Raw genomic sequence first — 70,455 nt, forward strand, 5'->3', positions numbered from 1 at the left:
TAGTACCAAAATAAAATACCTAGGGTTAGAGAACTTAAACTAAAGTTAGTTACTCTACAATTAAATACTAAAAGAAGGACATGAAGAACTTACCTTAATGAGTGATGGAAGTGGGAGAATTCGAGGTTAAGAACTTTGAAGAAGAAAAGAAGAATGGGGGATTTGGGGGTGAGTTAGAGAGGAGAAGTTTGAGAGAGAATGAGAGATATGGGGGGGGGGGGTAGTAGTAGTCTGTCCCGTTTTTATTCAAAATCAGATTTTATTTTATTTTTAAATTATAAATGCCGAAATTTTTACACTACCGTGTCGTTGTGGCGCCCCATGCGGCGTGGTAGTGGGGTTTTCCAGAGAGTTATCTCTGACAGATTTTTCCCGTTTGAACAAGTGTGGCACACCATGCGGCGCGGTAGGCCAATTTTCTCAAAGTCCCAATTTATTTTCATTTTTTTAGCCTACAGGTCACACCCCGACTCTATTTTGTATTTATTTTATGTTCGAGTCATGATCATACCTGTTAAAACAAGTACCAAAACTCCTAAACTCTAATAATCCTAAATCACCATTATCTAACTAGTATACAAAAGCAATAAAGAGGGTTAGAAGTAATTCTGAGTTATAGTCGTCAGCTTGACTCATTCACTTAGGCTCATTTGATCACGGTGCTGGAGGATTGCTTGTCAAATCCTCCAACAAGGTATTGTTTCAACCTATGCCCATTCACCTTAAAACTTTCATTCCCTTAATCATCCTGTATTTCGATGGCGCGATATAGTGAGACGTGTTTCACCACATACAGACTTGTCCATCTTGATTTGAATTTTCCAGGGAACAACCTAAGTCTACTATTATATAGCAAGACTTTGTCCCCTTCATGAAACTATTTTGGCTTAATCAGATGATCATGCCACCTCTTTGTCTTTTCCTAAAGAGTCGCGCATTTTCATACGCGTCCAGTCTAAACTCCTCTAATTCGTTCATCTGCGCCAACCTGTGTTTACCTGCAAGACTAAGATCAAGATTAAGTATCTTAATTGACCAATAAGCTTTATGTTCTATCTCAACAGGTAGATGACACAATTTTCCATATACTAATTTGAATGGTGAAGTCCAAATGGTTGTTTTGAACGCAGTTCTATACGCCCATAGAGCTTCATCCAACTTTGCAGACCAATCCTTACGAGAAGCACTAACCGTCTTTTCAAGAATTCGTTTAAATTCACGGTTAGCCACTTCAACTTGCCCACTAGTTTGGGCATGGTAGGGGGTTCTTATTTTGTGTGTGACCTCATACTTAGATAACAATGTTGTGAACTGTTTGTTCACAAAGTGCGACCCATTGTCACTGATAATCACTCGAGGTATCCCAAAGTGGGTAAAGATTTTCTTCCGTAGGAACTCACACACCACCCAAGCATCATTGGTCCTAGTAGGGATTGCTTTGACCTATTTAAAGACGCAGTCATTGACTACTAGGATATACTCATATGAATAAGATGATAGGAACAGACCCATGAAGTCAATGCCCCAAACGTCAAAAATTTCACATACTAAAATGGAGTTTAGTGGCATCTCATCCCTCTTGCTAATGTTACATGCCCTTTGACACTTATCACATGCAGGTACATACGCCCGTGTGTCTTTGTACAAAGTAGGCCAATAGAAATCGGCTTCCATAACCTTTGCTGCAGTGCGGTTTCCACCATAGTATCCTCTAGCTGCTCCATCATGGCAATGAGATAGAATGCTTTCCATCTCTCCCTCAGGCACACATCTTCGAATCACACCATCTGCACACAGTTTAAACAAGAAAGGGTTATTCCAGAAATAACTTTTTACCTCACTTTGAAGCTTCCTTCTTTAATCACGAGAAAGGTCACGATGCAACCATCCACTAGCCAAAAAGTTGGCTACATCAGCGTACCAAGGCGGCCTTTCGAGACTGCAGCAATGGAGAAAATCTTCTCATCAGGGAACTCTTCTCTTATTTCAACTGTTTCAACCGGAGGTCTCTCAAGTCGAGACAGATGATATGCGACTTGATTTTCTGTGCCCTTCCTATCTTTGATCTCTAAGTCAAACTCTTGGAGCAACAGTACCCACCGCATGAGACGCAGTTTGGACTCTCTCTTACTCAACAAATATTTTATTGTTGAGTGATCAGTGTGCACTATTACCTTGCTTCCCACCAAATAGGATCTGAACTTGTCGAAAGCAAAAACTACTACAAAGAACTCCTTAATTGTGGTAGCATAGTTCACTTGAACATCATTTAAGGTCCGACTTGCATAGTTATTGGGTCAGAACAGTTTATCTCTCCTCTGCCCCAACACTGCTCCTACTGCCATATCACTGGCATCGCTTATTATCTCAAAAGACTCACTCTATTTAGGAGTCACCATTATGGGGGCACTTACTAGCTTCTCCTTAATCAGTTCGAATGCTCTAAGACACTACACATCAAATAAAAATTTTACATCCTTGGCAAGTAATACAGTCAAAGGCTTGGTAATGCTGGAAAAATTCTTAATGAACCTTCTATAGAAACCGGCATGCCCCAAAAAACTTCTGATGCTCTTCACTGAGGTCGGTGGAAGGAGCTTGGATATTACATCTACTTTAGCTCTGTCAACTTTAATACCTTCAGTTGTGACTTTATGGCCCAGGATGATCCCCTCCTTAACTATGAAGTGACACTTTTCCCGGTTGAGTACTAGGTGAGTGTCCTCACATCATTTCAGAATAGGTTCGAAGTTCCTCAAGCAATCTTCAAAATCATCTCCAAATAGCGTAAAGTCATCCATGAACACCTCTAGACACTTCCTATTTAAATATGAAAATATTGACATCATGCATCTATGGAAAGTAGTTGGTGCATTGCATAGTCTGAAAGGCATTCTCCGGTATGCAAAGATTCCGGATGGGAATGTAAAGGTGGTTTTCTCAACATCCTCAGGAGCAATGGGTATCTGATTGTGCCCTGAATATCCATCTAAGAAGCAGTGACATCCACACCCCGCCACCTTCTCCAACATCTCATCAATAAAAGGAAAAGGAAAGTGATCCTTCCTTGTCGCATCATTTAATCTCCGGTAGTCAATGCACATCCTCCACCCAGTAACTGTTCTGGTAGGAATTAGCTCGTTGTCCTCATTTTTTACCACGGTCATACCCCATTTTTTCGGCACAACCTGTACAGGGCTGATCCATTGACTGTCAGAGATGGAAAATATTATGCCTACATCCAACAATTTGAGTATCTCTTTTTGAACCACCTTATCAAGATTTTTATTCAATTTGCACTGGGGTTGCACTACTGGTTTACTCCCTTCTTCTAACAAGATCTTGTGCATGTAGATTGTAGGGTTGATCCCCTGAATATCGACTATACTCTAATCTATTGCCTTTTTTTGCTTCCGTAGTAACTCCACAAGAATGTGTTCCTGTTCACCTGTCAAATCAGCAGCAACAATCACAGGAAAATTGTTAGTCTCCAAAAAAACATATTTCAATTGTGTCGGGAGTACTTTCAATTCCAGCTTCGACTTGCTCTTTTCTTTCTTGAATTCATCTTCATCTACCACCTGGTTCTCATTTTCAGCGCCTCAACTTCCTTCTTGATCTTAGGATCTTCGTCCTGTGTTGTGCTCGATTGACTAATGCATCGCTCCAGTGAGTCACTTACCAGCTTAGCCAGTTTGTGTTGTTCAACTAATTCTCCCACCACATCTAGCTTGAGACAAACATAGGCAGATGCCTCATCACATGGGTATTTCATCATTCTCTTCATTTGAAACACTCACTTTTTTGTTTCTCACTCGTAAAATGAGTTTCCTCTCATATATATCAAGAATAGCCCAGCCAGTGCAAAGGAATGGTCTCCCCAAGATTAGAGGCACTTCCTTATTCTCTTCCACATTTACCACGATGAAGTCTACTAGAAAAAAAAATTTGTCTACCCTTACCAGGATGTCCTCAATTATGCCCTCCGGTATGATCGTGGTTTGAACATCCAGTTGCAAGGATACTGGCACATATTTGATCACTCCTAGATCTCCTTCCAATTTCTTGAACACCGATAATGGCATCAAGTTAATGGATGCACCTGAATTGCACAAGCCTTTGTCAAAATTTTCGCTACCCAACGAGTAAGGTATAGTGAAACTGCGAGGATCCCCACACTTCTTGGGAAATTTGTTCTGTAGAATGGCACTGCAGTGGGTATTGAGTTTGACCACTTTTGTTTCCTCTAGCTTCCTTTTGCTTGAGAGGATTTTCTTTAGGAATTTTGCATAGGCTGGCATCTGTGTGAGCACCTCTGTGAACGGGATATTCACATACAACTGTTTTAGCATCTCCAAGAATTTCCCAAAGCATTTGTCTAATTTCTCTGCTTCATCTTTTGAGGAAATGGTAATAATGGCATGTGCTTGCTTTCCTCAACTGTATTGTTCACCCTATGCTTATCAACATCCTTGCTGCTTACATTCTCCTTGGGTAAAGACTCACCGATTTTCTGTTCTTCATCTATCTTGTTTGAATTGATCTCCTTCTCATCCCTTGGTTTTGCCTTTAGCTCTGCTAATGTTTTCCCATTCCTGAGAGATACAAATTTGGTTGTCTCTTTTGGATTCTTTTCAGTGTGTGCCAATAAAGTCCTCAGTGCCCTTTCTAACAATAATGTTGCAAGCTGCCCCATTTGTCTTTTCAGATTCCGGATGGCTGTGCCTTGCTCCCTGATAGCAGTCCTTTGAGTCTCAAGTTTCTCGTTGGATTTATTTACAAATGTATTCATTAGATCTTCTAAACTTGAGTTGTTGGGCTGTGGAGGTTGGTATGGTTGCCTTTGTTGAGTTTGGAAACCAGGAGGTCCTTGCACTGGTGCTCTGGGATTTTGCTGTTGCCATGAGTTCAAACTACCACTTGAAGAACTCCATGAGAACCTTGGATGTCTCTGTCCCATAGAATTGAAATTACTACCTCCTTGGTAGTTGCCTCTGTTGAAGTTTCCCACAACGTTGACTTCCTTAGTTATAGCTTGACACTCATGTGTCGGGTGTCCCAATCCACATATGTCACATCCCACATGTGGTTGATTTTGCACCCGAGTTAGTGTCAGTTGCTTGATGTCCTTAGCCATAGCTGCAATTTGGGCCTGCATTGCTACTGAGGATTCTACTTGGTGCACCCCTGTTGATCTTTTTCGGTCCCATTGATCAGTGGACCATTGTTCTGCGTCTTAAGATAGTTCATTCAGAAGAGTGACAATATCTTCAGGAGTCTTCTTCATCAGAGGGTCTGCAACCGCACTATTCATCAATCCAAGAAATAAGGGATGGTTTGATGACTATCCAAGAAAATTAATACTTGATTTGATAACTATTACTATGATTAACTACTAAAAATTAAGCAAGTGACAATTGATCACAAAAGACAACAGTTGAGCAACGAAGAAATATCAATGAGAGAAATAAGGGTAGTTGACTAGATACGTGCAAGATAATTGACTCAGGATCCAATTCTTGAGTTAATTCATTCTATAATACTGTTATTTCTCACGAATTCAATAGATAATCAGGTTACACTTGAAGTTAATATTTCTCTTTCGATTAAACGTTAATTTCAGTAATTAATCCAATTGAAGCACGGTAAACAATTGCAACAACAAAATGATGCTTATGATCTAAAGGGTGACTTATCATGAATATTTCCCTATTTTCTAGTTCGATTAACAATTCAAAAGACTATTTTGATTACCTATTTGAATCGCGAATTTAAACTAGAGTATAAGATATAAAGAAATTCAATATAAGGCTCCTCTTTCGATTAAGCAAAATAAGAAATAACTCCACACTACAAATTAAAACTCCATCAAGTAATTCTAACAATTATCAAGAATCGAATCCCTGATCAAATTATCAAAACATGGTATCTTTCAACACCTTAATGGAAATTACTCCATAACAATGGAGTAATACATCTCAAATAAGTTTAGGAACAAAGAAAACATCAAAGCTACTTATTTCGATACAAACTCCTGTATTGCACCAATTGCAGGTTGTATTGTTGATGAATTCTTGAGTCTTCTTACCTTTGTTGGTTCTCCAATCTTTCCTAGGTCAAAAGTCCCTTCAAAATTGTGTTTTTGGTGTATTTATACAGTGTAGAAACAAGCTTAGACAAAACTATACTTTCCTAGCCGAACTTGGAGATCAGTCTGACAAATTTGCATAGCCGCGCCATGCGGCGCGCTAGTGAGGAAATCCAGAGAGCTCAGATTCTTCTTGTCAGACCACTTTTGCACTGTCGCGCCGCGCGGTAGTGGATTTTTCTCAGAGTGAATTCATGAGTTCGCTTTTTGATATCCAGACTTGGTCCTCGACCCCGAACGTGATCCCCCGCCTAATTTCTTGGGCTTCTACTCAGACTTCAAAGCTCCAACTTGTTCGATTTCGCTCCAAATTACCTAAATAACTTAGAATCATTTCCTACAAGGCATTAAATATGTAATAGGTATAATTCACTATCATTTAAGCTCAAACACACGTAAAATGCAATAATTAGAGTGCAATACTATGATTAAAATACGAGTTTCTAACCTACGATCAGGGTTCCCAAATAAGGTTAGGGATATGTATTGGTGATCCCAACAATAAGGGGAGAAAATGGGCAGCTGAAAAAGTAATACTTGGAATGAATTATTATGAGTACACCTAGATCCTCGTACAAGAAAATGTGTACTTGAAATTCAAGTGATAATTTATTTATTTTGCTAGGTGTATTTGCTGACCCAAAGCTAAATGTTATATTTCAACTGCTAATACTCCAAATAGAATAAAGTCCATGAGGGACAGAGTTTATAGCACGCAGGCAACATAATAGAAGAATCGGTTCCAAAGATAAAACTCCTTGAAGAAGGAGAGGAGCAAATGATCAAGATAGTCATAATAAGGAGGCTAGTGCTTTATAAGAGCACCATGATATAACACTTTATAAGACCTCATGAGAGAGGCTCAGGTACCTGAAAATAATGAGATCTCGATAAGTTATGTTTTTATTGAGTGATGACGGAACCGATGTAAAATGATTGTCGACGATATTGTTGACATAATGTAGTGCTCGATTTTATTAATATTGACGAGGATCTTTGATCACGCTCAACTATGCCTTATAAAAAGGACTAAGCGGTCATTGCAAATATAATCCGGTTTACAAGTCCGGAGTCGAATCCCACAGGGAAATAACGTGTTAATTACAACTAATAGTTTTGCACGAATTCAAGTAATCAACCTTAAGAAATATTATAAAACAATTTGAGAGTTTACTAACTAAGATCAAAGTAATTAAAAATGCAGTAATTTATAACTAACAAGGCAAATATTGTAGACAAGATTTGTAAAAGTCTAAGGTTATGATTTCCCCATTGTTGGAATCTTTCCCGCTACGTTTTCTATAAATTCGCCTAAATATTTTCTACCGATCGTGAGTACTTTAAGTGTCGTATCTCTCTCTCGAGTAACTACTACAATTTACTAGATGTATTCTCTCGAACTACGCTAGCTGGCACTAATTTACCGCTCACAACGATCGCACCAAAACTTCGTTATCTCTAATCCCGCCTTTAAATCCTCCGTATCGATCTCTCAACTATGTAGGAGTGGTGTTGTTCAACAACTACCTAAATGTGCACTCTCTCTCAAGCAATATACACACTAAATAGGCATAGTTCATTGAAAGCTCTTTAATTAACAACAATGAAAATATAGTTGAACAAGTAGAGAAAAATCAAAGGCAAATCTATATTAAACGCAGTAGAAAATCGTCCTCCAATAGGTTCCATCAAATCTTAGATTAAAGAGTTTAGCTACTCATAAATAGAAAAACAATCAACATAATATTTAAAGACATGAAACTACAAAGTAAAGAGATAAAGAAAGGGAAAACTCGTTTGATTCTTGCTCCACAATGCTTTGCAGCCTATTTCTTCTCCAAAATCATGTTTTTAACCCTAGAATAACTCGTTTGGGGAGTATTTATATCAATCTCCCGGTCCAAATTCGGGTTTGGGTCATTTAACCCACGACTTTTAATTACCGTGCTATAGACCTTGCGAAGCCTGGTCTATAGCGCGGTCGATCTGGCTATAGACCTTGCGAAGCCTGGTCTATAGCGCGGTCGATCTGGATATAGACCTCGCGAAGCCTAGTCTATAGTGCGGTCGACCTGGCTATAGACCTTGCGAAGCCTGGTCTATAGCGGTCGACCTGGCTATAGACCTTGCAAAGCTTGGTGTGTAGCACGGTTTGGATACTTGATACTTTTGTGCTCTTTTCTTGTATCTTTGTCCTCTTTTTGTGCAATTTTTATTTGATGAATCCTTCTGATGTTCCTACACATTAAACAACACAATTTAGCTCAAATATCGCACAATAACTCATTATACCAACAAAATATAGTGCGGGTAATGTGCTAAAAGTATAGCATTTTGGCATCACATCACCACCCCACACTTAAACGTTGCTTGTACTCGAGTCAACCACCAATTCCTAGAGCACTTTTATTTTCTTTTAGCACATCCGAAGCACACCATACCTATGACTATAGTTGATAGCAACAATTAAACTTTAGCATATGTCTTCGACACATATTTCCCTTTACTTTATGCCATACTTCAAATCTTTATTCAACAAAAGGACAACATGTTTCTAACAATCCCAACCTCACAAACCGACTCAATATCACAATGCATTCATGGCTTGAACACTTAACATCATAGAGAAATCTAATAACGTCACCTATACCTTGCAAAATCATGTGCCCTTACAACAAGAATAAAAGAGCAAGTTGAATCCACACATTCGAATCAAATGCTCAAATATATTTTAAGGATTCTCATATATCAAAGAAATTTCTCACTCTCACTAAGAAGTCACATGCATGCACAAAATACCATAGGCTTGCCCATTATGTAAATATTTACTAATGTAGGCTTGCTCGATCTAAAATCAATTAGGACTTTTTATGGTTGTAATGTTAGCTTAAGGATGGGTAGGATAAATTTAGGAATAGTGACTAACCGTCTTAAATACTTTAACATATCACATAATTAACTTTAAGCGCATTTTTCTTCAACCCAACTGCATTTTCACAAACAATATCATCCCCAAAGTATTCCTTCTTTCTTTAAGCACTACTTTAATTCACACCCACTAGCAAGAACAATTTGTTTTTTTAGTTTCCGCTAGTGTGTATTATTTTACAAAATATGTGCACCCTTCTTTCTTTCATTGGTTCCACTCGAAAGCCACCCCACACTTAGTCCTTACTTCTTCTAGCGCCCACTTCATAATTAAAGTGCTTTACGAGGTACAATAATCAAAATAATATTAATTAAGAATAAATGGGCATAGGCTTGTAGTGTGGTTGCCAAATAAAAGTCTATAGGCTCAAAAGGGTTGCCTAGGGATAAATTTTATTTGTGGTAGGCATTAAGTTCAAAAAGATCAAAGAAAGCATAAAATTATTTTTTCAAACCAAGCAAAACCTAAAATTTCGCTTCAACTCACATGCCGAGCAAGTTCTAGACTCTAATGCAATGGCATGGACTATACAATTTCTCACCACACATGGCACATGATTCACCAAGGACGGTTCCATTCCTATTCTCAAACAATTGCAAGTATTCACAGAGCCACAAATATTAAGCATCAAACACAAAGTGACACAAGCCAAGAAAATGAGATATAGGCGTTAATAAATATGTTATTACTCAACAAGGCATAATAAACATTTTCAAACCATAGGGACGGTACTACACATGCTAGAGCCTAAATATGCTACTATCAAACTAGTCAAAGGCACCTAGCATTTCACATTTTTTCCTTTCTTATATTCCCTAAATTCTATTCTAATCTAAAGACAAAACAAAAACTACTACTCGGTTCAACTACATCCCGTGGAAAAGAACCGATGCACAAAGAAAAATCACGAGGGATTATTACTATCTACAATAATAAAAAGACCTATATATATATATGTTTTATTTATTTATTTATTTATTTATTGTTAGACTTAAGTCCCTCAAGAATACTGCCTAAGAGATCATCGTCGGGAAAAGTCCAATCATTTCATTTTTATTTTTATTTTTATTTATTTATTTATTTTATTTTTTATTATTGAATAAGGGGAAATACGAAAATAAAATAAACATTAAACACATGAACTAATTAAGTTGTCTAATATTTACAAATGACAGGGAATAACTTCCACCCCACACTTAGATCATGCATTGTCCTCAATGTGTATATAAATTCATAAACACAAAAACATGTAAGGTGGTTGGAAAAAAACTCCCTGATCAGACATCGTCCTCGCCCTCATCGTCGAAGGCTCTATATGCACATGTCCAGTCCTCATCCTTTTCTCCCTCAGCATCATCATCATTATCATCCTCGTCGGACTGCTCTGGCTCTTGCCTTTACCATCGTCTTTTTTAGGAGGCATACTCGTACCTACATAAGTGAACGTTCCTCAGTGATGAAGCATATGAACCAATTCAAAATATGGTCTTGCGACCCCACACTTAAGAGTTCACTCATGATGTTCAACCATTTTGAGGCTACTCAGATTTCACCTCTTTATTTTAGCATGCGAATAAAGCAATGGAAAATTGGTGTTTACTATAATTGCGATGCATGTAGCTACTATTTAGCCCACCTAAACTTGCAATTTGGAGTGTTGCAATTCAATATAGCATTATTCATTACAATCCCAGAGAGTAGAACTCCATTTGGGCCAAAAATGCCTTTGAGGCATTTCGACAAACACTTAGCATGCACTAGTATTTTCAAATTGGTTGTAGACATGAGGGATTGTCTCACCCTTCCCAAATCGGCTTGGGGATTTTCATATTATCACCCTTGTACAGAACAGAAATACCAATCCTATGGGGTTTATGTGATTAGGACGAGCACACACATTGTTGCTTTGAAGATATACCCAAAAATGGTGGAATTGCATTTCTTTAACTCAATTCAAATTTTTGATAGATAAAAGAGTTAGGAAAATACCTTAGATGCTTAAGAGGATTAAAGTGTTCTTCAATTGATGTCTTAAGTGAGTGAAAGAGATAATGAGCGAAGGTCTTCAATGAAATTAATGTGTGAGGGGAAGGGGAAAAACGGGCAGTGTAGTGTTAAGTATGGTATGTGTGTATTTAAGTATGTTATAACTAACAGAAAGAAGTTTTAAACAAAACAAAACAAATTAAAAGCAACACTAACCTGGCGATGCGATCTCCCAGCGAGCATAACACCATGCGAGGCTATCTGTTTAGCGTGGAACGGACTGGACGACGCGAAGCTAATAACAAACTAAATAGCTGGCGATGCAACCTTTGCCGCAAGATTGACCTCGCTTAATCCCTCGTTGGGCGAGCTCTATAGCATGCTTAAGATCTGGCGACGCACGTTGTTTAGTGAGAAAGGGAGTGGTTCGTTGTGCTTAGGCTGGGCAAGCTTCTAAGCGAGCAATGGACAATAGGTTTACAACAATGGACAGTAGGTGATGTGAGGTCCATGGCGATCTCTGAAGTGTGCATGGGGGCTGGCCAATTGAGTTTTTACAGCGAAAATGGGAGATGGCCAGGCGAAACCAATAGCGAGCTATAAACATGGTTGGCGAGGATTTCAATGAGAAAAGGACTATGCGAGGCGATCTTTAACACATGTTGAGAATATGGCGGCGCGAGCTGTTTAGCGAGCTGTATCATTTGCGATACGAGGGCAGCCGCGAGGTGGACCTCGCTACAACCCATGCGACGTGAGGTCCATTGCGAGGTGATGGTCTTGTTGGGAAAGGTCTGATGCATGGTATTAAAAAAAGAAAAAGAAAACTTACATCGCGATAACCCGTGCGACGCGAGGCAAATGCGAGCTCTATCTCGCTGTAACCAGTATGACGCGAGGCTAATGCGAGGTACTGCTTAGTGAGCTGTATCATTTGCGACGCGACGCCTGTTTTTTTTCTCGCTGTATCCCTTACGACGCGAGGTTAAATTCTAGGTATTTACCTGGCGACGCGAGCTGGAAAGCACGTTGGACAGTAGGCGATGCAAGCTGTGCCGTGAGGTGAAATGTTTGCGGCACGAGGTTGGCTTCCAGGTGCGTTGTACATTAAACTGGGTAATGCGAGGTATGCAGCATTGTTTAGAGTGTACGCATGTAATTTTTATTTCATTTTGTGAACGACTCCAAGCGCCATGACTTTCCATCATGCTCAATTACCTGTTAAGACACCAAGATTTAGCTAAAAACTTGTTAGTGCATAAAACAATCGTAAATTTATAGTTAAGCTAAAATAAACTACGAATTGAGTTGCCTCCCAATGAGCGCCTGATTTAACATCGCGGTACGACGCAGGCAATCGAACTTAAGGTTCACTCAATATTTGAGTCTCCTTCAAATGAATCACCGATACAACTTTTTTGTCCTCCATGCCGAGGTAATGTTTTAACCTTTGCCCATTGACTCTAAACCTGTTCGTTCCATCCTCAGATTCAATTTCTACCCATTTCGAGACATAGTCCACTGCTACGAGTATATACTTGTTATTGTATGAGATGACAAATGGTTCCATAAAGTCGATTCCCCATACATTAAATACTTCTACTTCTTGAATTGGGTTCATGAGCATCTCATGTCGACGAGAGATATTCCTCGTCCTTTGACACTCATCACAGTTCTTTACCCAAAATTGTGCATCTTTAAATAACGTCGGCCAATAGAAGCCCGATTCCAACACTTTAGCAGTTGTCCTTACTCCTCCAAAATGACCTCCATACGGCAAAGCACGACATGCCTTCAAAATAGAAGCTTGGTCTATCTCGGGAATACATCTCCGGATCATGTTATCAATACAAATCTGAAACAAATATGGTTCATCCTAGAAATACATGCGAGAATCACAAAAGAACTTTTTCTTCTGTACAGAAGACAATTCATAGGGAACAATACCGCTTGCCAGGTAGTTTGCAATGTCTGCATACCATGGCACTTTGTCAAGGCTCGTGGCTAACAATTGTTTATCCGAGAAAGTCTCAATGATCTCTTCCACCTCCACCTTCGTTTTAGCTCTTTCAAGCCTGGACAAGTGATCGGCAACTTGGTTCTCCATTCCTTTTTGGTCACGGATTTCCAAGTCGAACTTTTACAACAGTAGGACCCATCTAATCAGGCGCGACTTTGCTTCCTTTTTATTAATTAGGTACCTGAGAGCAGCATGGTCAGTATAAACAATTACCTTTGAGCCTATCAAGTAGGACCGAAAATTGTCAAATGCGAACACCACTGCTAACATCTCTTTTTCTGTCACTGTGTAATTCAGTTGAGTGCCATTCAGTATTCTACTTGCATAGTAGATTGGATGCATGATTTTATCTTTTCTCTGTCCAAGTACTGCTCCCACGGCATGGTCACTTGCATCACATATAAGCTCAAATGGTTGCTCCAGTCAGGTGCAGACACTAGCCTCTCCTTCAATCATTCTAAAGCTACCCTAAAGTCATCAAAAAACACAAAAGGGTGATTGTTTTCAAGCAATATACACAAAGGGTTAGCAATCTTGAAAAAATCTTTTATAAACCGCCTGTAAAAACCGGCGTGACCAAAGAAACTTCTTATTGCCTTGACGGAAGTGGGCGGTGGCAGCTTCTCTATTACATCAATCTTGGCACGGTCCACCTCAATGCCCTTACTTGACACTAGGTGTCCCAAGACTATACCTTCTTGTACCATAAAATGGCATTTTTCCCAGTTCAGCACCAGATTAGTTTCCATACATCTCCGCAACACTCTTTTCAGATTTCTAAAGCAATCATCAAAATAATTTTCCACCACTGAGAAATCATCCATGAAAACCTCCATTATATCCTCTACCATATCTGTGAAGATGGCCATCATGCACCTTTGGAATGTGGCGGGTGCATTACATAGGCCAAACGACATTCTCCGAAAAGCATAAATGCCATATGGACAGGTGAATGACATTTTCTCTCTATCCTCTGGGGCAATAGATATCTGGTTGTACCCCGAGTATCCATCCAAGAAGCAAAAATGGGACCTCCCTGCCAATCTATCTAGCATCTGATCAATGAACGACAAGGGGAAATGATCTTTTCGGGTAGCCTTGTTCAATCTTCTGTAGTCCATCCAAATTCGCCATTCTGTGACTATTCTTGTTGAGATTAATTCATTGTTCTCATTTTGTACAACAGTCATCCCACTTTTCTTTGGCACACACTGAACTGGGCCAACCTAGTTGCTATCTGAGATGGGAAAAATAATTCTCGTATCTAACCACTTGATCACTTCCTTCTTTAAAACTTCCTTCATGTTAGGGTTCAACCTTATTTGATGTTCTCTGGAAGGTTTGTGCCCAATTTTATGCATACAGAAGGCTGGGCTGATACCCTTAATATCTGCAATGGTCCAACCAATTGCATTCTTACACTCTTTCAACACCTGCAAAAGTTGTTCTACCAGCACATCTAACAAACCAGATGAGATAATAGCATGTAAAGTGGAATTAGGTCCCAAGAAAGCATGCCTGAGGTGAGATGGTAGTGGTTTCAGATCCAATTGTGGTGGTGCTTCGATCGATGGCTTGGCTGGAGGGTTATTTCTTTCTTTCGAGTGTAAAGGTTTGAATTCGAGCTCTCTTTTCCAGTTTCCTTGCCTTTGAAGAGCCAACACCCATTCCGCCAAGTTCTCACCATTTACTTCTTCTAAGTTCATAAGGAAGGCTGTTGGAGGGTCTTTTGCATTAAGTGCCTCATCATCTTCCTCCATGATTACATCCACCATGTCTAACAAAGAGCAATTTGCAAACTCACTGGGTCGCCGCATAGACTTTTGCACATTAAATGTTATTTCGTCATTATTCAGCCTCATCTTCAGCTCCCCTATTTCACAATCAATCAGATCTCTCCTTGTGGCCAAGAACAGCCTTCCCAAAATTATGGGAATCTCCTCATCAATATTGCAGTCCAGAATGACAAAATCTGTTGGAAACACGAATTTTCCAACTTGCACAAGTACATCGTCAAGTATACCTGATGTTCTTTTCACCGTTCGGTCAGCTAGTTTCAGTAACATGGATGTGGTCCTTGCTCTTCCAATGCCTAACTTTTTATAGATAGGCAATGGCATCAGATTTATACTTGCTCCTAAATCACAAAATGCTTTGTCAAATGCATAGCTACCTATGGTACATAGAATTGTGAAGCTTCCAGGGTCAGATAATTTCTCAGCTATAGGTCTTGACAATACAACACTACAAGTCTGTGTCAATGTGACAGTTGCCAAGTCTTGGAAGTCGAACTTGCGAGACATCAAGTCCTTCATCATTTTTGCATAACCGGGTATCTCCCTCAAAGTATCAATTAGAGGAATGTTTACTTGAATTTGCTTTAGCATTTCCATGAATTTTTTGTATTGTTCATCCTTCTGATATTTGGTCAACCTCTACGGGAAGGGTGCTGGAGGTCGCTTCTTTTCTGTGGCTTGAGTTAGATCCTGCTCGGGCACTTTTTCTAAAACCTTCTCTTGCATTTTCTCAGTCTCCTCCGCAACCTCTTTTTCCTTGTTTATTTCCTCGTGGGCTGGTTGCACTCTTACTTTTGTTAGCCCAGTTGACTCATCTAACTCAATTGGCACTAACACAAGTGTTTCAGTTGACCGACTCTCACGATGAATTTCTTGCTCTAAATCAAGATCTCTACCATTTCTCAAGCTCACCTCCATAAGCGGCTTCGGGCCCTGCTCTTTTGGATTGACATGTGTGTCCGCAGGTAACGTCCTTTCAGGACGATTGTTAAGGGCCATGAATAATTTCCCTAGTTGAATCTCAATGCCCTTGATAGCCGAATAGCGTGACACTACCTTTTCTTGTATTTGGTGGACCATTTCTTCCATTTTCCCGCTGGCCCCAATGAGATGTTGCAATATTCCTTTAATTTCAGATAACCCATCATCTTGCCTCACTATTTGCTATTATTGAGGTTATTGATAAGTTAGCTGCTGATTTTGCTGGTTGTATCCTTGTTGCCTTTGGTAAGGTACTACTTGGCCTTGTGGTTGCATAGCTCCAAAATTGTTGGTATTATTGTACTATTGTTGTGATGGTCTATATTACTGATTTTGCTACCCCCAATTCGGACCACCTTGTCTCTGTCCTCCATAGTTGCCCACATAGTTTATGTTCTCTTGATAGTTCTAGTTGTCACTTTCACCACTCCACGAACACACGTATGGTTGGTTAATGCATGGTGTACAGAATCCCCTATTAGTCATGTCAACTATGTGTACCTGCTTCTGGCCTGATTCATCAATCTTTTTCGTGAGGATACTCATTTGCGTCATCAGAGTGGCCATATTTTCGGCTATGGAATTGTTCGGGTCCAATGCTACTGAGTGAACTATATGGGTGATTGTGGAATCTCTTGTCATCCATCCCGAGTTTTAAGCCATTTTATCTAGCAGGACCTTACACTCTCTAAATGACTTGCTTAAAAATGCTCCACCTGTTGAAGCATCAACATTGGCCTTCAAGTTGTCCGCCAATCCCATGTAAAATCATTGTCCGAACATCTAATCTGGAATGTCATGATGTGGACACTTAACCAGCATAACTTTGAATCTCTCCCATGTTTCTTGTAATGTTTCACCTGGTTTCTGCCTGAAGCTCAATATCTCATCAACCTGCTTGGCAGTCTTATTGGATGGGTAGAACTTATTCAAAAACTACTTGACTAATTCCTCCCAAGTTGTGATGAAATTTATGTGGAGCGAATTAAGCCAAGTTTGGGTTCTCATATCCCTAAGAATGGAAACAACAACAGTCTTATTGCTTCCGGTGTCACATTTGGTTGCCTTTGCGTGACACAAATTGACAGAAATTTTTCAGATCCTAATGTGGATCTTCAATGTAAGACCCGGAGAACAGTCCCTTGTTTTGCAGGAGATGTAGCATGTTGTTTGTGATTGGAAATGACTCTGCTTGTATCTGAGGGACTGCAATTGCAGTTGCCAAATTTTCAGCGGTGGGTTGTGCCCAATCATACAAAGCTGCTCCTGGCATAAGAGGTGTCACACCCTGATTGTTCGGGTCATTCATATTGTTTCGATTGTTTTGATTATCCAAAGCGTCACCCATGTCTGGCTCAATTTGTTCTCTTGGGTGATGTTGTTGTTTATCTTTCTTGTTTACACAATTAATGCCTTGAAAGTTTTCTCAGGATCCGGTAATGCTTCAAACAATTTACCAGTTCTTGAAGAGTTTTTAGGCATACACCTACAACACACAAGACTACAAACGTTAGAATTTCGATGTAATGAATAAAAATGGAGAAAATTGACTAAACTAAGAATCCTACAAATTCTTATAGCTGTAATTAGTAACACTATTGATTTTCCCGGCAACGACACCAAAATTTGATCACGCTCAATTATGCCTTATAAAAAGGACTAAGCGGTGATTGCAAATATAATCCGGTTTACAAGTCCAGAGTCGAATCCCACAGGGAAATAACGTGTTAATTACAACTAATAGTTTTGCACGAATTCAAGTAATCAACCTTTAGAAATATTATAAAATAATTTGAGAGTTTACTAACTAAGATCAAAGTAATTAAAAATGCAGTAATTTATAACTAACAAGGTAAATATTGTAGACAAGATTTGAAAAAGTTTAAGGTTATGATTTTCCCTATTGTCGGAATCTACCCCGCTACGTTTCCTATAAATTCGCCTAAATATTTTCTACCGATCGTGAGTACTTTAAGTGTCGTACCTCTCTATCGAGTAACTACTATAATTTACTAGACGTATTCTCTCGAACTACGCTAGCTGGCACTAATTTACCGCTCACGACGACCGCGCCAAGACTTCGTTATCTCTAATTCCGTCTTTAAACCCTCCGTATCGATCTCTCAACTACGTTAGGAGTAGTGTCGTTCAACAACTACCTAAATGTGTACTTTATCTCGAGTAATATACACACTAAATAGGCACAGTTAATTGAGAGATCTTCAATTAATAACAATGAAAATATAGTTGAAAAAGTAGAAAAAAATCAAAGGCAAATCTATATTAAACGCAGTAGAGAATCATCCTCCAATAGGTTCCATCAAACCTTAGATTAAAGAGTTTAGCTACTCATAAATAGAACAACAATCAACATGATATTTAAAGACATGAAACTACAAAGTAAAGAGATAAAGGAAAGGAAAACTCGTTTGATTCTTGCTCCACGTTGCTTGGCAGCCTATTTCTTCTCCAAAATCATGTTTTTTAACCCTAGAATAACTCGTTTGGGGAGTATTTATGTCAACCCCGGTCCAAATTCGGGTTTGGGTATTTTAACCCGCGACTTTTAATTACCGTGCTATAGACCTCGCGAAGCCTGGTCTATAGCGCGGTCTAAACCTCGTGAAGCCTGGTCTATAGCGCGGTCGACCTGACTATGAACCTCGCGAAGCCTGGTCTATAGCGCGGTCGACCTGGCTATAGACCTCGCAAAGCCTGGTCTATAGCACGGTCAACCTGGCTATAGACCTTGCAAAGCTGGGTCTGTAGCACGGTTTGAATACTTGATGCTTTTATGCTATTTTCTTGTATTTTTGTCCTCTTTTTGTATAATTTTTATTTGATAATTCCTTCCGATGTTCCTACACATAAAAAAATATAATTTAGCTCAAATATCGTACAATAACTCATTAGACCAACAAAATATAAGGCGAATAATGTGCTAAAAGTATAACATTTTGGCATCACATCAATCTTGAGCTCAAATCTGTCATGAAATTTGGACAGATAAATGATTGGCCAAATAAAAAATACGCAATGAAAATTAGCTTCACCTGAAAAATATGAAGATGGACGGATAGTCCCAACACCTGAAAGTATAAAGCCAATGGAGGTATAAATGTGTTCTTGTATGGAAAAAAAAAGTCAAGTCGATAGACATAAAGACGACTTGTGTCACAAGAAGATTTGTAAATATCCTGGCATTGATTATATAGAGACATTTTCTCATATGGTGGATGTAGTCATTTCAGATTTTAATCTGGCAATACATGAAAAACTTGATATGCGTATAATAAAAATCATTGAAGGGTTTAAATTATTCTAAAGCATATTAAGGTTCCTAAGAAATTTATTAAATAAAACTTCAGCAAATTCTTATGTGAATTAGAGCGATCATGGCGTACATGATTTGTTTTTGTGTCTGGTATCTTGCTAAAACTATGAGTATAACAATATGCTAGCAAGATAAAATTTTATTCCTATATGAAGATATTGGAATACTATTGGGATTATATTGCAAAAAGAATCCTTGATATAGATTTGTTTAATCTAACAAATATTGTGAAAGTTTTGTTGGTTATGTAAGTGTAGGCATTTTCTAAAGGTTGTTATTCAAATAATCTATTTGTATGTGAGGGTACTACCATATTATACTTTTACAAGACTGTTAATTATTGATTCAAGTCATGCCAAGATATTAACAACTGATAAAGCAAGTACCTTAATACACAATAGATATGTGATTTTTCTTTGGAAAAGAAGATTTCACTAATATTGAAGACAATGTTGCATGCTTATCTCAATTGGAAGAAGATTATATTGAAGGAGACAAAATAAAGCACATTTCACCAAAATTCTTTTCAGACATGATCTTCGGTAGATTAGTGATGTAGATGTTTAACAAATTTATTTGATTGATACTTTGGTGGATCTGTTTAATGAATCATTACCAACCTCAACATTTGAGGAGCTGGTGTGCGGGATTGGAATACGTCATTTCCGAAAAATAAAGTGATGTTTTCATCAGGGGGAGACAAATACGCATTGTACTTTTTTTCCCTTAGTTATGGTTTTGTCCCACTGAGTTTTTCTAGCAAGGTTTTTAATGAGGCAGCAAGCAATGCGTATTACATGATATGTGTACTCTTTTTCCTTCATTAGGATTATTTCCCATAGGGTTTTTTTCTAGTAAGGTTTTACCGAGACACATTATATATGGACATCCAATGGGGAGTGTTATAAAATCTTGAATTATGGTGGAAGTCCATAACCACCAAAGGAGTAATGCTCACTACTCTTCTCCATTATCTCTATAACCTCCCCCATGATCTTCCTTCATGATCTTCCTCTCAAATGCTTAATGACATATTTATGTAGTGACAATTCCACTCAATAGTGGTCATTTCTTTCAATAGTGGCCATTCCACTCACTATTTTACATTAGTGATTCTTTACTTTTCATGTTTATATAAATGTCTTATAATAGATAGGAAAGATAACACAATTGAATAAGAAATAATAATCTCTCCTCTCTTTCTCTCTATATCTCTTAACTTGTTTTTTCTTGTTTTATATTGTTACTTTGAGCTCTCTCTCTCTCTCTCTCTATATATATATATATATATATATATATATATATATCAGCTATTTTTAACTTAAACTGTTAGGTAAAATAGTTATTTAGGTTAATTCCTCGAATCTCAAGAGTTGTAAACCTAGTGCAGAATCCACGATCGACCCAAATAAAATGATGGACTGACTATAAGGGCAAGGGATCTTTACACATATAGGCAGAATGAATTTACGGTATATATAGATTATATTCTATGTACTTTTTTACTGGTATATACAAATTATATACGACTATACATATATATATATATATATATATATATATATATATATATATATATATTATACACCCGTATGCTATTTTTAATTTAAGAGGTTGAGTGAGAAGCTATTTAGGTTAATTCTTCTACGAGTAAGAGGATTTAACATGCTTTGATTTGTAGAAATGACGTTAAGGTAGTCGTTTGTAATACTCTTATTTAAAATATTTTGAGTCTTCTTAAAATTATTTAAAATTTAGTCAATTTTGACAAACTTTAAATTTGAACAACCTCATCCTGATGCTTCTTTTTTCTCTTCTTCTTTAGATCTTTGATCCTGAAATTAGGCTTTTCTAAAGCCTAACTTCGTAACCAAAGGTCAAAAGTTTTGCTCATATTCACTTTTTTTTGTCTGAATTTAAAGCTTAGCAAAGCCCAATTTCAGACATGTAGGGTTGGAAGCTTCAAAATCATGATTTTTCAACTTAGATTCAAATGTCTGAGGTGTCTAAACTTTAAAAGAATACTTCGAATAAATTTTGACTATTTTTAAATAGGAGTTTTTACACAAATAGCCGGTCATATTCACTACTATTTAAATAATAGTCCAAAAACGACTATTTGTGCACTTCGTCCTATAAAAGCTCTCAGCCTACTTAATCAATCACCAGGATACAACGGGTGAAATTCAAAAATAGCCAGATTTACAAGTGGTAATTGAAAAATAACCACAGTTTCAAAAGTAATCGAAATTTAGTCACTTTTCATGTAAAGATAAATTTGAACGAAAATACTATTCAAAATCTGAAAAATAGAAATATTCCAGCATAATATACTGGAGTTTGAATTTTTTACATGTGAACTTCCAGCATAATATACTGGTCCAGCATTATATGTTGGAGGTACATACACAAGTGCTCCAATCTCCAGTATATTATGCTGAAACTTTCTGTGTGCTGGAGTTCCAACATAATATGCTGGAGGTTCATACACAGGTACACCAATCTCCAGTATATTATGCTGGAATTTTCCGTGTTGCAGCAAAATAGTGGCTATTTTTCATTGATTTTACAAACGTTGGCTATTTTTCAGTTATCGGTCAAAAAACTGGCTAGCCCGTGCTATTTTTACGGCTACAACCCAACCCAATCCACAGCGGCCCAAATAAACAGCCCAAGTTTTGGTAGGAGAAATCTATCAGCAGCAATCTGAAGACTACCTCCAGTTTTAGAGAGAGTGAACGAAGTTTCGATAGTTGTGAGAAGTTTGGCCTATTGGAGAATGAGTAGCGCAGTGGATGCAGTAGGGAATCCGATCCCAACATCGGCGGTGCTGATGTCGGCGTCGAAGCACATTGACATAAGATGCCGGAGCGAGAACGTAGCATATCTCAAGTGCAAAAAAGACGATCCTAACCCTGAGAAATGCCTTCACAAAGGTCAACAAGTCACTCGCTGTGTCCTTAGCCTGTAAGTGATAAATTCATATTCAAATATTTCTTAATTTTGAAATGCCTTATCGAATTTTTGTGATTGTTATTACTGTTGTGATTTGTGTGCGAATTAATTATTGAGAAAAGGAGAAAGTTTAGGGCTTTGTTTGTATATATTTATACTATTCAGGAGGTGACTTTTTTCTGATTCAAGATATGAAGTGTTTAAGTTATCCGTTTGTTAATGTTACAGTATTTATATAGCAGAATTTTCGTTTTGTTGTGGTGGTCCCATGAAGTAAAGTTGCAGAAGGATCATCATAGATGATCTGATTAGCTGGGATTTAAGCTTAATTGTTGCCCGAAGTATGTTTGGTTTTGTTAGACATTTGTATGTTATTGTAGGAACAAGTGTGTCACTTAGCATGAGAGTGAGATTTAGAGAACCTCCCGTTTTACAAAATCCTAATTTGTCAATTTTTTTTGGATAAGTTTCTAATTTGTCAAATTATTGAGTAGTGGAATGAAATGGGTCCAAATCACTCATAACAAAAAGTAGAGGATTCTTATAACCCAACCTTACTAGTTTGGGAGTGAGTTTAGTTGATTGATACTTCGTCTACTAGTAGTAGTCGAAGTGATGTGCCTCAATCCGACACAAGCTTGGGCCGGCTATTTGAATCTTCACTGATAGTGTTGCTCCTCAATCTGAAACAAGTTGGGGCCGGCTATATGAGTCTTCACTGACCGTGTTGCTCCATTTAAGCTCATGCCAGGACAGAATTTTAGTTTTTTTTGAATGTTTGTTTAATAATGGTTGAATCTTTTGCAGTTCAACTGCCTTTTATAGTTCTTGTTGCCTAGTAATTGGTAGAGTAGTAAGAGCAATAAGATATATTTTCTTGGTTTCTTTTATTGGACTACTTAGAGAAGTCAAGGCATAATGTAACATGGTTTCAAACAATAATGTACCAGAATGAACAAGCGTGCTGCCTGTGCAGCGGCAAAAGGTGGTATAGTGCGTGATGTGTGGTAGGCTTACGTGACGAGGTTGTAACATGGCTGTTGAACCAAATTTGTACTTAAAGAGGAGGAGGATAGATTAGTAGGACAGCTTTGCCTCAGTCATGGAAAAAGAAAGAATGAACAATTGGTCTTCTGGCAGTTAAAGACTGAAAGTTTGTGTATTTAGGAATGTTAAATCGATTATGAAGTCAACAGAGGTTAGATTTTTGTATGCGTGCTGGTATTAAAATTGTTCTTGAAGAAGTATACGCTTAGCATAGAAGCTGGAAATTCTTCTAACATAATGAATACTTGTAACTGTTTATATCCTTTTGCCATGTGCAGATGAGTGTGTATTGCATGAGTTACGTTATGTAATTGGGTTGCTTTCAGGATCTTCTTCCTTGGTCACCATGCCGTTGCTAAACATTATTGATCAGAGTAGTTGAATATTCTGTAGTATGGGGGATATATTTGGAGTGATTAACCCGGTGAAATCAAGGGTAGTTTTGGGTGTCTTGCTAATTTGAATTGCTTGAAATAAAAGGCTGGTTGGATATTGTCATCCCCTTATTATGTAACGTAGACGTTGGACTTGGATATTTCTCTCATTAGAATCCTTCTGAAGCATGTTCTTAGACAATGTCGGAAAGCTCTGTAAGTACCTTTTCAGTGCTAACTGTTTTCCTACTTATCCCGCCTTCCCTCTGAAAAAAGAAAAAAAGAAAAAAGAGAAACGTCCCTACGATACCGAAGCCTTGGGACCAGTTACCTGATTATTTATACCCAGTTACTTGTGTTATTTCTCAGTGACATTTTAATTCTCTTAAACTAATGCAGGCCCACTTTAGAGAGTCATAAATAAGTACGTAAGGCAATCCCTTCCTTTGACTGAGCAACCGAATCAGCCTCTCTACACCAAATGCCATTCTAGGCTACTTATATTTTTATTTTCTCAAAAAAAAAATTCTCCTCTAGCACTTCTTTTATCTCTCCATCATCAACATTACGAGTAGATAAACAACTCTAAAAGCCATCAACTAAATAAAGCTGACTACCACGCGACCCGCATGCTATTTCCTGCAAACAAGACTGGCCTTGCTGTGTCGAGGTATTGTCTAGCATTCAAGGTCTTTTATTTGTGCATATTATTGGTGAATGCACACATTGTATCTCTTGCAAATCCTCTTTGTACCCTGCTTGGATGCCTCTGATATGCAGGCTAAGATTTGAACAGAAGTCAATGCCACGCTAGACACCCAAAACTGACATTAATGTGGAAAAGAGTCAACTATTAGGCAACCAATTGATTTTTGTTCCTTATTGTCACCTGATATGCCTGTAACAGTATATACTCCTGGTACATAGCCATTGGTCAATAGCCTGAATCATGGGGGAGGAATTGGGGTTAGGTTAGGGCCGTGTGTGGGGATGGTGGAGATAATATAAAGATGACATGTGGAGTGGCCATGTTTTGGTGGATTTCCACTAACATAGACCTGGTCTTACTGAGTACATGTTGGCCGCTTAAAATCTTGGTATTTTTTAATTTAAACCAAGTTGTATTAGCGATACTTAATGAATCTTATTGCTTATGCAACTGTGAGAAATCTGAATGATACTCAATGAACACTTTATGATCTTGCAACTGTGAGAAACCTTACTCCTCATTTTTTTTAAACTTCTCGAGCTATAGCTCCATATTATTTTTATTTTACTCCTTCATTCATTTTTGGTTATAGGTTGAAGGATCTCCATCAAAGGTGTAACAAAGAGATGGATGCGTATGCTGGATGCATGTACTACAACACAAATGAGTTTGAGATGTGTCGTAAAGAGCAACAGGAATTTGAGAAGTCCTGTCCCTATTGATTGGCTGGGAAATAACGTTTTTATTTTATCAAATAATGACTTGAATGTATTTGCAAGAAGAAGATCGTTTTGTTGTAAGCACATTTTGATCAATATGTTACTGTGGCTTGGACCCTTATCACAGGGAAGTTGCCTATTTGATGTTGCTCTCAAATTGCCTTCCTACATGAAAGCATAAACGGCTATTCATCAACAACTCAACACTATTTGTTTTCTGAGCATAATTTGGAATTTGGATCAGTCGCCTTTTAGGGAATTTGGAATGGTTGTGCAGTCTCTTCCTCTATAGTTTTGTTTCTAGGACGTTTATACTTTTTTTGTCCTTCGAATATACATTTTCATTTAAACAAGAAATGTTTCTACAGTTTTAAATTCACATATCATATGCAGAAAGTCACATCTCAATTATGATTAACTAAGGATTACTCCCTCTGGCCAAAGAAGAATGGTGAGGTATGAGTGAAAATCTATTTGATTTTTGATATAGGTTTTGAGTTTCAGTCCTTAAATTTCTTGCAAACAATGTTGCCATATTGTGAAACCTCATAGAAAGTACTATGGGATTTACTTTTTTATAAGTAAAAATATGGGAAACGTTTGAACAAAGTTGTAGTTAAACATTGTTTGATTCCTCGATAATAATCGATTATTCTTTTTCCTCAATTACGTATAGTTAATAGGAGCTGGATTGCACATTGTTCATTGATTTGGCTAAAGAGTTCTAAAAACATAGTGAACTTTTAGTCCAATTAAAGAACACGAGGGGTGTATGTATAAATTTTACAAACCTCATGGGTCCAAGTAATATTACACGCTTTTATAAAAATCTCAGCTTTCTTTTCTTTAATTAATTCCAAACTATATTTCTACTGCTTAATCTGCTAAAACCTTGTGAGCTTGAGGCTTCCTTTCTCCCTAAGCCTAGAGCTTTTCTGTTGCACCCAATCTATCAAACTCCAGTTCAAAGTAGTGTACCTGGTTTTTCTTTACTTTGATTAATAGCAAACGTAAAAAGCAGAACTAGTACAAGCAGACTCTCGTTAGACTCAAGAAATTGAGGCAAGCTCAACTTTCACCCTTCCCCCGGATAAAAAAATTCATTTCAAAGTTCATTTGGTTTGTCAAAATCGTTTTCTTTTTTTTTACTCTCTTTTTCCCCCAAGATGGGATTTTGGGGTCAGTTTTTTTACTGAATTCTTGATTCTTCAAGGTAGTTTAAAAACCTTGGTTTATGGAAATTATATGTGGTCATAGGTTGGTCATGTCTGTCCGAAGTGGAGGGTTGGGGGGGGGGGGTAGGAAGGTAGGGACGGATGTAAGTTTCTTTGTAGTGGTATTGTGTGAATTGCATATGCGACTCTGTGAGAATTGGTGGCGATGACCAAAAAGGTTACTGGGAAAAACTATCATAGTAATAATTAATAGTAGACCAGATTGATTGAAATTGCTCTGGGATATTGTTTGTTTTTGCTTTACATCCTATGACCTCAAAATGAATGTGAATGGCATTGAACTCTGCTTTGCAATGCTCTTATAAGTTTAGTTAAACCGTAAGTATTTGATTAATTCTGTAATTTAAGTCATGAAACTATTGAAGTACTAATTTGTTTTTAAGTTTCAAGTAACCCTGTTAGCTAATCTAGTGATTCAATCTGCTTTTTTGGTTCATCTTGATTTTAATTCCTCAACTAGTTAAACTGCATTTGCAGGACAGTTTTGAGTTGCAAAAATTGCATACTCACTGGAGCCAGCAGGCAGACAGAAAGCAAGGAGAAAGAGATGCTCCAGAATTTTCCAGCTGTGACATATAGTCCATGGCAGCCATCTCAAAATGATTCCTACTTCAAGTCTTTGCCATGTCAGAATTTCTTATCTTTTTAAGTTATAGCTTGAAAGGATATCTGATACAAATGTTTTTTCTGCCATTTACCGCCACTTAGTGAGTGGAGGAAATATCTTTTGTTGGTTACTCTTATGTCGAAGACCTCAGACTTTATATATGCTCTAGGAGATTACGAATTATTGTTAGCTCATTGACTAAAAAAAAAGAAGTGAAATTTATGAAAGTTCTGTATATGTCAGTATAAGGACCTTTTGTGGAGAATATTTCACGTGGCTTCCATTTTCAGGTGCTTCTCCCGGCGTGGTTGTATATAAGAAGTCGCAACAATGGCCTTATTTGCTTACTCTAAAGGTTCCTTTTCGCTCTGCTCTAGATTATGTTATTTTGCTCCAATGATTGGTCATTTATTTGCTTTCAGATTTCTCCCTTTCCACTTTCAAGCTATAATTAGATGAAGAAAGTAATATTATGGCATATGTATGTGTACTCAGCACTATTCTTTCTTGGTAGCTGTAGTGTGCAACTTTTTACTCTTTCTTAATTGGACGTTGTCCAAATACAGTGGACAATATAGTCAGATTTCTGCTTTAATAACTGGTCTACTCGAGTATTTTCTCCAGGGAGACTCATTCGTCTCTTGATGCTCTCATGTGCTTTCTGAAGGATAAATGATGATATATTTCAATAAGAGAAATTGAGTCAAAATTTCACGCAGATTGTGCATTCATGCATAGTGGAAGCTTTGTGCTGTTTGTCCCAAGAAAGTATGATTATGGGCAAATGCTCTTAGTTATCATGCAATTTGCAATATAAGAGCAACTTATTTATCTTGTCATGATCAATAATTGGTACTTGGGCAAAAAAGCTTCTTCCCTCTATCATGAGTAATTAGTATCATGCTATGATGCTGTCTTGCGAATACTTTAAATCCAATCTAATGTATCCTGTAGAGAAGGAAAAAGGAAAGCCAACAAGAAAGTAGAAATTCTGTGTCAGAGGTTATATAGAAGGAAATCAGTCTGTTAATTGAATAATGACTTGCTTTCTGTTAGACACTTTTTTAGTTAGAGAGATATTTTAGTGAATAGAGGGTTGGATTGAAAGAGCTCTTGGTGGGCTATTTTTGTAAGGAAAACAATGCAATGGAAGTTGAAAGTACAAGTTTCTGATTGGAGTTAGCCTGAAATCTTTTTCAGATTTGGATTGAAGGTCAAGTTTTCGATTTTCCAAGAGAAACTCGAACAAGTTTCTTTAAGAAGAGGCACCCAAGCTAATGATTTTTTTCTGAACTTCCAAATATGCTTTTAATAGGCTCTGTATATCTATGTGAGAAATTGAGAGATATGATACATGTTCGAGATACTTTTTACTTGAATTTTATTTATTTGTTTTTGAGAAAAAAGTTTTGTTATTTTTTCTTTTTTTAAAAGTAAACAGTGACTGTGGTGTTGTATGTAGTGTAACTGCTCTTTGGTTAAACTAAGTAATAATTTGATGTTTTGAGATTTTGCCTATGTTTGACGTGAAGGCTACAATACTTGTTTCTGGCTGCAGTTTGATCGTAGATATCATGCTACTGGTCCAAGAAGACAAGCAACCATTTTTTGTACTGATAGGAGGCATCCCCAAGGTCGAAACTCTAAGAAACGTGAAGCTGTGCAGCAGAATGTGGATCTTCCCCCAGTCCTGCCCAAGAAAAAGAAGAAGCCCTATCCCATGCCTCTCAAGAAAATTCAGCAGGCTGCTAGGGCTGATAAGAAGCTAGCAGAAATGGGAATAGAAAAGAAGCTTGAACCCCCTAAAAATGGTTTGCTTGTGCCTGACTTAATTCCGGTGGCTTATGAAGTATTAGATGCTTGGAAACTTTTGATTAAAGGACTTGCACAGCTTCTCCACTATGTTCCTGTCCATGCTTGTAGGTAACTTTTAAGAATGACAGTTTACTGATTTTTGAACCCTGTTTGATTATAAAGTTAATGAGCACATTTTCATTTCTCTATCAACTCACATTCTTAGTTTTTTCCTGCAGTGAATGCTCAGAAATCCATGTTGCTCAAAGTGGTCACGACATTCAGGATTGCCTTGGCACGACCAACAGTAGTCGCAGAAGCTTCCACTCATGGGTGAAGGGTTCAATTAATGATGTGCTAATTCCTATTGAGTCTTACCATATGTATGATCCTTTTGGCACACGCATTAAGCATGAGACACGATTCAACTATGACAGAATTCCTGCAGTTGTAGAACTTTGCATCCAAGCTGGCGTGGATCTGCCAGGATATCCTTCGCGGAGAAGGACTAAACCCATCAGAATGATAGGAAAAAAAGTGATCGACATAGGTGGATTAGTTGAGGAGCATAGACCCTCTGTAGACACAAGTTCAGTAATTATGGACTTTGACACCCATCGGTCTTTTGAACGGTTTGCTCCACCATTGGAGTCAGAGGTGCCACGTATTGCCCAGGAGACAATTGACGCGTATGAGAAAGTGAAATGGGGGGTGACTAGGTTGATGAAGAAGTACACTGTCAAAGCTTGCGGGTACTGTTCAGAGGTCCATGTGGGGCCGTGCGGTCACAATGCTAAGCTCTGTGGCGAATTTAAACACCAATGGAGGGATGGAAAACATGGCTGGCAAGATGCAACAGTGGATGAGGTATTTCCCCCAAATTATGTGTGGCATGTTCGAGATCCAAAAGGAACCCCTTTGAGGAGTGCACTAAAGAGGTTCTATGGGAAGGCTCCAGCTGTGGTTGAAGTTTGTATGCAGGCTGGTGCTCAAATACCTCACAAGTATAAGCCTATGATGAGGCTAGACATTGTGCTTCCGGAGAGTGAAGAGAGTCGCCTAGCCGTGTAAGATTCCTAACTGTTATACAGGGCCTAATGTTTGCAGTGCTTGCTATATTAAGATGTATCTGGACCAAAATAGAGCAGTCACGATATTGCTGGATCGGTTGAGTAACTAGGGAGGTTGCAGTCTGTGTTTTGCCTTTGTAAAGTGAGGATCATGGCACCCATTTCAACTTGGAATATCAATGTCCACATGATATAATTCATATATTGTCTATGTTTAATCTCCGTTATACGATCGGGCCAAATTTACCCCTCCCGTTATACTATTGGGCCAAATTTACCCCTATAATCAGCAAACTTTTAAAAATACCCCTTGATCTATTAAGTAATCCAAAATCTCCCAAATTCCTTTTATTTAAATCACTCGTTGTTCTTCTTGGTTCACTATTTCTGAAATAATTGGCATTTACCTACTTTCTGAATTAGAGGAAACAAATATTAATAATACAAACAAAGTATAGTAAATTGAAAATTTTAAATTAGGTAGCTTTTATAAATTCTAAAAGTATTTATAATATCCCATTTTTAATGAATTCGTTGCACTAAATGTATGGAGATTTTGCAAGTATTAGTGATTGAAGTTGAAGTTCCTCGGAGACTTTACATTGTCTAATTCAACTTTGCTTTAATTAAATGTCTACACATTGTGCACTTTAAGTTAGTCGATCGTACTCTATATTAACTAGACAATGACAAAATATATTTGAATATACATGTACATAAATGATGATCCGCTGCATATAATACACAATAAGTAGACCCGGTAAATTCTACGGTGTATATATGATTAAAAATAAATAAAAATTTAAACCAATTTTATTTATTACAAGAAGAGAAATGGGTGCCTTGGTAATTAAAAAAAAATATGAATAATTTGTATAGTCTAGTAACTTTAGCATTCACATCAATAGTAATTTTTGAAAATAATGGAGTAAGAGGAATAACAAGTGATTTAATAGAAAAAAATTGGGAGATTTTGGATTACTTAACAGATCAAGGGGTATTTTTAAAAGTTTGCTGATTGTAGGGGTAAATTTGGCCCGATAGTATAGCGGTAGGGTTAAATTTGGCCCGATAATATAACGGTAGGATTAAATTTGGCCCCATAGTATAACAGATGTTAAATGTAGACAATATATGAAAGCAGATGGGTATATTTGGCCCTTTTCCCATTCAAAAAGGTTCAAATTTGGTAGGACATGCTTTTCTTTTCTAGTTAACAAGTCTTGTAGAAGGAAATTGGTTATGCTAAGAAATTACAGCACAGTGGTGCAAGTTACCAAGCAGAGCTGCAAATCACATTGACAGTCAACTTGGAAGTTCAAGTTCAACTGTTAGTAAGTACATCTATGAGATTGCTGTCACTAGTGATCTGTATTTATGCCTTGTGGTTAGCTTGTTACAGTGTAAAATTTCTGAATTCATCAAATCAGGTCTTAATCTTCATATTTAAACTTCATAGTTCATAAAATCAATATCCAAAATGTCACAAATAGATTTTTGCAATAGCAGCCTATTTTGCAATTGAGCATGGTATTTAGCTATTGAAAAATACACGAGCGCAGAAAGATGGAAAAATTGAATGAAATTGGTCCTCTTCTCCAACAATAATTAGAAATGTGTACATTTCTTTCTTTCTGTTGGGCACTAGCATCTCAAATTCTTTCCTCTATACATTACAGTGTGTAAAAGCCTCTCGACGGGACAGGGTTCACAACAGCAGGATCAGTTCATTTGTACTGCAAAATAAGCTAAGTTATAATTTAGCTGCTACACCGTCAAGAGTCTTCCAAGAAACTGTCGAAGAGGTAAAGCGATCCATTCCAAGCATCCGTCCAGCCCGCAGGTGGGTATTGATACAGAAAAGAATTGCTGCCAAGGTAGTCCTCAGGCAGCAGGAGCATATTCCTGGATGACCGCTGCCAATTTATCTCTATCCTCCCCGGTTTTCGTTCTTATCAAGAATGTCCGTGCGACAACAGCATCATCATTATCACCATCACCCTAAGAAATGTAAGCATACACGCAACCGGTTAATGCAGTTGGAAATAAAACTAAGTTCTTCAAGTTTAAGCATTATTGTTTTAAGTAAATTGGGAAAAAACTTGACGAATGGTAGTTACAGTGAGCTGAACTGCACATTCTTGAAACAGTCTTTTTCTCCCAACTGTCTAAGCTTTCAAGAACCACGTGAGTTAAATTTCCACTTACAGGGAGTTGTTCAAATTGGCGAGCATTTTCTAAGAATGAGATGGATATTCGTGGTTTAGAAATTTTACCGAGGTATGAAATATTGCAACAATGGAGTTCTTCTGCATGTTTGTTTTAATGCCTGGATATAACAATGCATTAAGCAAAATCTTTCCAACCTGCAACAAGTATAAAATACGCCAAAAAATGTTAGGTGTAATCTTCTTTTCGATTAGTAGAAAGGTTAAGGTGTGATCTAGTTCTCCTGTCTGAAGAGCAAGATTGAAATACTCCTTTCCCAAAGAGTGCAATAGCAAGCAGTTAATTATCCAGCATTATCTCCCTCAGACATGGAAAAAACACATTCTAAACTCAGGGCCTGTTCAGACACTAGGGTAAAGAAAAGGAGGCAAATGTAGGAGAAATAAGAATCTTGTTCCTTTTATTTGCTTTGTGGCAAGTCAGAGAGAAACAGAAATTGTCTTCTTGACCAATTCCATACGGCCCTTAGAGCCGTGGTAGCATGTGAGCACCTCCTATTCCACTAGATACCTGCTATCTCCCACTAGCATACGTACCGGTAGTTGCCCACTAAGGCGGTGGCAAATGTTATCTTAGTTATTAGTAACAAAATTAAATAAACTCTGAAGAGAGGGGAAAGCTAAAGGTTAAACTGAACATACTGCTACTGTGATTCCCATTTCACAGTTCTGCCTTTGTAGTTCAACTGACAAATATATGCGTCCCTTCCTACTCATAGATCCAAAGGAAAAAAAAAAAGCAGAATAAACTAATAGAGAATAGAAGGATATTATTTCCTTGTAATGGTAGGAACTTACATCATTTCGTATCACAATAGTTGGTTTGGATTCCCGGGTACCTTTGCTAACACCTTCTTTACACTTGAGAGAAAGCTGACCAGTGCCCCTGTCTTTCCATGCATCTTTATCCGCTGGATCAGTTGACTGAGCATATGGAAATAGGAAAAAATAGAGAGGAAGAAATGTCATAACTTGAGCAGATAACGTATATCAAGCTAGACAACTCAAATTCAACATGCTAGTAAAAAAACTCAAACTCAACATAATTTTAATACATATAAAATAAGTCAATAGCTTGAATTTGAATCTCGAAAAGAATCTTCATGGCCAAACTTATAGGATGATCCACTAGAAACATGAAACTATAGTGCCTTGATGACAAGAGGCTGATTGCAATGAATAAAGTAAAAAAGTTAAACGACAACGAAAAAATGGTGATAATAATATGAGAACCTTATCCAAAAAAGGTTGTTATATGAGATCACAGTGAGAGAATGTAGCAATCTGTATAAGCATTTTCTGTAGCATAAGAATGCCCTTTTATACAAAACTTAAAGCAATCTAATGCAAGAAAAAATGCAGTCATACATGCAAAACACAAAAGAATACAACTAAGTGGACATGACTCAGTGACTCAGTGACTCAGCTCAGTGTGCTTCACCTGCTGAAACTACCCCTGCACATGCCATAGAGCAATGTAACTAGTATTATAGACAATGTTGGAAAGGCTAAAGAATATCTGCTATTCCATGCCTCAAACACGATTGACCACTACACTTCATTGGTCACTTGTTGTCAACATGAGGCATGCATAAGTTACTCCCCGAACAAACATTGATGAGAGAATCGCAGTTTAAATAAAAACCAAAAGTATTATTCCCTCCATTTCAATTTATGTGAACCTATTTGACTGAGCACGGAGTTTAAGAAATGAAGACTTTTGGAATTTGTGGTCTTAAATCGACCATAACATTTGTGTGTTTAATAAAAGCTTTTTATTAAGGATAAAATGGGAAGTTGAAGTTAAATTCTTTTCAAATTTAAAAAGGGTTCATTTTTTTGAAACGGACTAAAAATGAAATAGGTTCACATAAATTGGAATGGGAGGAAAAAAAGATAGTACATCACAAACAAAATATAGCTGAAGTTCAAAGACCTGAAAAATGGGCAGTAACCATCCAGTAATATGATTACAACACCAAAAAGAACTATACATGATATATTTCTCTCTGAACAGGAGTAAGCACTTGCTATATTACCTTCACATAAAGTTTACATTTGACTTCATGGACTACAGTGACTCCCTTTTCTTCAGTCTTCTTCACAGATGGGCTGCCTGGCTGCTCCACTTCATCTTCTGCATTGCAAATCAATAAACTCCACCAGTTAAGGAGCAAACAAAAAACAAAAATTTCACAATCTTCTGAGGCCGATAATGAATGAAGAAAAAGAAGAGTCTCCAGAAAACTTTTCAGGATACAATCTTTTGATTATGTTTCTTCAACTTCGTTAGTCTATACAAAAATTATACAGGGTCAGTCGAGTCCAGACTGTGTATATGAAGGTATTCATTTTTCTTCCAGTTGCACTTCTTTTGCCATGCTATATAAGAAAAGGGAAAATAATACCCAGTCCATTTTAAAAGGTTTACTAGGTATGACTTGGGTTAGTCTCTGATTGACCTATTTTCAGCCTTAGAAATACTGAAATATCAGCGCTGGCCCAATATTATTCTCCCATTCATTCTAGTTGCTAGAAATATCTGTTACATCAAGATGACCTTGCAGAGACAAAATTCTGAAACTTAATTGAGTTGGAGCAAAAAAGAACAGATACTAGTCTCAACTCCAAAGCTCGTGTTCTAAAATAATTTCCCTTCTACTGTCTAGGCTGCTCCAATAGGTGCAACAAGAACATAACAGGTCATCCTTAATTAGAGATGGGGAGAATCGAGTAATACAAAGAAACTCTTCAAGAAGTGCCACACTGCCACTAGTCGACATTATGTTCTGTTCCCAAAGCATTAGGCACTTAACCTCCACCAACCATGTGGCCGCATGACTCTGTGTCATCACCCAAAGGAATTGACTAATAAATCATCAATAGTCTTGTATATGATATGACAATAAAGTGAATTTGAAACTCTCATTTGATGAAAGATAAGAAAAACCAGGACAAATCTACTTTGATATGCCCCCTCTCCTCCCCCTCCCCCCTCCCCAAAAAAAATATCCCCACCCACCACCACAATATGTCAAACAGGAAAAGAAACAATTATCTAGAGGACTTAATAATCAAAATAAAATAATGAACACATAATGAGTATCAAGCAACACAAGAGATAAAGTGATAATATATAATTTGACCTAGAAAAAATCAACTGAAACATGAAATCTCCAAACCTTACCAGCATCTTGGACATCGTTTGCAGCATCATTTTTCACAGGTACCGAATTTTGGGTTTGTACCGAAGATTGAAGTCCTAAAAAGGATTAGCAAGTTCAGCAGTGAAATTGAAGTACTACAGTCATGTATACATTTAGATAAATCCATTTCATGTGATTAAAAGCTATTTTGACAACAGAAAAAGGTTATATGAGCATGAAAAGACTTGAGTGGAAAACAATATCTTAAAATATTGCAAATAATTAATTAATCATAAAAGTAGTTGATGAAGCAGTCACTTCTGCTTTCCCCAATTACATGTTCCACCACACAATATGATTACCTTTGGTCAAGCAAAATAATATAGTTTTTGTGTTCTCATAACTCGAAAGGTTACAACATTTGGTAAATTGACAATAAATTGGTCCATCCCAACCCTTCTTAACAGCTGCATTAGGTTATAATGCATCACGTGCAAGCTCGATCTCTTACTTCACTCTTCAGAAAAATTTAAGATATTAGAAATAGCCCATTCCGAGATGTAATGAGGATTAACATATCCTAAATGACTGGTCCATTTATCATAGAGCTACTGCAGGAAACAGACAACAGAGAAGTGTCACAACTGTGTATTAAATTAAAAATTCCATAAGAAATGACACCACAGTTCAGATTTTTCTTTAATTAACTCCAGCTACGAAACAGCAATGAGCTAATTTGCTCGAAGAACAAGCTAAATACTATAAAGGGAATCCATTTATTATCTGTGCCTACATTGTTATACTAATAAAGATACCAGAACCACTTCATTTAGAAAGGTAACAAAGTAAAGAAACCAGAATTATTCAGAAGAAGAAAAAAGAGAGAAAAAGAAGTAACATAAAGCATCCAGGATAAAGAAGACTTGCCAAATGAAAAGGGAGACTTGTTGTTAAAGAGACCTCCTGAGCTCCATGATGCACCAAAACTTGAAGATGAATTAACCAGACCACCGAAACTTGGAGATGAATTAGTCACAGCCCCAAAACCTGGAGATGAATTAGCCACAGGAACAGCAGGTTTGAGAAAAAATAATCTACCATCATTCTCCTTAGTTTCTGACTCTAGGGACTTCGAAGCAGCTTGGGATCCCAGTGCAGATTTATTCTCTCCATTGGAAGAATTAGCTTTTAGCCAATTCACAACATCACTAAACTTATCCTGCGATTGAATGGCCACAATTGAAAAATCACCAGCAAACGAAGAAACAGCTATCAAGCCCTATGCACGCTCAATTTGACATGAAATTTTTTACTCAACTAGCAACATTCTATGTGTTTTTTTTAAAATTAAAAAAAAATGCTTCGTATTCAAGTAGATGCTATGCTTTTCCAACAAAACCTTGCAGAAATATGTTGGCCTACCCTATCATCAATGAATTAGCAGACATTATTGTATCAATATGGGGAAATACAATAAGCAACACATCCCCAACCAAAGCAATTTATAAAAGTATCTTTGGAGTGTGTGTGTGTGGAGAAACATTCATACTAACTATCTGAAAAAAAAATTGGAGAGTGGAAATCTGAGATGCTGAAGATACCTTGATAGTTGAAGAATGGTTTAAGTAGTCTTGAACTCCATCTTCCCAAAGTTCATCAGGGTGGTTCTGTAACTGTGTTTGGACCCAACTGCTCACAAAAAACAGTAGTATCCACTAGTTCAATACAGATCTATGTCTGCGAAAGCTTTTTATCTTCCAATGAGACAAGCAACTTGAATGGAGATAAACAAGAAAGAAAACAAAACTTTTCTCATAAAGGAGAAGAACCAGTGAGTTAACAAACATCAAGAAAAACATAGCTTGACATGCTGCTACCATATTTTAACGGAATAGACTAAGACTCTAGGGAAAGAAAGCATTACATCAATTAGATCCGTTTTCCCCAATCCATTCTGTGAAAGCATTCGTTTCCTTTTTGTTTTATTTATTTAAACTTTTGGTATTGCTTTCTTCTTCTGTTTTTTTTGGTTGTTTGGGGGGGGGGGAGGGGGAGGGGGAGGGGCAGGAAGAATGTAGAGAGATAGAATAACCATAGAGAGCATGGCAAAATTACTTCTTGAGAAGCAAAGTAGTTGAAACAGAAAGATGAGAGACCTTGCAAACTGAGTATTGAGAGCTCTCACATGCTGTCTAGATGACTCAGCCCTTTGCATATCTAACTGCGGAGTCTTCATTGTTTGCGGCAGGGATTGTTCAGCCTTTTGTGGATCAAAAATTGATCCCGCCATTATTCTTTTGCCCTGAATCTGCTTTGAAGCCAGAAAACAAGAGATATAAAAAAGGGTCAGCGCAACTATCCACAAAGATTCTCTTAAGATATACACAACCAGGATAGTAAAATCAAAACTTTGTTTATTCTCCAATCCAAACAAATGGTAACAACTCTAACAAATCAATCAACTACCACTCAATCCCAAGTAATTGGGGTGAACAATACGAATGATCTGTATTTCTGCTCTGTTCACTCAATTCATTACAATAGTAAATAATGTGTATTTCAAGTAAATGAAGTGGCTGGCAAACCATGACGGCTAAGTTCAAATCCCAGAGGAGCAAGAAAAGATTATAAGTGATTTATTCCCATATGCCCAGGCCTTGGTCGGCAAAATTACCTAATACCTAGTGGAATAGTCGAGGTGCGCAAGCTGATGCTGATACCACTGTCATATAAAAAACAAAATCTACATAAAACTCAAACCTTTAGAAAATACAAAAAATGCTAGCTTTACACAAATTTAACACACTTTCCTCCTTTACACAGTTGAAAATTAAGAATTTATAACAACAGGGCAGCTCTAATCAATCAATCAACTAGGGTCACCATTCCAAATTAGTTACTCTCGGCTATATGATTATTCCTATACACCTTCCACTAAATAATTCATCATTTAACTAAATCAACAGCTCTAAGATCTAAAAAATTCAAGCACTCAGAATATTAACCCAGAAAAAAAAAAGCTCCTTTACACACTTGAAACTAAGAATTTAGCATTTGTATAACAGAGAACAAACTCACTGAGTCGGTAGTGAACGAGTTGGAATCGGACGACGCGAATCGTTTAGTTCCTTTCATGATTTGAGAAAATCAAACATAAAATCGATTTCTGAATACACAGATATTTTAGTTATTGAGAAATGTTTCTCAATTTGTTTTAAAATTAGGGTTTTTCTTTTTCGAATGAACTGGGGTGGAAGAGGGAAATGGATATTTGGGCCGTGAAGTTGGGTTTTGGGGCACTATTGTTATTCAATTTGAATTTGGGAAAAAATAAAAAATAGCCAGTTTGGGGCCCGGCCCTATAACGTTTTTAAGTGCAGCTGTTTGGTAATCATTTAACGGCCACTAAAATCTGCTGTAATTTTCACGTGGGACATGTGGTATTGTCTTTTTAGCAATGTAATTTCACATACCCCTCATTCCCCAGCCACACCCGAAAGATACTAGTGGGGCCCATCACTTTAAATTTAAAAAATATTTTTCGTTCACTTTTACTTGTGCATTATTAATTTTGTACACAGTAATAATAAATAAAGTATATTTTATCATGATACCAATATTAATTGATATATTGTCTTAATGAGTTTGAAAAATAATTTGGAATGAGTAATTAATGCTAATGGCAAAACATGAAAAATAAAAATAAATTTTTTTTCCTTAATATGTGAAAAGTGACAAGTAAAAATAAAAATTTATTTTTATAATACTTTACAACTAAAAGTGAACGGAGAAAGTACTAAAGATGAGAGTTTACACTAAAGGCATTTCATAAGAAGCACAATAAGCAACACCAAAACAAACGAATTATAAGCATGCTCGGTGAGACTTCTAAAATCAACTTATTTTTAAAAATGTTAATTATTTTTGGTTGGAAAATAGTTTGAATTAAGTTAATTAATTTGAAAAATACTTTTGAATAACAATTATTGTTTGGCAGGCTTTTAAAAAATGCTTCTAAATGCATTTTTCTCAAAAATATTTTTCAAGTCGGAAAAAATCTACTTTTTCTACTTCTTAAAAACTGTTGTCTTTCTACTTAAAAAAATATTTTTTTTTCCTTCTAAAAATTGGATAAACACCTTATACTTTTAGCCCAAAAAATAAATTTTTGATCAAAAAAAACTTGGCCAAACACGAATTAAAGTACGGTCACATGCTTAATTAGAAATGAGATAGGCTTTTGTTCAAATTGTTGAAAGGTACCACTTTTTTCTAGTACTATGTGCAGATAAAAGCACAAGTTCGTACTAAATGTGAAATTAGGCTTGGTTTACTTAAGTCTCATATGTGCTGACCTATCTTAATTTTCTTACTTTGCGTAACTGGTACATGTAATCAGTAAGTCACAGGTTCGAGCCGTGAAAATAATCTTTTGCAAATATACAGGGTAAGATTGCATAAAATAAACTTTTGTGGTTCGGCACTTCTCCAAAACTCTTGTATAACGGGAGTTTAGTACACCGAGATGTCTTTTATAGACGCAAGCGGGAGAAAAAAAATCAGATAAGTCGATTCATAATAGAAGAAGGTTCCAGCTTATAAAATATTACTTGACAATAAATAATTACTTACTAAAAGTGTATACGGAGTAACTTACACAGCTTCTATCGTGACAGATTATTAGTGAAACCATAAAACAGATAAATAAGAAAATAAAGTTACTGGAGATATCTTTGGGAAGAAATTAGAAACTTAAAAACAAAGTTGATTATTTTGAAATAGATCGAATAATTATTACACCACACACTTTTATGTTCTAAAAAACTCTTTTAACACATGAACTTAATTTATCAAAAGTAAGTATCGTGTGATTTTCATGACAGTTGAGCATATTAGTATGAATAAATATGAGTATTAAAATGGAAGAATTGTTAAATATAAGAATGCGTCAAATTGTTGAAACCGACAAAATAAATGTCATAGGAGAAGAAACTAATGAACTGTTAAGGTGAAGGGGATTACATATCAGATGACAATATTTTAATTAAAGTTAAAAATCAGGAAGTTCACCAAGTGAATTACTCGAACCATGAAATTCAATTGAATTAAGATATTATGTAAATCGACAATAACAAATTGTTTACTTTTCTATTTCTTTGTTCAGGTTATTATTAACTCATGCTCAGCAGGGTATACAAACCGAACCGAAAAACTGCACCAAATCGAAAAGTCAAATCAATCCGATTAAAAAATTTGATGAGGTTTGGTTTGATTTGGTTTGGTATTGAGTAAAAAACTCGAACCAACTCGACACATAAATATATAATTTTTATATATACGTTTAAGATTTTATATAGAACTTTTTTTTAAAAATGTCTAGAAATATTTGGGATTTTCTTATGGGATGTAATATTTAATAGAATATGAGGTGCTCCATTTTTATTAACTTTAAATAATGTGTTGTATGATCACTTTCTTATTAAGTGTTATTGAAATGCGTCAATCTCTTTGTTGTTCCATATTCATATGTCAAGATCTATTAAATTTTTATATCTTTTTCAAATTTGAAGTGGTATTTCGATAATTGAAAATTAAATCGAACATATCATTATTTAGGTATCATATTGATTTTAATATTTAACTATTAAATTCGGTTAACCTTAAAAGTGTACATCAACAAAAAGTTATTGTCAGACAACTAAAAAAATAACTATCATATGCTACTAAGAAAATTCTCCCATAAGAATATTTTAATAGATCATATATTTGTCAATTTTTTCAATTTTAATTAAATATATATTAATTACTTATAAAAAATTTAACAAAGTAAGATTGACATATTATTCATGTAACAAAAAAACCCGAAAAATTCGATAAAATCGAACCAATCCAAACCGATATAATTGGTTTGATTTGGTTTTAATAAAAACCGAACCAATTCGGTCCATGTACACCACTAATGCTCAGTATGGACATGCAACTATTTATCTAAAGTGTGTATTTTCTTTATACTCTTACTGCAAAATATTAAATTAAAAAACGAGTTTAAGTTTGATCTGAGAGTGTAAATATTTTACATTCGTGTGCCAGTAACTAAAAAAAATTGTAACTTGCTGAAACGGATTAAATTACAATGAAAGAGTTAAAAAATATTATTTGCACCAATGGTGAAAACTTATTTTTTTCATAGAAAATGGCAACTGAACTCTCAGTATTCAGCTACAAATCATCTAATAATTGTTCAAATAAAGAAAATGTTGTCAAATAGAACATTATTTGGCTTATCCAATATGAACAGAGTTTGTTATCCTGCTGATATTTATGTCAAATTCTTTGCACTAAAAATCAAATCCACTCTCTCAATGTAAGGAACAAAATAACACCAGTCTACATCAACCAAAGAAATGGGGGATCAAGAGAAGGAATATACTATATTCCATTTTTTATATATAGACAAACATAGAGCTTTTGTTATATTCCTGTGTTTTTATGACAAAAATAAAGTCCAAATATATCTAAAGAAAGCAAAGAGGTTCATGTAAACAAAAACGATAGAGGACAAAAGAAGTGGTTAGCAGCAACTACCAATAAACTTACTTCAAATAAGACTTATTTTCTTTCTCTCTTTTTACATTTGAAGCTCAAACTAATGGCCTCTTCTCTTCATCTGGACTATTTTGTGATGATAAGTTTGCTTCTTTGTGATGATTTCGCCTAGTTGTGTTATCAGATTTCACAGCTTGTGGGGAAAGTTTACTGTCAGGCAATAGCCGCGAAACAATTCCCATTGACATTAACAGCAATCCAGAGCAATGTTGTTCAGTTAGCGGCTTAGTAAATATCAAGTATGACAGCAACAATGTCACTGCCTTTCTTGCTGTGGTTACCTGTACGCCAAATGATCATTGAACGTTAACTCTAGCACGCCAAATGATCATTGAACGTTAACTCTAGCATGCCAAATGATCATTGAACGTTAACTCTAGCACGCCAAATGATCATTGAACGTTAACTCTAGCACCAGAGAAGCGAATAACAATAAGACTGCACATTTAGAGGATTAGAAACTCAAAAGATTTACCATAGCAGTAGTGGCTGCCCCAAAAATAGCAATGAGTGATAAAACCGAAATTTGACCAATGAACGTGGCCATTGCTTCGAATACCAAGACACCATAAACATACGGATGCTGCAAGTTACACAAAAAACGTGAGTCTAAGATAACTTTGTAGCAGAAAGAAGAGAAGAATTTCTACTAGTTCACTCAAAGTTAGACTATTATCCATATAAAGGTTCGAGTGCTGTGTTATTTCTGAAACTGATTAACAGATTTCTACATATTTCATCTAACGAATGTAATAACAAAAGATCAGTTGAAAGTGCGCATGCTTGGATAACGGTTGCTCATTCTGTTTCAGATTTGCTCTGACTGCACAAATATATCAAGCATGAACTGAGATCACACACACAAAAAAAAAAAAAAAATATCGTGTATTGACTTAAGAATCGTAACAACTAATTTAAGTGGACCACAATGGATGGGCAAAACATTCGTTCTTTTTAAGCAAATCTGTTGAGGAATGCCCAATCAAGTGAGATGTTTCTCCATATCAAACCATTCGAAATGAATGTATTTTCTGAATTCCTTATTCTCAATATCTCAGGAGAAACAACTGAAACAAGTGAACAAGGTATAATCCAAAGAATCAGCAAGGGATTTTCTTTTTTAACCTCATAACAGGATTTCCATGCAGCAAAGAGTTCTCCTGTTAGTATCATGGGCACAAGTAGAAAAGGTGCGCCGACAACTGTTGAGCAGTATAGCATCTCCATCTGATAAAAGATTCAATATGACAATCAAATATTATTTACATGCAACAGGTGATTTAATGAGTGATGCAGAAACCATAAACATGAAACAAACAGTAAGCACCTGAGAAGTATCAGGATTCACGGTAAAAATTGCTTCTTGATAATTACCCAAAAAAGAGTCCATCACCAAAGCACCAGTTATCATAACAACACCAATGATACTGAAGTTTGGTGAAGTATTAGCATCAGCTAATGTGAAAAGTATTAGGCCCCCAACTAAAAGCACGGCCGAGACATATTCTTGAACTGGGTATTTTCTCCTCCACCCAGGCATAAAGGCTCCCATTACCATTACCGGTAGTACCTATACTCCAAAAATGAGCATAGCGGGAATTAGACCAATGTAAAGCACTAAGACATCATAAGTTTCCTACACACAAAAATTGCCACAATCCAGATGGACAGGCTAGTACCATTCACTACTATTAGCCATATATTTGTAATGAAAACGTATAACTATACCTTAGTGGATTTGAACATGATTTGTGCTGGATAGTTTAGATAAGCCAAGGAGCCCTTTGTTAATCCATGAGAACCCATGAGTACAGCAGAAAGCTTCACATAAGTTTTCCACGGGTTCACCATTTGCTTGGTGGTGAAACCCTGCAATCGTATGAGAAATAGATATACAAAACCTTGTACAAAGGTAAAATACCACCCGTAGCTGAAACAAAGATTGAGAAAAAACTTGTCACTGAGGAATTTTATTTCAATATTATAGTGATGATCAAGGCGGAGAAAATAATTAGAATTGAAGGAATACAGTAGTAATACCTGAACCCCAGTCGATTATACACATACTCCTGAAAAATTGCAAGTAAGAAAATTGAAGCAGTTACTTTACATTGCAACACTGATTATGACTTAAAACTGAATCGGTACAAAGAATTGAAAATTTTCAAAAAGAACTAAAGAGTTGATAGAGGCCCTAAATCCATGTCAAACCTGTTAGTGGTTTGCTACACAAACATAGAAACGAAATGCACCATTCCAACTTACCAAAACACTAGCATCAATAGATTAACTAGGCCTATCACTGTAAACCTTGTTTACTCCTATTTTTTGCAAGCAAAGGTGGAAATGAACTAAACTAAAAGTCTGACATGAGTCAAATTAAACCAGACTTAGACCTAGAGTTAGATCGAGAATTTTAAGTCTGTGTGCAAAATACTACCATTGTACCCTCTATAAATGAATAACTACACCTCAATTCCAAACTGGTTAGGATTTATTCATTTTGTAACCATAGTATCAACACCAAGCTACACTGAACCTAACATAAATATAGCATCAAAACTAAGCCTTAACTCCAACTAATTCGCATTGCCCAAATGGATCTTTTGCTTCTACTGCGTCCTACTGTTCCCTAAATCTGCAAGGATTTCACTACCTTAACTCTATAATTAGGTAAAAACTCTAAATCTGCAAGGATTTCACTACCTTAACTCTATAATTAGGTAAAAACTTATCCGATACGCTGTCTTTCACACATACATTTATCACTTAACCATGGTTGAGTGAAATGTATTGAAGAATTAACCCCCAATAGCCATACACCCAATCTCTTAAACTAAAAATAGCCAGCAGATTATAATATATGTATAACCGTATATAATTAATATATAATATATGTATACCGTTAGAAAAAGTAAACATTGAAGCTGACCAACTATTTATGTAACAATTTCAAATGTATTCTCAATTTAGTATTTAAATGCTATGATTAAATTCCTTGGTTTGGCGTAAACATCCTGAAATATTCGGCCTTGCAAAGTTTCATAAACCTCTGGTCCCAAGAACAGAAGGCAAGCAGCAACTTTTGCACAAATCTCAAGCTCAATGTAACAGTAATCCAATAATGAACAAAAGAATTTCGTACAAAAAGATATATATTAATGCAAAATCACAGAATAATGACTGGAACAGGAAAGAAGAGAAAATGAAACAGACCTCACATAAGCCATTGACGAGGTAACCAAAGAAAAACCCAGAAGAGCAAATGAGGAATTGTTGCCATTTGGGTCTATCAGTTAGTGAAATTCCAAACAAAAACCTCGCTTGAACCTCATTCTTCATCTCTTTCCTCTTCCCTTAAATCCCTCAAAACTCTAACAAACAAAATAATTAAAACGAAAATGGAACTTGAAAAATCAATAGCCCAATAGTTGCATGGTCTCACTCTCCATTTTTTTTTTTTTTAAAAGGCAGACCCAACACACAAACAAAAGAGTGAAAAGATTCAGTTCACTTCGCAACACAAGAAAAGAATAAGAATTTGGCTTAGACTTGTCATACAATTTACCTCTATATTTTTCTCTTTCCTTTTTTTGGGTTTAAAAAGTTGGCTTAATTCTGGTAACTGAGGCCTTAAAAGCGGGAGGAAATATGGGAAGAAAGGTTATTGAAACAAAGTTTACGTGACTGTATCTATGGACTCTTTGAAGCGTTACTAGATTTTCGTGGGGTTAATAATTTTGTGGGTATTAAATGAATTATTTATTACCATATTATCGTATTTACTCCTATAAATAGTTTTGAATAGTCAAACAATTTTCTTTATCACTAATACTTGCATTATGGTTGGTTGTATACGTCACACCCATTGATATGCGGCTTTTTCCGAACTCTGTGTGAACGCGAAATACCTTATGCACCGTACTTTCTTTTTATTAAGAGAATAACTACAATAATTATTAAGCCTAAAACTAATTGATATCTGTTAGTCCCGCCAATATTGTTGTATTTGTAAATAATAATTCTGCAAAATATAAGTTATCGTAATGAAACAGTAATTAATTCGAGCCCACTGAATTCACAGTGTTTCCTTAAGGAATTTAATCCCCTCCTAGTACCCAAGGTAATAGATTATTTCCTCCCACGATAGAACGAGTCACACACTGGTGTAGCGGTACTTCAAACCCTAGTGTTTCAGCAAACACAAAGTTCGGTAGCAAATCACACTTACAGTTGCTTTGTTTGAAGTTAAAACAATGCAGAACGAAGGAGTAGAAACTTAGAAAATCGTATGGAAATGCTAAGAGGAAGAAGTGCAATGTATAGTCAAATCTGTTGAGCGTTTTCAGTTTTGTGTCTTGTGTATTGTGTGTGTCTTTCTTCAACAGCTGCTGCATATATATATAGCAGCCAGTGTTGAAGATATATATATAGCAGCCAGTGTTGAAGAAGAACGATCGTCCACTCTCCATGGTTGAGCATGCATTAGCTTGTTTGTGGAGCAAGCACTTGGCCATGGTGGGAAGAGCATTAGGCGGCTTGTTGTCGCAGCTGGTAGTCAGTACACGGATTGGAACATATCCGTTACAAATGCGGATAATCTTACATTAATATTTACTATTAACAAATAAATTTGGTCAAAAAAATTAATCAATCAATCATTTGACCAAATCCAAATCCGAAGCCGAAGCCGAAGCCATAGCCATAGCCGTAGCCGTAGCCGTATCCGTAGCCGTAGTCGTAACCGAGCCGAGCGAGCGACGACGACGACGGCGCGAGACTTGCTTTCTTCTTAACTCTTTAAGAGCTACAAGAAGAGCAATTATATATATACCCACCAAAAATCTTTTCCTCTTCCAATATGGGACAATGTCTCATTGTCAAGAGAGGGAAACTTAAAACTTTACTCAAAAATTTCATTTTCCCTCCATTTCTCATTCACCCTCATTTTAAGACTATTTCATCTTAAATAACAAAACCTTCAACAATCCCCCACATGAATGGAGAATTTTTATATCACGGAAGTATGCATGGGAAACTGTGTGATTTGCAAGCAAGAATTAATCGCATCTGGATAAGTAGGTTTCCCTTTGAACTTTCTGTAGTGAACTTATGTCGGATATACTCGGTCAATCGGTAGATTTGATATCTTTGAACCGTCGATCTTTGGTGTATACCTAGACAACCATAAGTCACACAATCAACCCTTAACCGTCTTTGGTTCTCATTGTTGTGTTCGTTTCAGCCATGAACACCGCCTGGTTTCATAAGTGCGTAGAGAACTGGCCTTACAAAGTTCTCCTTGAAGCGGCTAACACTTCACACTTACATAGGTGATTCCTAAACGTGTCATCCTGTAGATACACTATTTGATATACCCCGTATCAAATTTAGAAATCATTAAAAAGCCTTAATGCTTTATCCTTGGTACTGAACATTGTCTCATCACGAGAATGGACTAAAATTTTATTTGACAATGTTGAACCGTCATTAATGACTTTGTTTGATCTCTTTGAACCTAGATCTTGGGATCTCCAGTCTTCTAGGTAGAGTTACCGCCACAATGACTTGTTCTCGGCCATAGCCCCATTCCCCTTGATGATTTCTCAACTACCTCTCTAGTTAGGCCTTTTGTAAGTGGATCCGACACATTATCACTTGACTTTACATAGTCAATCGTGATAATTCCTCTAGAGAGTAATTGCCTAACGGTTTTATGTCTTCGTCGTATATGACGAGATTTACCTTTATACATAACGCTCCCAGCCCTTCCAATTGCCGCTTGAATATCACAATGTATTCGTATTGGTGCCAACGGTTTGGGCCAAAATGGAATGTCTTCCAAGAAATTCCGGAGCCATTCAGCTTCTTCACCGGCTTTATCTAAGGCTATGAATTCAGCCTCCATTGTAGAGCGGGCAATACATGTTTGTTTGGACGACCTCCAAGATACCGCTCCTCCATCAATAGTGAATACATATCCACTTGTGGACTTAGAATCAGTTGAACCGGTAATCTAATTTGCATCACAGTATCCCTCAATCACCGCAGGGAATTTACTGTAGTGCAAGTCAAAGTTCTGGGTATGTTCTAAATATCCCAAAACTTGTTTCATTGCCATCCAATGAGATTGGCCTGGATTACTCGTATATCGACTCAGTTTACTTATAGCACAAGCTATATCTGGTCGTGTACAATTCATGATATAGATTAAGCATCCCAACACACGAGCATAATCAAATTATGATATGCTTTGGCCTTTATTCTTTGCTAATGCAAGATTCACGTCAATTGGAGTCTTTGCAACTTTAAAGCCCAAGTGCTTGAATTTTTCAAGTACTGTCTTAATATAATGAGATTGTGATAATGCCAGACCTTGAGGAGTCTTATGGATCTTAATTCCCAGAATTAAATCAGCAACTCCCAAGTCTTTCATATCAAACTTGCTATTGAGCATACGCTTAGTAGCATTTATGTTGGCAATGTCATTACTCATTATCAGCATATCATCCACATATAGGCAAACAATGACTATGTGATTTGGAACATTTTTAATGTACACACATTTATCACATTCATTTATCTTAAAACCATTTGACAACATTGTTTGGTCAAATTTCGCATGCCATTGTTTGGGTGCTTGTTTTAGTCCGTAAAGAGACTTAACAAGTCTACATACCTTCTTTTCTTTAACAAACCCTTCAGGTTGTTCCATGTAAATTTCTTCCTCCAACTCTCCATTTAAGAAGGCCGTCTTAACATCCATTTGATGAATTTCAAGATCATACACTGCAGCTAATGCTATTAACATCCGTATGGACGTAATTCTTGTAACTGGAGAGTATGTATCAAAGTAGTCTAGACCTTCTCGTTGTCTATACCCTTTGACTATGAGTCTTGCCTTGAATTTATCAATAGTGCCATCATCTTTGATTTTTCTCTTAAAAATCCATTTAGAAACCAAAGGTTTATTTCCAGGAGGAAGATCAACCAATTCCCATGTATGGTTGTTCAATATGGATTCTATTTCACTATTGACCGCCTCTTTCCAAAATAATGATTCCGAAGAAGTCATAGCTTCTTTAAATGTTTGAGGCTCATTCTCCAATAAGAAAGTCACAAAATCTGGTCCAAATGAAGTAGACGTTCTTTGACGTTTTACTACGTCTTGGATCCTCCTGATTACATGTACTTTCTTTTGTTTCTTCCCTAGGTCGTTTAGATCCTTCACCAAACGACTCACATTCCTTTTTATACGGATATATATTTTCAAAGAACTCAGCATTATCTGATTCTATAACCGTATTATTATGAATGTCGGGATTTTCTGATTTATGAACCAGAAATCGATATGCTTTACTATTTGTCGCATATCCTATGAAAACACAATCAACGGTTTTCGGTCCTATCTTTACCCTTTTGGGTTTAGGAACTTGCACTTTTGCCAAACACCCCCACACTTTAAAATAATTCAAGTTGGGCTTCCTTCCTTTCCATTTTTCATATGGAATGGATTGTGTTTTGCTATGGGGCACTCGATTTAATATTCGATTAGCCGTAAGAATGGCTTCCCCCCACAAGTTCTGTGGCAAACCAGAACTTATCAACAACGCATTCATCATCTCCTTTAATGTGCGATTCTTTCTTTCCGCAATCCCATTAGATTGGGGCGTGTAAGGGGCTGTTGTTTGATGAATAATTCCATATTCTAAACATATTTCTTCAAAAGGAGATTCATATTCACCACCCCTATCACTTCTTATCATTTTTACTTTCTTGTTAAGTTGCGTTTCAACTTCATTTTTGTATTGCCTGAATGCGTCTATTGCTTCATCTTTACTATTCAGTAAGTAAACATAGCAATATCGAGTACCATCGTCAATAAAAGTTATGAAATACTTCTTTCCACCGCGAGATGGTATTGACTTCATGTCACAAATATCTGTGTGAATTAAGTCTAAAGGATTTGAATTCCTTTCAACTGACTTATAAGGATGTTTAACATACTTAGATTCCACACATGTTTGACATTTTGATTTTTCGCATTCAAACTTAGGCAGTACTTCCAAGTTAATCATTTTCTGCAAGGTTTTATAATTGACATGATCCAAACGTACATGCCATAAATTATTTGACTCAAGTAAGTAAGAAGAAGCTGAAATATTATTATTATTTTCCACAACCATTACATTTAGATTGAAAAGGCCCTCGGTGAGGTAACCTTTTCCTACAAATATTTTATTCTTACTTATGACAACTTTGTTGGACACAAAAACGCACTTAAACCCGTGCTTAACAAGAAGTCTAGTAGAGACTAAATTCTTTCTCATTTCGAGAACATGAATGACATTGTTCAAAGTCATGACCTTGCCAGAAGTCATTTTCAGAAATATCTTCCCATATCCTTCAACTTTTGCTGTTGAAGCATTTTCCATATAAACTGTCTCTCCGGGTCCAGCAGGAGCTTAAGTAGCAAAAGCTTCTCTAACTGCACAAACATGGCGAGTGGCTCCTGAATCAAACCACCACAGTTTAGGATTTCCCACCAAGTTATATTCAGAAAGCATGGCACACAAGTTATCAACATCATCATGCTTTACTACCATGTTTGCTTGACCCCTTTTCTTGTCTTTCTTCGGAGCACGACACTCCGTAGATTTGTGTCCGTTTTTCCCACAGTTGTAGCAGTTTCCACTGAACCGCTTCTTGCTTGGGTTGTATTTCGGACAAAAAGCCTTCTTCCTCTTTTTGTTATCTTCAACAATATTTGCTCCCATTATTGTTGAATTTCCACGGCCTCTCCTTTCAGCAGCTTTATTGTCCTCTTCGATTCTCAACCGAACAATGAGATCTTCAAGGGACATTTCCTTTCATTTGTGTTTCAAATAATTTTTGAAGTCCTTCCACAATGGAGGCAACTTCTCAATCATTGCTGCTACTTGGAATGCTTCATTGATGACAAGACCTTCAGCAAGTAGATCATGAATAATCACTTGCAATTCCTGGACTTGGGTAATAACAGACTTGCTATCTACCATTTTGTAGTTCAAAAAATTTTGCGGCAACGAATTTCTTCATCCCAGCATCTTCAGTTTTATATTTCTTTTCAAGCGCATTCCACAATTCTTTTGACGTCTCCATGCTACTGTATACATTATACAGATTATCATCCAGTACGCTAAGAATATAATTCTTGCATAAAAAATCAGAATGCTTCCACGCTTCAATCACGATAAAGCGTTCATTCTCTGAATTTTTATCTGGCAGATCAGGAACATCTTCCTTGATGAACTTATGTAGACATAACGTAGTTAAGTAGAAGAACATCTTCTGCTGCCAGCGCTTGAAATCAGTCCCAAAAAAATTTCCGGGTTTTTCTGCCGGTGCCAACGCCAGTGTTCGGCTTGTCGATACGTTGGCAGTCACCGTCGGAACAGCTTAGTTTTCGCTTTCAGTATTCATTTTTTCTGTAAAAAAATGACACAAACAAACATTTTCAAACTGGAGTAAAAATCACGTAGATTTTAATCTCCAACAAAATGCCACGAAGGCTTTACTCTCCAAAACGGGAGTACACAAAACCACAAAGGTTTTAGTTTGCAGAATAATAAGAATAACACAAATACAGAAATAAATATTAAATTCCTTAAGATTGTTAGTCCCGCCAATATTGCTGTATTTGTAAATAATAATTCTGCAAAATATAAGTTATCGTAATGAAACAGTAATTAATTCGAGCCCACTGAATTCACAGTATTTCCTTAAGGAATTTAATCCCTCCTAGTACCCAAGGTAATGGATTATTTCCTCCCAGGATAGAATGAATCACACACTGGTGTAGCGATACTTCAAACCCCAGTGTTTCAGCGAACACAAAGTTCGGTAGCATATCACACTTACAGTTACTTTGTTTGAAGTTAAAACAATGCAGAACGAAGGAGTAGAAACTCAAAAAATCGTATGGAAATGCTGATAGGAAGGAGTGCAATGTATAGCCAAATTTGTTGAGCGTTTTCAGTTTTGTGTCTTGTGTGTATCTTTCTTCAATAGCTGCTGCACATATATATGTCTTTCTTCAACAGCTGTTGCACATATATATATAGCAGCCAGTGTTGAAGAAGAACGACCGTCCACCCTCCATGGTGGAGCATGCATTAGCTTGTTTGTGGAGCAATCACTTAGCCATGGTGGGAAGAGCATTAGGCGACTTGTTATCGCAGCTGGTGGTCAGTACACAAATTGGAACATATCCATTATAAATGCGGATAATCTTATGTTAATATTTACTATTAACAAATAAATTTGGTCCAAAAAATTAATTAATCAATCGACCAAAGCTGAAGCCGAGCCGAGCGACGACGACGACGACGGCGCGAGACTTGCTTTCTTCTTAACTCTTTAAGAGCTACAAGAAGAGCAATTATATATATACCCACCAAAAATCTTTTCATCTCCCAATATGGGACAATGTCTCATTATCAAGAGGGAGAAATTTAAAATTTTACTCAAAAATATCATTTTCCCTCCATTTCCCGTTCACCATCATTTTAAGACTATTTCATCTTAAATAACAAAACCTTCAACAATATCAACTATATTATTCCTTGTTGTCGATATCCTTTATCTAGACTAGTTATACGCTTGTTGACTTTCAATTCGTCGCAACTTGATCTCTTCTGTTATGAGAGTTAACAGAGACAATGTTACTGTTAATCAAGTTCCTAATACCGAAAGTTTTTTCTAAAAAAAATTAAATTTACATTAGTACTTTGAATTTAGTCATTTTATTTCTGGGGAGGGAGGGAGTAGCAGTAAATGAAAATTTGGTAAACTGATTTTTCTGCTTGTCAATCTGTGAGGCTATTCCGTGGTTGGCTTTTTAGTCGGCTACAAGATTGACTTTTGGTTTTTCTTTTTCATTTTCCCTATGTATTGAACTTTTAAGCACAAATTTAATAAAACTAGAATATAAGCAGTAAAAATAACTCCAATTTTGGACTTTAGGAGAAGAAAAGAAAAATCAGATTGAAAAGGTCATTTTCACATTTGGTCACCATATTGGTAATTTGAGGAAGTAATTTGGGTACGTCCTCCAACTGAATTCAGTAGTTTGTTGACCATTGCTAATCGATTTGAATGAAAAAAACAATGTAATTCCTTACTTTATAATCTGACCAACTAACTGAAAATTTACTTGGCTATTAAACTATAATGGAAAAATAAAATTTATGTATATTATGTTTATTAGGCTTGTAACTCTAAAGATTTGCCCTTATTTTAGCAGGATAAAAAGGTCGCACTTATAACAAATTGAAGATTTTTTTTTTTATCTCTTAGTAGGTCAACTCGAAATGTAGTTGAATTAGTTGGATCAAAATGTTTTGAGTACCAAATACAACAACAAAATATTCAGTGTAATCTCACAAGTGAGTTCTAAAAAGGGTGCAGTTATGCGGATCTTATTCTTGCCTTGTGTAAAATAGTTAAACTGTTTCCGATAGTAACACATGTAGAAAAAATAAATCACAAGTTTATGCATTCTAGGTTCCTCACTTTATCACTTGCTAACCAAAGACAAATGCATTATCTGGTATTAAATTCATTTGAATTTATTGCTTTTGACGTGTAATACGAATTTATATATAAAAATTCTTATAAGTTTAACAAATAATAAATATAAATATATCACTTTAAAAATATAACGATTTCAATGCTAAGTATCTTAAATATTAAACATATAAAGCTTAAATTCTGGATCTTTAACTTTATTGATAACTCAAGTTTTCTTGTCACATACAATATTATATTACTTACTCATAATCTCTCAAGTCATTTTCTGTCGCGGTGGTTGTCTTATTACTTGGAACTTGTTCACTTTATAATTTGCATGTCTCTTTCTTGGGGTCTAGGGAGCAATGTGCGTAAGTTCAGGGGCATTACTTCATTCAAAATTTGGCATTTTTTCCATGTATGGTGTGTCATGGCTTTGTAGCGGTCACATACATCACATTCTAGTAATGCCATACAAATGTTGTGCAATTCTAGTCCTATTACAGGCAACTCCAATCAAGCTATATGATGTATCGAAACTAGGAGTTAAATGACAATAATTAAAGTAAAGTTTTCAAATATAGACTTTTGATAAGAGTAATTTTGTCCTAAAAAAAATTAGTTTTCTGCTTCTAGGAAGAGTTACTTTTTTTTATTCAAAAACTATTTCTGTTATTGTTCAATCACTTGTTCTTTTTCCACAAGTTTTACAAAATTTACCTTGACTCTCCAATATAATTATATTCTTTTGAAGGATAATCACTTCTAATTTCCAGGAACTAATTAGCCAAACAATTGCAGTTAACTTAAAGATTTGCACTGAGCAAGGACGAGTGCAATTCTTGTCATTTCAAGCATCTCTAGTCAAGCTATATGATTGTATGAGAAGAGCCTTAATTATTGTAAGAAAAATAGTTTGTGTTGAGAAACTTTTTAAAAAGCACTTTTGAGCGTCTAGCCGATTTCTTGGAAAATTAGAATTGCTTATTATTTAAAAGAGTTATTCATTTTAGAGAGTTCAAATGTTCGACTAAACATGCTATTAAACTATATCTGGTAACTAGCCGAGTCTTTGCTGTCAGAAGAGATAGACTACAGTGAAACACCCAAAAATATTACAATATATAAGATTAATCTAATCCTTAACAGAATTACAAGATAAAAGTAATTGTTCATCTTACTAAGGTGTATTTTCCTGTTATTCATTTTAAAGGTCGTAATACACAGGGGCGGATGAAGAGTATAACTTACGGGTTCGACCGAACACAAGAAGATAATGATTAAAACTGCTCGTATTCATTTCATTAATGTTGGCAGTCATGGTATTTACGAGAAAAGAAGTGAAAGAATCATAATTACTAAGGTCAACTGGCCGAAGAATGTATAGCCCCTTCTGAAGCTTACCAAGAATCAGTGGCTTCTTCAGAAAAGGGCCCTGCAGTAGAGCACAAGCATAATGAGTAAAGAAAACATTACACCTAAGTTGTACCAGCAACCGATGAAAATAAATGAGATTATAGTGAAAGGAGGGAACAAGTAAGACATCAGGAAGAACACATGGTGGCAAAAAGGAAAAGAGTACCAGTACAGGTTACTTTAACCTTATAACCATTAGGGAGTGTTACAAGATAGGGTAAGGGCAGAGGTTTAATATCAGTGAGTAATGTTGCGTGAGGAGTCATATGATTAGTTGCACCTGAGTCTATAATCCAAAAATTGTCTTCTACTCTAGACAAATTGCAAGTATGAAAACCACAATTATCAACAACAGTATTAGCTATCAAACTTGCAAAGTTAGCTGAAATAGACGTAGTATCCTGAGTAGTGGATGAGAACTTGGATTGTTGAAGTAGAGTTAGCAGCTGATCATACAGCTCCTTTGTCAAAATATTCCCTCCAATGTCAAGTGGGATTGCTTTAGATCCTTTAGAACTAGAATTATCAGGCTGCCCCATATTGGTTGAGTATGACACATGGGCATAAGCTGCACACCTCTTGAATTTAGCTCCAAATCCAGAGGGATACTCATAGTTTGTAACTTTTATCAATGAGATGTCCTGGTTTCTTACAGTATCTACACACCAAATTGGAGTTGCCCCTCTTTGTGGATTCAAAATTTACCCTTGAATTGAAAGGCTTCTGAGTAGTAGCCTCTAAATTGTAAGTAGAGCTGAAGGGCTTCTGAACTCCAGTAGCAAAAGAAGCAGAGTCTGAAACAAAAGCTGGATTGGAAGGCTGACTCTCAAACTGACTCTCATTTTCTATAAGCATTGCATATACACCATCAATGTCAGGCAAGGGCTTCATGAGCAAGATATTTCTTCTAACTCCAGTATAAGTCTTATTTAACCCCATTAGGAACTGGTGAACCTTCTTGTTACACCCCGTACTTTAATATTAGGATAAGTTGTAGTAATCCATATGAGCTTGAAGGGATTAACACAATTAATAAGATTATAGAAGATTTGTGACTATAAGACCCCGTAATTTTAACAACCTTGATACCGTTATATACATTTGATATAGTATTTTGAGTGGAGTATTTTTGTAAAACAGTTTGAAAAATATGATTTTATATAGTTATTAATATTACTACTTTCAATTACACACATAATATGAGAAAGTTTATGAGATTTTCTTTATTGTAAAGATAGAAATTATTTTCTCACAAGAAAATAAAGTTATCTTTTTACCATTTTAAGAATTAAGTGTACGAAAAATTTACTCTTTATATGAGATTAAGAAAATTATAAGTTGAGAAAATATATGTATTTTTGCATGGATATTTTAATGAAATAATAGTGTATGTATTTATTTATATGGTACCATATGACCATGATAGTATGATGTATAAAGTATATAAAAAATAAATAGAATTTTAAATAATTTGAGATAATTTTTAATTATGTGGATAATTGGGATAATTAATGATATTTGGTGGGAGATTAACTAATTAATTAAGGTCTTTGCGATAAAGATTAACGTGGCAGCCATATAAGATTAGTTAAGATGACTCTTAAAGTCATATTAGTATGTGGCAAAGTCTTAGTCATTCCATTTAATAAAGAAGAGTCATATATTAATATTCATTGGAAGTATGGTGTCAGTTATGAAGGATGTAAGGGCAAGTTCCCAGGTCTTTGACTATAGGTATTGAATATTTCCATCTCTCTTAAGCTTTTATCAAAACTGGTGTTATATGGAAGTTCTCAACTAATTAAGTTAAATTCTTTTCACGAGTGTGCATAGTGTATTCTGCTGCCATTTTTAGTTCAAGTCAGATGCTTATGTTCATCGATGATACAACTGATGAGATCGCTTATTGTTATTGGCATCTGATAAGTGCTCAAACTCATAAAGTGCTCCTCTACTTTTGGTGTACTTGCTACGCAATTCCGTCTTCTTCTGCTTGTCACACCAGCTTGGTTTTGTTTGTGTGTTATTAACGTAAGTCCCATGAGCAAGATAAGATCTTCAACAATTCAAAGCAATGTGCGATTTTACAATTATAAGGGAGTATAGTGTAACCTCTTTCAAAAATATCATGCGAATTTCCCCCCTACTCCAGGTATGTTAAGGCTATCCCTTCTTTCTTTTGGCATGATCCAAGTAACGATACGTAAACGTAATGCTATTCCATAAGTGGTTCTACTCTTAGCAGTTAAGGATGTCTATGTTATTCATTCCCGTAAAGTGATATTCAAGCATGTCTAAATATGTATCTAGTTCCCTATTGAGGTATTTGATAAAGATGTTAATGTTTTTAATATAGTGATACATGCATCTTCATGTATTTACCATCACGCTACGGCCGGTCGGGCAGCTACCACCGGTTGGACAACTATGTATCATCATTTACCACCGGTTGAGCAGCTATGTATCATCATTTACCACCGGTTGGGCAGTTATGTATCATTATTTACCGTCGGTTGGGCAGACATGTATATTCATTTACCACCGAGCTACGACCGGTCGAACAGTCATGCATTTACCATCGAGCTACGGCCGGTTGGGCAGTTACATATTTACCACCGAGCTACGACCAGTCATGCATTTACCACCGCACTACGGACGGTCGGACAGTTATCACTGATCAGTTGGGCAGTCATGCATCATACGATATGGATAATAGAAACAGTCTCAAAGAGAAGCATTATATATATATATATATATATATATATATATATAAGTATGATAAGTATGTATATATGGTGGCACTTCATAGATTCAGGTTGATTCTTATATGTCTTTAATTAATGTTGACTTATTATTATGTTTCAGTTCTGTATTATATACTTAGTACATTATTCGTACTGACGTCCTTTTGTTGGGGACGCTGCATTCATGCCTGCAGGTATAGATAATCAGTTTGACGAGCCCTCATAGTAGACGAGATTGGCATTCAGCGAAGGATCGGTAAGACTCCACCTCATTCGGAGTGCATTCGAGCCTATGAGTCATCATGTCAGAATTTTGCTACAGACTTATGGGTAGGCCGGTACCCTAACCCATTTGATGTCAAATAATCTTAGAGGCTTTGTAGACAGAGGTTCATTTTGTACAGTATGTCAGAGGCCTTGACGACCCATATGTATTCATGTTTTAAGAAAAATGGTTCAGTGATACAGTGTTACCCACTTATAGTTATACATTATGAGTTGTGGCCATGTTGGCCCATGATAGTTACAAAAGGAATGAGTTTAGCCAACTCGACCTATGTATATTCTAGTTTTGGTCGATTGATCATGAGTTACAGAGTGGTTCGCTCGGGCCAGTTCGATACCGGATGCCAGTCACGCCTCCCCAGGCTTGGGGCGTGACACTTCTGTTCTTATATATTTTGAAATGCTTCCTTACACCCACAAGTACAGTCTAGATATGAAATAGTGTATGCTAATTCATCCAAGAGTTTTTTAATAAGGTTAAAATAAGATGCAATACCAGAGGACCCTTGGGAGATGGATGTAAGATCCTTTCTAATTTGAAACACCTTAGTACCATTTGCCTTGTCATAACGTTGTTCATGCCATAGCTTTTGTGCAGACTCAGTATACACTACACTCTCTCTAATTTTTGTATAGCTTTTGTGCAGACTCAATATACATTACACTCTCTCTAATTTTTGTATAGCTTTTGTGCAGACTCAGTATACATTACACTCTCTCTAATTTTTGTATCCAGGCTATTTGATATCCAAACAGTAACCATATCGTTACAACGAGCCCATAGTTCAAATAGAACCGAATTTGCTCTAGGTTTAGGGATGGTTCCATTTATAATTCCTAACTTGTTTTTACATGACAGACCAATTAACATACTTCGTCTCCATCCTCCATACCCTGTCCCATTAAAACACTTCGTAACTAAAACTGTCTCAGGGGAATCAGAAGGATATAGGTACAGAGAATGTGACGGCTCAACAGTACTAGAAGACATACTAGATGAAGTAGTAGTAGTAACATTTGAAGGATCAATATTAGGAGCCATAGAAAAACATACTTTGAGAAAATTAGGGTTCAGAAATTCACCAAACCAGAAATCTCTCGAACACAGTTATAATCGGAAGAAAATTACCAATTTTTCGTGAAATTGAAAAGCAATAACCTTCAATGGCAAGATAAAAACCTCCGCCTCCGAGCTTCACCGGAAAAGCACACTGAATCAGCACAACACTGTCGTCGAAAGACAAAAACTTCAAAAATATATAGGAGTAACATCGATCCACCGGAAAACACGTGAGCTACGTCATTCTTGGCTCTGATACCATGAAAACTTACAGATTCTTCACAATGCACAAGCTTAAAAAAGGAAACCTAGAAGCTTCTATGAGCTGAGAGAAACGAGAGTAAAGGAAAATGCTTTATTATCTGAAAAGAATGAAATTCAGTCTGTACAAAATAATGAGAAATGTTCTAATTATATTATTTACAAATGAATCGGGTCGGATCAATTTAATAAATAACTGTACGGTTTAACTATGGGCTGGTAGCTTTGGGCTTCTTCCCTTCATTCTCTTAATGGCTTCAACAATTATTTAATTTAGACCCCAGTAACTTAAAAGATTTAGAATCCTGAACCCATAAGTTTCAAATCCTGACTCCGCCTCTGCCACTAATACACCATTTTCAAATATGTTATGTTGCAATTTATGGCGAACCAGGAATGTTGCAAAGGATGTTTAAAATTTAATATATATTTATAAAAAGTAATTTTTTAATTTATATACATAATATAATATTCTATATACTTAGTATAATTTTTCGATCAATAGTGACTTTTCATGACTTTTATTTACATGTCCAGAAAGTGTAAAAATCAAAAGAAAGGAGGAAAAATGGGTAGCTAGCAATTATCTGTTCATCTTACTTCGGAAGCAATGCAAGATATCTGAAACTCTCCATCTTATTTTAGTATCATGCACTATTAATAAAACTGTATAAAATTAAAATATGTCTGAGGTTAGACATCAGCTTAAGTTGGGTAATTTGCAAGTTATAAGTAAGTATAACTTAAAAAGATTAGAAGAATTAGGAAGGGGGAATATGATCCTTAGTTAATTTGCACTTTGCCACTATCTGAAGCTTAAGAGCCAAAAGTCATTCGTAGTATGCAATCTAAGAATCTAACAAATATTAGGGGCATTCATAGCAAAAAGGAAAATTTATACATCTTCTGTTGCACGTCTACAATCTGCATTTGCTTTTAAATTGTAGACCAATGTCAGTGGAAACCAAATTCAAAAGAAAGGTCAAATACACTTTTCCTCCCTTCCCTTTTCACTTGATACAAAAAGACCCTTACATTTCAATATACAGTACTTCTGACCCCCCTTATCCAAATTGGGATTAATTATTCCAGGCTATTAACCAAACGATCCCTAAGTTAAAAAATTTATATTTACTTAAGAAGCTGGAATAATTGTGTTGTGTGTGTGGGGGGGGGGGGGAGGGGGTGCAGAAATTTGACAATAATTGATGCTTGCTTCCATTTGTTTTTTTGTGTTTCTTATTTAGGGAAGTCAAATTGTTTTGTTGGAATATTTAATTTAAAATAAAGTGTTCATTAGTCCAAACTAGACGAGCGATGTATCATAGAGTTTTCACGAGTTGATTAGTCTTAGTTGAGTTAGATTCATTTTTGGATTTAACTTTCACTTCTCTTGAAAAATAAAGGCACACAATTTGGTGCTATTGGAGGCAATGCGTGTTGTAATACAATAATATGTTGTTTGTTGAAGGGTTACTTGGATAATTGTAACAAGAGAAGGTCACAAACTTCTGCATAAATAGCCGGTGGAATTTAGTGTTTATTTTTTCTAACCGGCATAGCTAGATTATACAATAATTATGCAGGATTATACATATATTATATATAAATTATAAATATATAATACATCAGCCGATTATTTTAAGTTTAAGCGCTTGGGTAGATGAATATCTAAGTTAATTGTTCTCTGTGGTCGTACACATTGATTAGTTTGGACTACCATATTATTTCATCTAAATAGTTGGTGGAAGTAATGAGCAAAGAAAGATCTTAGATACATTAATATGTTATTTCCTATCTAACATTCTTATTTTTGCATGCAAATGAGATTGTTAACTTTCACCATCTGTTAAGATTATTGGATGAAGAAAGACATTAGATACTAACAATGATCAACTAGAATTTAGCATAACTTGATCCAGAAAGTACAACAAAAGTTCTCTTCTAATTCAACATTTCACCATCCCTTCTTTCTCTAAGGAAGAGAAAGAAAAGAATGAGTTCAACACTAACAGCTCCAATTCAAAACTCATGTAGCCCATTTCTCAAGGTGGTCTCAGTCATTCTGGCTAGCCATTTTCTGCCGGCAACTGAATGACAAAAACAACCTTTAGAATTGAGCATAAAGGGCAGCCCGGTGTACTAAGCTCTCGCTATGCGCGGGATCCAGGGAAGAGCCAAACCACAAGAGTCTATTGTACGCAGTCTTACCCTGCGTTTCTGCAAGATGCTGTTTCCACGGCTCAAACCTGCGACCTCCTGGTCACATGGCAATAACTTTACTAGTTACATCAAGGCTTCCCTCCGAGAAAATTGAGCATATGCTTCTATATTTCCCCTAACTCTCCTGTTAACTATGTTATGTTATTACCATTCTACTGCACTGCACCTAAAGATTTGCTAGCTGAAGATGATATCAAGCAAGAGCTCATTCATCAAAGATGCAAAAACTTCAATTTCCAACTCCAAAATCACTTCCTGCTTCTCTAAATCTGTGTTCTTCCACTCGCCTCGGCTTTCAATGTCCCGAATATAAGCCATCCTGTTTTCTCGCACCTTCCAATCTAACAGTACCTCAATTGGTTTCCCATTTATCCAATCTTTTGCTACTTGCAATAGCTTGTTATTGAGTGCATCACCTATTGTTAGCTCTTCTGAATGTTCACTGGCATTGAGAATTCTCCCTTTAAAGAAATCCAACAGTAATTCCTCTGCCTTTAGTTTCATGTTATAAGATGGCAATGAGGCTTTCAATTCTTGAACCAAATCTAATGCTCTGCTTTCAACTGTCTGTTTGTCCTCTTCTTTTTCTTGTTCCTCAACTTCAGTTTCTGAGGTATTTGTGAGTGGGGATTCACTCTCTGATTCTGAGGATACAATTCGTTTCTCTAAGTTTAGTGGTTCCAGTTGAGTGAGACACTCGAACCTTTGGATTTTCTTCATGAGTTTTTTGGTAGTTCCTGTTACAAAAATATTTAAGATTTTCTGTTAGAAGGGTATAAATTTTGCATTATTCTGTAACACAAATTGATTAGGGATTTACCTTCCACACGAGCTAATCTATGCTGGAAAGGTGACGAGACCTCGTCTTCATCACCAAATGGACAATCCAGTATAGACACTGGACTACACTGTTCTTTTTCTTCATTTGGCCAATGTTTCTGCACATAACAATGACAATTAAGAAATCTTTGAGGATTATTTTGAACATTAAACGTGTACAATATCAATTATTGAATGCGAAAAATATTACTCCATTTGTCTCAAGTTACGTGATACTTTTCGTTTTCAAGATTCAATTTCTTAATTTTAACATGCATTTTGATTTTTTTGTTTTTTGAAATAAAAATTACATATTTGAAAACTACGTAAAAAAAAAATATTACTATAAGTTACAATAATAAATAATTTAAAATATTTAAAAGGTATATAAAAAAATATCGGGGTCAAAATAATAATTTATTTGACTCTTGAAATCTAAACGCTTTCACATAAATTTGAACGGAGGGAGTACTATAGCTACATTTTTTTAGTTATAAAACAATGGAAGATAAAATAAAAAGAAATGATCAAACAAGTAGGGGGCTACAGATCCAGCATATCTCTTATTATTGATTTTGTTCAGTTGTTCTCCAGGCAAGACTAACCCGTATGGCCCCTACCCTTAGATATAATATCAATAAAGTTACATAAATGTTTAGTCATTAGTGTCAATAGAGTTCAGACACTTGAATTTTGATAGTTCCACTTCAATGGGACTGTCTGGCATCAGTGAGAATGCGTGACTGGGAAAATCTCACTTTCTAAAAAAAAAAAAAAATCTATCTTCACATATTCGAACCGTGAAAGCAGCTACTAATACTTGCATTAGAATACACTGTCTATATTATACCTCCGAGGATATATCCCTTTCTCGAACCCTGCGTAAACACAAAATATTTTGTGTATCGGGGTGCATATTTTTTTTTTTCAGAATATAATTAATATTAGTAGTACTTTAAAATAGATTAAAATTTTGGTGTGAGATTTAAAAAGTTCCCAATCTCCTAGAGTAATATATTGAAAATGGTGAAAATAAATAGTGCACATAGGAAAGATGTGGTCAAGCTTTGTTGTTAGGAAGTCAACTATTCTCCAGGGATGTTTCTACCGTAAGCAAATGGACACAAACTCCTAAGACAATTTCAAATTCGTCATAAGTCAACTTCACTACTAGACAAAGTATGTGACTTGTGTCTACCCATATTTATATTATTTTCAAATAAAAGAAAAGGGAATTTCATATCCCTAACTAAAATGTTTTCTTTTTGTTTCTCGCCCGGTGTTCGGAACTCGCATCGGATCCTGACTATATTCGGATTTGCATCGTGTAGGGCCTCATTCGAGGGGTAGCGCTCCCTATCAGGATTTTTCCATATCCATGATTCGAACCCGAGACTTCTGATTAATAGAGGAGCAGTCTCATCCACTTCATCACATCATTTGGTGGTACTAAAACGTTATTTTATATTGAGTCCCAACTAATATGATATCGTTTATAGAAGTTCTTATTATAAGGAAAAACACATAACCAATATTTGAGCTACCTAGCGTAAAGATAGATGGTGAAATGGAAATATTAATGTTCCCACATGCTAATAAATATTAATGTTTGTAGCAGTTATACGTCCAAACAAACCAAACTATCTATTACCTTTTTCCTCTTTCCTTTTACGCGCAACGATATGCAAGTTTTTTAAAACATACCCTACACACGACCGACACAAGTTCAATGTGATAGAAATCACATCTTCTCATATTTTAGCTTGCTACAAATAAAAAATAAAATAAAGGACCCTACAATATTATTATTCACAAAAATTAAAGAGATTTTTATATACACAAACAATATAAGTAGTTTTTATTGAAGAATTAATTAGGATTTAATTAAATCACTCGAACTCTTAATACTACAAAAAATTGTAATCTCTTGACTACTACGTTGTACGTACTCCATCATTTGGTAAAGCACCTTCACTCATGACCGTTAGGTCCTGGGTTCGAGTCACGCTGGAGGAGAAGTGTGAAAACACTATATATCCTCCTAATTTGGGAGGGAATTTTTTTTTAAAAAAATCTTCTTGTAAAGGAGAGTTTGCATATGAATCACTAGATATATATAGTGGTTCAGGGCCAAAAATGCCCTTGAACTATTTGAAATAGCTCAAAAATGCCCTCCGTTTGTTTTTGGTACCAAAAATATCCCTGCCGTCTATATTTTGGACTACAAATACCCTTAATCCGTTAGTCTTGCCATTGAAGGTGACATGGCACTCCAACTTGGTTAGATTTGGTTACATGACCATCCACCTAAGCAATCCAACATGGCAAAATTACTCTTTCGGAAAAATTATTTTTCTGGATTTTTAAAAAAATACAAAATCAACACTTATTCAGAAAAAAGTAAAAAAAAAATCGGAAAAATTATTTATTTCAGAAATTTTTATTAAATACAAAATCAACACTTTTTCCGAAAAAAGTAAAAAAAAAAATCGGAAAAATATTTTTTCCGAATTTAAAAAAAAAATACAAAATCAACACTTATTCCGATAAAAGTATAAAATTTCCGGAAAATTATTTTTTCGGAAAATATTTTTTCCGGAATTGTTTATACTTTTTTCGGAATAAGTGTTGATTTTATATTTTTTTTAAAATTCGAAAAAATAATTTTTCCGAAAAAATAATTTTTCCGAAAAAATAATTTTTTCATGTTGGATTGCTTAGGTGAATAGTCATGTAAGCAAATCTAACATAGTTGGACTGTCATGTCACCTTTAATGGCAAGATTAACGATTTAAGGGCTTTTGTGATCCAAAATATAGACTATAAGGATATTTTTGATACCAAAAACAAACGGATGGCATTTTTGAGTTATTTCAAATAGCTCAAGGGCATTTTTGGCCATTTTTCCTATATAATAATATAATTATTGTATACTAGTATAATATATGACCGAAACTAACTACCCCTACAGTCCTACTAAATCAGAGAATAAGAAAATGACACTTCATACCTGGTTTTATGTAGGAAATAAAAAATGTAGTAATCCGCTGTCTCGACTTCCACAAAGTTAATGATAGTCTACATAGATAGCCGTAGATCCCGCAAAGCGACAACAACGTAGCGGGATCTGCGCCGTTTGATCATCCAACTGTAAATTTGTTGTCAGTGTCGAGAAGCATGCAATTCAACCCTGAAATACCCCGCACGTGTACTCTCCAGGGTTACCCCCAGTAGTTCCACCTATATTTGCTCCTACCATATCGCTGTGAAAATTCATTTCTCTAGAAAATTCTCCTTTTTTAAAATGTAATTCAAATTTCTTACACCCCAATTTTTTTACTATATTTTAAAATTTTGAATTCACCACGCTTTAATTATACCTTGAGAATACAACTTTATTTTAACTTTTCTAAACTCAACAAACTATTACACCCCCTCATAATTACAAAGTGTCTAATATTTTAATTACTCATCATGTTCAAAATTTTAAAACAATGTTCTTACCGCTACTATGTAAATTCAAACTTGAACCTGGCAAACTTACTATACCGCTACTATGTAAATTCAAACTTGAACCTGGCAAACTTACTATGTAAAAGAAAAAATTCTTCTGCTAAAAAATATATGGATAAAATATTGATGATAATATTTTCATTCACAATAGCTTTTTCTTCTCGTGCTTTGCTGTTCTTTTCGAATATCATACATTTTTACTATGCTTTAAAAGTCGTGAACAGAAAAGTCATAATTTCACAATTTAAGTTCCCGTATCACAAAATCAATTACGTAAAAATATATCGTTGTAACTGATAATGCAAGTAATATGATACTCCTTGAAATAAAAGAATAGAAAACATGAAATTAGAGAAAAATAAGACAAAAATTAAAAAGAAATGTTAGGAAAAAAATAAAGCTAACCTTTTTGTTAGGAGAGTTGGTAATGCTACCGTGGCTGCTTACAGTTGAGTCTGGTGAATCATCACCGGTAGTTGCGCCAACTTTTTTGCTGTTGATCACCTTCTCCGTTCCTAAGCTCTTCGAAGCTACGACGTCGTTTTCAGTTTCCGTCGAATTAACCTCCGAATTACCACTTGAAGTTTGCAGTGAATTATTATCACTTGAAGCAGTGAAATCACTATCTGACCAGCTATTACTGTTACTTTTATTCTTACTTTCACTCACACTCACACTCATTGAGCTATTTGAATCGCCGGCGGTTATGGCAGTTAAAACCGGAGAAAAAAACGGCGGTTTTAGTTCTTCCTTATCCAACCGGTTGAATGACGTCCACCAGTAGATCTCCTTGTGATCGCCTCTCTTCCAGAAGCTTCTTTTCAGCTTCCGAGACAAACTCCTCGGAAAAATTGTCTTCATCATCGGCTTCTTCTTCTTCTTCGACGGCGAAGAAGACAGAGGAGACCTCACTCTGGCAAAAGGGAGGTGTTTCACGGCGTTGATCACCGCTACAGACGCTTTCTGAAATGCAGAAACCGTCGCCGACGATGGCGTTGGTTTTGGCCGGCTTTTGAGTAATGATTTAGCACTTTTCATGTACGGCGGCGGCGGTGCTGGTTGATACTTGTTCTTCAAGTCGATTTCGAGAAGAAATCGAACCGTAGTGCAACATTGCCGGCGAGGATATGATCGGAAACCGCTCGATGAGCATGAACTCAAGTCATCTAACAGGTAATCTTTCAGCATCAATTGTTTTGGTAATGGTTTCATCAATTTCGAATCCATAATCAAACAGTACTAAAGTAAAACACTAGAACTTTTTTTCAAACTTTAACGAACAAGTTGAAGAGCCGAAATTTGAAATAATATCAGAAAGAGAGAGAGAGCATTGAATTAGAACGGACAGAATGCAAGTTTTGTGAGAGACACAGAAAGCTCATTCAGAAAGCTGTAGCATTTTGCAGCTTTTACTGATTGATAACAGTGTAAATATTGAATGAAAAATTTAAGACACTAAAAAAGGGGGCCAATGGGTGGTGAAAGAGAGAGGCAGCTTCTTAAAGCTAAAGTTGAAGATCTCAAGAAAATGATATAAAACAATTGGCTATCACTGGCAAATAAGGTAAGAAAGAACAAGAAATGGAAGTAGAAGTAGAAGAAGAAGCATGGATGCTTCTTGTAGAGGTTTTTTGAATCTCAAGTTTGATTAAATTAATGGGTTTAAAGATTTGTTTTTGAGTTTGAAATTAGTACTTAATAATCGGAGTTTAATACTTTAATTAATGGAATTAGCTGGTTTTGAGATTTGATTGCAAATCTCGGCCTGTTAGACTTGGGACTGACCACTGGTTGACCTTGTTAGATTAGAATATTTCAATATTATGTGGATTTTAATCACGCGCTCTCGGTTGTCCAGCGCGTGCAGCGACTATTCTGCGTGGCATTAAATGTCTACCGATGAAATTGCTGGAATTGTTTGCACTATTTTGCGTTTTGAGAACATGGAGGAAATTTGCACTAATTGATGGAAAAAAGAAGTTGATAGGAGTACATATTATGCTCTGAGTTTCAGTTTAACGCTTAGGCCTTAAAATGAGAACAAATTTATGCGATCAAATTGTTTATAATTGATACCTAAGTATAATTTGGTGATCTAAAAAGATGGGAAATATGCTGAAACCAATAAAATATGTTATAAACAATTATAACGGTGAAATGTTGATTAGCTTGCGTGCTTCTCGGTTCCTTTAGCAGATACCTATTATCTTGAAATATCACGTGAATGAGTAATTCTACTCACTAAAACTTAAACAAATAAGAAAATATCATATAGTGTCTTTTGTGATAAAATCTAGAGAGAATCACACCCCAAAAGCTAGCACTACTAGAAATTCGCTAAAAACCGATCAAAGTTGGTCGGTTATGGCCAATTACCGATCAAAACGCGACCATTAGGGTGTGGACGGTGTTTTGATGGTCGGAATGGCTTACCGACCAAAGTTGGTCGGAAATTACCGACCAACTTTGGTCGGTAGCTTAAAACGATCATCTGACAAGTTTAAATACTTACCGACCAACTTTGGTCGGAAACATATTTTATTAATTTAATTTTACCGATCAAAGTTGGTCGGTTTAACTAAATATATATATTTTTAAAATAATTAAAATTAAACATTACCGACCAACTATAGTCGGTAACCTAAACAGTGCAGGTAAAATACAGACCAAAGTTGGTCGGTAATGTTGAATTCTGGGAATTCAATGTTCATTAACCGACCAACTTTGGTCGGTATTTTGGAATAATTTTTTTTATTAAAAATCGACCAACTTTGATCGGTTTTTATGAGTTTAATTTTGGCATAAAATGCCTGTTTTAGCAGGTACATCACCTGCCAGCATACCAATACACCTAATAACAACAACAACAACACAACAACAACAACAACAACCAAAACATTCAATAAATACTTTAAAACTAACAAATTAAAGTTCAATTGAACATAAAAATCCAAAACCAAGTTAAAACTAATTACAACTAGTTCAAAACTGGTTCTATTTGTCTAGTTCAAAGTATATAAAAGTTAAGGGGTGTTTTCTACAACATCATCATCACCGTCTGATGAACTTTCATTTACAAGAAGGTATAGATAACGGTCTTGTGGAGGACGGGAAGAACGATCACGAGGAGGACGGGAGGAACGATCACGAGCAGGACGAGAGGAACGATCACGTGGAGGTCGACCCTCTAGAGATGACTCACGAGATCGGGGCAACAGAAAAGCTCCACTAGATAGGAGAGTTCTGATCTGAGCTTGCATGCCAAGGAATTGAGCATCTCTAAGCCTTTCTCTTTCCTTGGTCGCTTCTAGCTCGGATGTGAGCTTTGTCACTGTCTCCCGCATAGCGGAGAGGCTCTCCCTATTAAGTTGTTCGCCTTGCGAGGAAGTCCCTATTCCTCGCATTCCACACTTATAGCGATGAAAGTTTTTAGTAGGAAGCCCGTATACCTTCCCCCATTTTGGACCGCCAACAGACTCCAACCATATTCTTTCACCATCCTCGTCCGAAGGTTGGGTTAGCTCACCCGATTCACCAGCTGGATGACTACAGATGAATTCCTCCACGTTACTTTGGTGGGGACCCTATATTATTTTAAATTAAATAAGTATTTTAAATTTTTTATAAAAGTAAATTATAATACTTAAAGAAAATTGAAAGCTTACATATGCAGTCGAGGCCCGGTCCTCGACCCACCTATCTTGATCCCCCTCTTTCTTCTTCTTCTTCACAATATGCGTCTCCTTGAATAGCTCATCATGACTCATTGGATGCCCATACTTCTTTTCCTGAAAATAAATTAATTTAGTTAATAAACAGAATAAATATACTTAGAAAAGTAAAATAATTTAAGCAATTACGTACCAATCTTCTTTTTATTGTCCCTAGACTGATCGCACCTCCAGTGTGCAAGAAGCCTCCCTTCTCGGATGCGTGAGCTTTCTTTCCTTTTTCGCTCCTCTCTAAGAAATCTGCAGTAAGCCATTGCCTTTGTAAATCATTCCATAAATTCTCAAGTAACTAGCCAGGCCTCTTGTTCTTCTTTCTAGCATCCGAGAAAGTATCCGTCAATCTCTTGCGAGCTTTATGATGAAAATTTGCAGCCACTTTCGCGCTATAGCGTTCTTCCCATACACTTGCTCTGTATTTCAAAAGTTAAATATTAGATGGAAATATCATAAATATAAATTATTAAACTGTTTAAAATAACATTTATACCTTAAATTGATTGAAAATTTGCTCCTTCAGCGAGAATGGACAATCAGTCTAAGTCGCATAAGGGCCATCATAAAGCTTTCTGATGGCATTGGTGATTATCTTCGTAGTTTTATTAACCGGCCTGAACCTACAATTTAACAATAAAAATATATTAATATCTTAGTAAAAATGTTACAAATCAATAGACGCAAAAATAATGAATAACACTTACCCATCACCCTCGGGGATTATGATGATCCTGCCATATCGATCATAATGTACTACCTCGTCATCACCATCCGAAGCATGTGTATCAGAGGCATGTGAAGACGGTGTAGGCAAGTCAGAGCTACTGCCTCGCAGGCGAAGGCCTGCAATAGATGGAGTCAATGATGAAGATGGTTGCAATCCCTGTGATTGCGACATAGCTGGATGCGACCCAAGTGGATATGATACTGATGGTTGTGACCCGAGTGGATATGACATGGATGGATGCGATCCATGTGCCTGTGATATGTAGGGATGTGATCCATATGGATGTGATGTAGATGGCTGCGATGCAGATGGCTGTGAGGCAGCTGGACTGTATGTCTGACGTATAGTCCTATGGCCATGTGATGTAAAACTTGATGTCTGAATGAAGGTGTACGGCTCGTGATGCTGTGGCAGCTCAGTATAGCCGTGTGGTGGAGGATAAGATATA

General features: G+C 36.2%; 8 protein-coding genes and 1 non-coding gene across 13 annotated transcripts; 3 read left to right on the plus strand and 6 right to left on the minus strand.

Moving 5' to 3' along the window:
• Window positions 1–10,354: 10,354 nt before the first annotated feature.
• Window positions 10,355–13,425, minus strand: LOC138898115 (uncharacterized). The gene is made up of 4 exons (XM_070184152.1): window positions 13,297–13,425; window positions 13,018–13,200; window positions 12,533–12,918; window positions 10,355–10,472 (listed from the first exon to the last, which is right to left on the minus strand). Exons 1-4 carry the CDS (start codon window positions 13,423–13,425, stop codon window positions 10,355–10,357), a joined length of 816 nt encoding a protein of 271 aa, XP_070040253.1.
• An 884-nt stretch (window positions 13,426–14,309) lies between these two features.
• Window positions 14,310–15,476, minus strand: LOC138898116 (uncharacterized). The gene has a single exon (XM_070184153.1). The coding sequence runs from the start codon at window positions 15,474–15,476 to the stop codon at window positions 14,310–14,312; it is 1,167 nt and encodes a 388-aa protein (XP_070040254.1).
• A 1,177-nt stretch (window positions 15,477–16,653) lies between these two features.
• On the plus strand, window positions 16,654–16,756 carry LOC117273103 (small nucleolar RNA R71). The gene has a single exon (XR_004503063.1). It is a non-coding gene; the product is annotated as a small nucleolar RNA R71 (small nucleolar RNA).
• Window positions 16,757–21,898: 5,142 nt separating this feature from the next.
• On the plus strand, window positions 21,899–25,257 carry LOC104118841 (NADH dehydrogenase [ubiquinone] 1 alpha subcomplex subunit 8-B-like). The gene is made up of 2 exons (XM_009630209.4): window positions 21,899–22,161; window positions 24,872–25,257. The coding sequence occupies exons 1-2, from the start codon at window positions 21,974–21,976 to the stop codon at window positions 24,999–25,001; spliced, it is 318 nt and encodes a 105-aa protein (XP_009628504.1). The 5' UTR covers window positions 21,899–21,973; the 3' UTR covers window positions 25,002–25,257.
• A 602-nt stretch (window positions 25,258–25,859) lies between these two features.
• LOC104118842 (APO protein 1, chloroplastic) lies at window positions 25,860–29,904 on the plus strand. 3 transcript variants are annotated; one of them, XM_009630210.4, is made up of 5 exons: window positions 25,860–26,060; window positions 26,711–26,859; window positions 27,131–27,195; window positions 28,399–28,763; window positions 28,874–29,904. In XM_009630210.4, exons 2-5 carry the CDS (start codon window positions 26,781–26,783, stop codon window positions 29,703–29,705), a joined length of 1,341 nt encoding a protein of 446 aa, XP_009628505.1. In that variant the 5' UTR covers window positions 25,860–26,060; window positions 26,711–26,780; the 3' UTR covers window positions 29,706–29,904. The 3 variants fall into 3 exon arrangements, with proteins under 3 accessions (XP_009628505.1, XP_009628506.1, XP_018634006.1); XM_009630211.4 differs by having other exon boundaries at window positions 26,716–26,859; XM_018778490.3 differs by lacking the exon at window positions 25,860–26,060 and adding an exon at window positions 26,366–26,538.
• Window positions 29,905–31,279: 1,375 nt separating this feature from the next.
• On the minus strand, window positions 31,280–38,380 carry LOC104118843 (uncharacterized). 2 transcript variants are annotated; one of them, XM_009630213.4, is made up of 9 exons: window positions 38,157–38,380; window positions 37,235–37,386; window positions 36,680–36,767; window positions 36,006–36,297; window positions 35,120–35,194; window positions 33,972–34,069; window positions 32,731–32,856; window positions 31,981–32,070; window positions 31,280–31,705 (listed from the first exon to the last, which is right to left on the minus strand). In XM_009630213.4, the coding sequence occupies exons 1-9, from the start codon at window positions 38,211–38,213 to the stop codon at window positions 31,589–31,591; spliced, it is 1,095 nt and encodes a 364-aa protein (XP_009628508.1). In that variant the 5' UTR covers window positions 38,214–38,380; the 3' UTR covers window positions 31,280–31,588. The 2 variants fall into 2 exon arrangements, with proteins under 2 accessions (XP_009628508.1, XP_009628507.1); XM_009630212.4 differs by having other exon boundaries at window positions 37,235–37,389; window positions 38,157–38,367.
• A 3,110-nt stretch (window positions 38,381–41,490) lies between these two features.
• Window positions 41,491–45,334, minus strand: LOC104118845 (UDP-galactose/UDP-glucose transporter 2-like). Of its 2 annotated transcripts, XM_009630214.4 has the most exons (7): window positions 44,901–45,331; window positions 43,725–43,753; window positions 43,413–43,614; window positions 43,012–43,254; window positions 42,810–42,911; window positions 42,160–42,267; window positions 41,494–41,965 (listed from the first exon to the last, which is right to left on the minus strand). In XM_009630214.4, exons 1-7 carry the CDS (start codon window positions 45,024–45,026, stop codon window positions 41,720–41,722), a joined length of 1,056 nt encoding a protein of 351 aa, XP_009628509.1. In that variant the 5' UTR covers window positions 45,027–45,331; the 3' UTR covers window positions 41,494–41,719. The 2 variants fall into 2 exon arrangements, with proteins under 2 accessions (XP_070038870.1, XP_009628509.1); XM_070182769.1 differs by lacking the exon at window positions 42,160–42,267 and having other exon boundaries at window positions 41,491–41,965; window positions 44,901–45,334.
• Window positions 45,335–58,349: 13,015 nt separating this feature from the next.
• On the minus strand, window positions 58,350–58,721 carry LOC117273102 (uncharacterized). The gene has a single exon (XM_033652196.1). The coding sequence runs from the start codon at window positions 58,719–58,721 to the stop codon at window positions 58,350–58,352; it is 372 nt and encodes a 123-aa protein (XP_033508087.1).
• Window positions 58,722–60,875: 2,154 nt separating this feature from the next.
• LOC104118846 (cell wall protein RBR3) lies at window positions 60,876–67,307 on the minus strand. Its single transcript, XM_009630215.4, has 3 exons — window positions 65,961–67,307; window positions 62,044–62,161; window positions 60,876–61,960 (listed from the first exon to the last, which is right to left on the minus strand). The coding sequence occupies exons 1-3, from the start codon at window positions 66,780–66,782 to the stop codon at window positions 61,401–61,403; spliced, it is 1,500 nt and encodes a 499-aa protein (XP_009628510.1). The 5' UTR covers window positions 66,783–67,307; the 3' UTR covers window positions 60,876–61,400.
• Window positions 67,308–70,455: the final 3,148 nt, after the last annotated feature.

The sequence above is a fragment of the Nicotiana tomentosiformis genome, chromosome 8 (assembly GCF_000390325.3).
Source record: "Nicotiana tomentosiformis chromosome 8, ASM39032v3, whole genome shotgun sequence".
Lineage (NCBI taxonomy): Eukaryota > Viridiplantae > Streptophyta > Magnoliopsida > Solanales > Solanaceae > Nicotiana > Nicotiana tomentosiformis.

Coding starts and splice junctions, on each gene's coding strand:
- LOC138898115 (XM_070184152.1), bottom strand. CDS start 13,425: ATGCATCCAATCTACTATGCAAGTAGAATACTGAATGGCACTCAACTG. Junction 13,201..13,296: donor CCTACTTGATAGGCTCAAAG/GTAATTGTTTAT, acceptor CTGTTGTAAAAG/TTCGACTTGGAAATCCGTGA. Junction 10,473..12,532: donor TCTGAGGATGGAACGAACAG/GTTTAGAGTCAA, acceptor ACGATGGTAAAG/GCAAGAGCCAGAGCAGTCCG.
- LOC138898116 (XM_070184153.1), bottom strand. CDS start 15,476: ATGGAAATGCTAAAGCAAATTCAAGTAAACATTCCTCTAATTGATACT.
- LOC104118841 (XM_009630209.4), top strand. CDS start 21,974: ATGAGTAGCGCAGTGGATGCAGTAGGGAATCCGATCCCAACATCGGCG. Junction 22,162..24,871: donor ACTCGCTGTGTCCTTAGCCT/GTAAGTGATAAA, acceptor TTTTGGTTATAG/GTTGAAGGATCTCCATCAAA.
- LOC104118842 (XM_018778490.3), top strand. CDS start 26,504: ATGGCATTGAACTCTGCTTTGCAATGCTCTTATAA. Junction 26,860..27,130: donor CTACTTCAAGTCTTTGCCAT/GTCAGAATTTCT, acceptor TTCCATTTTCAG/GTGCTTCTCCCGGCGTGGTT. Junction 27,196..28,398: donor CTTATTTGCTTACTCTAAAG/GTTCCTTTTCGC, acceptor TTCTGGCTGCAG/TTTGATCGTAGATATCATGC.
- LOC104118843 (XM_009630212.4), bottom strand. CDS start 38,213: ATGAAAGGAACTAAACGATTCGCGTCGTCCGATTCCAACTCGTTCACT. Junction 34,070..35,119: donor AAACGATGTCCAAGATGCTG/GTAAGGTTTGGA, acceptor TTTGCAATGCAG/AAGATGAAGTGGAGCAGCCA. Junction 32,857..33,971: donor AATGTAAACTTTATGTGAAG/GTAATATAGCAA, acceptor CCATATGCTCAG/TCAACTGATCCAGCGGATAA.
- LOC104118845 (XM_009630214.4), bottom strand. CDS start 45,026: ATGAAGAATGAGGTTCAAGCGAGGTTTTTGTTTGGAATTTCACTAACT. Junction 43,754..44,900: donor TCGTCAATGGCTTATGTGAG/GTCTGTTTCATT, acceptor GCAATTTTTCAG/GAGTATGTGTATAATCGACT. Junction 42,268..42,809: donor CATGGAAATCCTGTTATGAG/GTTAAAAAAGAA, acceptor TGTAACTTGCAG/CATCCGTATGTTTATGGTGT.
- LOC117273102 (XM_033652196.1), bottom strand. CDS start 58,721: ATGGCTCCTAATATTGATCCTTCAAATGTTACTACTACTACTTCATCT.
- LOC104118846 (XM_009630215.4), bottom strand. CDS start 66,782: ATGGATTCGAAATTGATGAAACCATTACCAAAACAATTGATGCTGAAA. Junction 62,162..65,960: donor CCAACTCTCCTAACAAAAAG/GTTAGCTTTATT, acceptor TGTTATGTGCAG/AAACATTGGCCAAATGAAGA. Junction 61,961..62,043: donor TAGATTAGCTCGTGTGGAAG/GTAAATCCCTAA, acceptor TTTTTGTAACAG/GAACTACCAAAAAACTCATG.